The following is a 72,089-nucleotide window of genomic DNA, read 5'->3' as shown; positions in this document are numbered from 1 at the left end:
GATAGCACAGGTTTCCTGTACTTATGGTCTACCTTTGTCCGAACGTAATTATTTATTCTTTTCAATGGTCAGATTATATTGTTACTTTTTAAATTTAACGTCTCTCTGCTGTGAGTTGCTTTAATTCATTATCATGTGTGGCTAAATAAATACACCCTTTGTGTATTTGTTTAGCCACACATGATAATGAATTAAAGCAACTCATAACAGAGAGACGTTAAATTACTTATGCTATTTTCCAAAGAAGTGCTTCATCTTTTTAAAATTATTATTGATACTAGCAGATCTAGCTGCCATGGCAATTACTTTAAACATTATAGCTTGCTCTAATTGTTTCTTGCTTGTATTAAAAGTCTGCTTGAAAAATAAGATATCTAGCTTTGCAGGAGAACTAGAAGATTAGCCATATGCTCACAAATAAATGATTCCTCAAAAAAGTATTAGAATGTTACATCTTCGTTTTGTCCTCCGGTCTCCAATGATTCTGTACTCCCTGGGGGAGGGGGGGGGGGGGGTCAGTATTCCAACAGCTAAAAATAGTGATGCTGAAATTATATGATGAACTCAATTTCTCCTTGGTATGCATTCATTTTTAATAAGGTTGTGGGCATATCCACCCACACTGCATTCCCAGTCATATTCCTTACTAGAGCACTCTGTTGATTATGAGCGTTTCACTGCCCTTAAGCAGATGTTATCGGGAGAATTCTTATAATCTACGCACTTGTTCTCTGCTATTTCCTTCCCTCAATTTTAGCACTAGGGTCTGAAAGGAGATAAATCAGAAGATGTGTCTCACGGCAAAGAGAAGATGATTACCTTATGATTGTGTGCCATTCACAATAAAAACACCTGTCTTGTGCATTATGTCACTTTAGATTCTAACCCAGATGCAGTGAGACTGTACATAGAACAAAATAGTTCTGAACAGCTGTCAATGCAAAATGAACCAATTACATCCTGCTATTTAAACATACCAAGCCACGTTCATTATTTTTCAAGAAAAATAACCATTTTAGCAGCATAATCATGTTGCTTTGACAGTGTAAGACATGCAGTTCCAGTATAATGTGATCATGGAGATTTAAATGAGTGACCTGCAAAGAAGGAAGCAATTTTAAATATAATAAAATAGATTGGATTCACGTAGAGAAAACAGGCAAATCTGCAAGGAAGCAGCAAACTATACAACAAAACTACTTCATCACTGGTAAGGTAGATACACTTTCAGTAGTGTCCTTAACTGCACATCTTAGAAGCATAACTGGTTATGTTTCCAGTGCTGTCACAGTGACCTGTTAATCTGGCATATTTGGCATTTGGAGGGGGCAAAAACCAATGAGGGATTACTCAATAGAAGTTGTTCACTAAATCCTAGACGTGCTTGGCAGCAGATGTAACTTTTGACATCAATCTTTTAGGACATAGACACTTAGTCCCCTTCTGTGAACTTTCCATACCCTTGTTCTGCCCAAAACGTGCCCAGGTCATGCCCCCTTGCCGCTTGCATGCACTTGGGTCTAATATATACATATCCCAGGCTTTGTAAAATGGAGACTTTGACATTTATGCAAAATAAACTTTTAAGTGTTAGTTTATATATGTATTAAACCAGAATAGGGCTTGTAAAATGAGAGATAGAGATTTACATTTAATTTTGAAAGTAAAGAAATGGAAAACAATATGTAAGAAACGAATATATAAAATGTATGTGAAGAGCTGAAACCTAAAACCTAAAAACACTACTGAAAATACAAGAATGTTTAATACATATTTTGCATTTTATATACTTTTTGTATTTTTTACAGGAGTTTTATATAATATTGGAATATTTATGTAATTGTGGATCATGCACTAAAGAAACATAGAGGGACATAGAGGGCAGCTGTCACCCGGAAGAAGAGAGGACGCAGAAGAGAAATTCTGCACACTTTCTGGTCATCCTTTGACATGAATTCAATTAAATGTCTCTTCATTCACCACCCTACTTCTTGGCATGGAGTCATTCTACTTTCTAGAAGAGTATTAACCTGCCCCCCTCCCCACCTGCCCTACCGGCAGCACAAGCGTCATCGCAGCATCCTGAACCCGACTCGCCGAGTACCTTTAAATTTCACCTGCCTTGTACAAAATACTGCCACTCACTGCAGCACTACATGTTTGAGGTCTACTCCAGAGTGTGCCCTCTGACCTGTCCTGCCTGTTAGGCAACAGGAAGTTGAGTCAGAAGGTGCACTCTGGAGCAAACCTCAGTATACTACTGCAATCCTGGTGCTGTGTGGAAGAGAGTTGAGATTAAAGGTACATTGTGACAGTGGGGATGGGGCAGCAGAAAAGGCATGTTGAGATGTGGGCGGGTGGGGGGGGGGGAGCAGCAGAGAGGGCATGCTGGATTTGTGTAGTGGTGTGTGAGAGAGGCAGGGAGAAGGACAAGCTGACTTGGGGGGGGGGGGGGGGGTCAAATTTGTCTCTGTGTGTGACCTCTACTTATACACAGGTCACATCAATTTTGGCCCTTTTTAGCTCCAAAACTGTCCCTCAACTTATGTTGAGTATATACGGTACTTTACACATACACACAATTAAAGTAATTCCAATTTTTCCCATATAGATACACTCTGTATATGAGGAAGCAATTTCCTGATATGATGATTCAATGTCTTTTACCTCCAAACTCATGGAGCAGTTTAATAAGGCTTGCATGTTCATCTTTAACTTTGATTGAGCTCTCACCTGCAAGTACTCAAACATTTACCATGGAGGTCTAGAGTAGCACTCCGATCTTCATAGTCATAGACTGATTTGATACTTGTTAAAATCTCTAATCAAGGCATGATTGCAGAATCAACAGTCTTACCACTCTATTTCTCTTGCTTTTTTGATAAGTGGCACACGGTACATGTGTTTGAAAGGAGTGTAAGAACAGATTGTACTGTTTTCCTTAAGATTGCAGTGGTGTGGAAATCTGTTGCGTAGACTACCCCTCCACATCTTAATTAAGAAACTAGGAGTCTGATTTATAAAGATTTTTATTTATCCCTTGTAAGCCTTTAGAAAACATTGTAGTAAGTCAGGCCACTCTAACTCAGCATTTAAACCCCTATGTGCAGGTCCCATTGCCATTAACAAAGACTGGCAATGTGCACAACTGAGGAAACCCCTAGTGGTAGTAGCATGTAGCACTTCAAGTCGCATTATGCTATTTACATAGTAATGAGATGCAAAACATGCATTACTATTTAATCCACAGCAACTTAAATATTACTGCAGTAAATTAAGTCAAGCAATGTTAGGGCCCTTTAATTTGTGTTTAAGGGGCAAATGAGAGGCAAATGATGTGACTTAAAGCCCTAACACAGCTTGATAATTCCCCTCCCCCACCCAGTAGCCCAAAGGACACACGAGATAAAATATATCACAATCCTCTTGCAACCAAATCCCTAGGCTAGCAGCACAACTAGAAATACATTAAACTACCTTGGACCCCTCCTTAAGGATGGCAGTGAAACAGCAGAAAGGCAGAGATGGGCAGTGAGATAGTCCTTGATATTTCTCTCCTGTGGCGCACAAGAAAATAATTTCATGGAGGAGTAAGGCAAAGGGCTGGCGCTGAATCAATATTTAAGGTATACTTGTGAGCAATTTTATCTTCCTCCAGAAAAATATGATAAGATGAATTCATAGATTAAGGCCTCAGTAAAAATAAGATGGATATACACTGTATTTTCTGTAGGAAGAGTTTCCCAGGGGAGTTAATTCATGTGTGTTTCAATTCTGTAATGAAGAATGCAGTACAATATTTCATAAGGGATGGGCCAGTCCCATACAGATCTCATCAGCTAGAAGAGAAGACATGGAATCTCTTTATTTAGCTGGTCTCGACTTTAGGATGTGCTTGAACGAAAATACATTTGTTTTCGATTAGAGATTTCCTTGCACTATCCTGGAAAAATTTGAATAGTCAGCCACCTGTGGTTTATGAGATTTCCTGAATAGTGCAGATGGTTAGCTTCTCCAGCCAGACCATCCCAAGGTAATTGAAGGCCCTTTCACCCATGTCAATCTGTTCCAAATAAAGCACCAGGTACTTTGAATTCTACATGGTACCACTATTGCTGGGATAAGCCAGCTGGATACCTTCCAGTCTGCAGTAAAAGAATGTAAATAAATATCAGTGTTGCACTTTGCTAGTTGGCTTATCCTGTCATGCCTTGTTTGTTTATTTAATTTGATTTACAGTAGGATCTGCTATGCTACTATGAACTATCATACTGAAGTACAACAAAAGACTTTACAAGAGGTTAAAACATAATAATAAAAATAAGACAATATATGTGATCATTTAGACACATGGGGCCTGATATTCAGCCAGCGGTGATCAGTGTTTTTCTGACCCCCCCCCCCCCCCCACTAGCGTAATACCTGGAAATTCATTGCCGGGCCATGTCTGAGATTTGGCACTGAATTCCAGGTATATGGAGCCGGCGAAAACATAGCCAATTAAGTGCGATATTTGGCACTTAACCAGCTATTAAGAACTGCATAAAGATAGGACAGTGTCTTCCCCCTGAGTCTAAAAAGGTCGCCAGAAATTGTACGAACAAATTTAGACACGGTCCCAATTTGCATGCAATTGAATAATGAGCCCATTAGTGCCAATAATTGGCTTTTTAACAAGCAATTATTTGCACTAATAGATGTAATTGGGTGTTATGCACAGGAAGTTTTACACACACCTTGAAAAAGGTGGCATGGAAAAAGGACATCATGGGCGTTTTGGAGTGGAACAGGGGCGTGGTTTTGAGTTACGTGTGGAATTACAGGTTATGCATGCAAATTTAAGCATGGGCATTTGCACCATGTTTTTGCTGGTACAAATGCCCTGCCTACATTTATGTGCAACCATAATGCTTAAGCGTTATTCTATACACCGCACCGAACTTTAGGTGTGGCATATAGCATGATGCTTAAGCATTTTTTCAGCGCTGATTTTTTAGGGGACTTTTACAAAGGTGCACTGAAAAATGACCTGCGGTAGTGTAGATGCGTGTTTTGGGCATGTGCAGAATCCTTTTTCAGTGCACCAGTAAAAAATGCCTTTTAAAATCTTTTTCTGAAAATGGATGTGTGGCAAAATGAAAATTGCCGCGCATCTATTTTGGGTCTGAGACCTTACCGCCAGCCATTGACCTAGTGGTAAAGTCTCATGCGGTAACCAGGTGGTAATGACCTATGCACGTCAAATGCCACTTGGTGCACGCCCAATATGTGCATTCGAAAATAAAAATATTTTTCAGACGCATGCCAAAAATGAAATTACCACAAGAGCAACTCGGTAGCCAGGCGGTAACTCCATTTTGGCGTGCATTGGCCGCGTGTAGACGCTTACAAGACTTAGTAAAATGGCCCCTTAGTTGCCATATATATTCTATAATACCTTTATGGGGTCCTATTTATATATATAACAATGCATCAATACATTCTCCTCTGTACTATTATCCCCCGTAACTTTAACACATTTAAACCTTAATTTTATAGGCAAAAAAAAAATATTAAGCCCGAATGTTCTCCTGCTAATGTTTTGTTGCCCTATCAGTACCTGTTGTTCTTCTATTGTTCAGTCGTTATTCTCCATTGTTTTATTCCCCTTAACGATACCTGGACCTTGTTTTAACTTAACTCCTCACAATGTAACCATAATTGTGTTGTAACAAATTGTACTTCCATCATTATTGTAAGCCACACTGAGCCCGCAAATAGGTGGGAAAATGTGGGATACAAATGCAATAAAATAAAATAAATAAAAATAGATATTTTATATTTATCTTAGCCGGTTAAGTGCTAAAAGCCACAGCCGCCGGGGGGGGGGGGGGGGGGGGCAGGGGGGGACAAGATTCCCCGGGCCCCGGCCTCCAAAGGGGGCCCAGTGCCTCCAAGGGGGGCCCAGTGCCGGGGTGTCTCTCTCTCTCTCCTGCTCGGTTGGAACCTGAGTGATTGCGTCCCGACAGGAGCAGGAGAAAGAAAACTCTGGTGCTGCGGCCGGGCCCCCCTTGGAGGCTGGGGAGGACCCAGAGGAGCACCTCCAGTGCTGCTCTTCTGCCCAGCTTGAAAAGCAGCCACAGGGGCTGGGACAGGTAATCAGTGGAAGAGAAGCGCTGGAGGAACACGTTTTCTGCTGGTGGGGCCTCGGGATCCCTGCCAGTGAAGGTAATTGGACTGTGGGGGGGCGACAGTGATCCGGGGGCGGGTGGCAGTGATCCGGGGGGGGGGGGGCGGCGGCTCTGCCCCAGGCCCGGCGGCGGCTCCAGGGCCGTGCCGATGCGGTAAGCGAGGTAAGCACCGCAGGGGGGCGCCCACTTCTGGAGGGCGCCGCCTCGGAGCTTACCCTCGCCCCGCGCTGCCGAGGCCTTTAAATCTTTTACCTCGGTCGCAGCAGCGTCAGTGAAAGCGCTGCCGACGTCTCCCTTCCCTTGCACTCGTTGGTTCCCTCAGTGTCCCGCCTTCTTCTGACGTCAGAAGAATGCGGACACTGAGGGAACCAAGAGCGCGAAGGGAAGGGAGACGTCGGCAGGGCTCTGCTTTCACTGACGCTGCTGCGACCGGAAGTAAAAGATTTAAAGGCCCCAGGGCGCGGAGGGAAGGGCAGAGAGGCATGGATGGGAGGGCAGAGAGGCATCGATAGGAGGGCAGGGCCCAGGGAGAGGACAAATTGCTGGAAGGGGAGGGGAGAGAGGATTGCTGGCTATGGATGGAGGAGGGAAGGGCATAGAGGGACAAGGATAGACATGGGGGCCCAGGGAGAGGACAATTTGCTGGAAATGGAGGAGAGGGGAGAGTGGAGGCGAGGATTGCTGGCTATGGATGGAGGAGGGAAGGGCAGAGAGGGACAAGGATGGACATAGGGGCCCAGGGAGAGGACACATTGCTGGAAATGGAGGGGAGGGGAGAGAGGAGGATTGCTGGCTATGGATGGAGGAGGGAAGGACAGAGAGGGACAAGGATGGACATGGGGGCCCAGGGAGAGGACAAATTGCTGGAAATGGAGGGGAGGGGAGAGAGGAGGATTGCTGGCTATGGATGGAGGAGGGAAGGGCAAAGAGGGACATGGATGGGAAGGCAGGGCCCAGGGAGAGGACAAATTGCTGAAAATGGAGGGGAGGGGAGAGAGGAGGATTGCTGGCTATGGATAGAGGAGGGAAGGGCAGAGAGGGACAAGGATGGACATGGGGGGCCCAGGGAGAGGACAAATTGCTGGAAATGGAGGGGAGGGGAGAGAGGAGGATTGCTGGCTATGGATGGAGGAGGGAAGGGCAAAGAGGGACATGGATGGGAGGGCAGGGCCCAGGGAGAGGACAAATTGCTGAAAATGGAGGGGAGGGGAGAGAGGAGGATTGCTGGCTATGGATGGAGGAGGGAAGGGCAGAGAGGGACAAGAATGGACATGGATGGGAGGGCAGGACCCAGGGAGAGAGGAGAAATTGCTGGAAATGGATATAGAGCAAGAAATGAAGAAGAAAGGAGAAAAGTAAAGAAATAAATGGAAAGGAAGCCCTGGAAATGGAGTTAAGAGGACAGATAGCAGCAGAATCAGATACTGGACCAGCATGATCGGAAAAAGAAAGTCACCAGACAACAAAGGTAGAAAAAAATCATTTTATTTTCATTTTAGCGTTTGGAATATGTCCACTTTGAGAATTTACATCTGCTATCTTATTTTGCAATGTATAGCAATTTGTTTCAAAGAATATTGCTGACAATTCCTTTCAGTGTGGCAAGTGGTGAGCGATCATTTTCATGGGGGGGCATGATCATTTTCACGGGGGGGGGGGGGGGTGCCAACTGATAGTCTGCAGGGGGGCGCCAGAGACCCTAGGCACGGCCCTGGGCGGCTCCTCTGCCCCAGGCCCGGTTGAGTTTCTCAGCGGCCCTGCTAAGAGCCGACTCCGCCCCTGGAATGCCCCCAAAAGAGCCGGTTCGGCTTGAGCGCTAACTGAGCATTTTCAGCACCACTATCTTTTCTCCAAGCTGAAGAACCCCAGTCGCTTTAGCCGTTCCTCATAGGGAAGTCGTCCCATACCCATTATCATTTTCGTCGCCCTTCTCTGAACCTTTTCTAATTCCACTATATCTTTTTTGAGATGTGGCGACCAGAATTGAACACACATGCCCTCTTTTGGAAAGAGTCTGCACTCTTTCTCAATGCATGCACTATTCATTTATGCACATTGCTTCATGCATGTACACACTATCAGGAAAGAGTGCATCTTCTTTGTGAAACAGTGTACACTCTTCACAAACAGCGTGTACTCTTACAGAAGAGTGTGCACTATTAACAGCATATACCGATAACCTAATAATTCAAGTTTTTTCCTATTATTTCAGGAAGAAAACGAAATGAGAAAACATTGGCAATGACATGTCATTGGCATTATCCATGTCTTTTCAAATGAAAGCACATCCCTACTCTTGATAGAAAGGTATGGGTGATAGAGGCCCTAGCCTGAGGACTTAGGGGAAACAACCTGAAGTGAGTCCACAGAATGTGCAATGTCAATATTCAGCTGGCAGCAATCAGCTTCTTGCTGACCACCTGGATTTGCGGAGCTGGCTAACATATAGCCAGTTAAGTGCAATATTCAGCACTTAATCGGCTATGGGTTACCACATAAAGATAGGACTGACTTTTTTGTGGTTAACCTAGCCTACATATATATAGAGGGCTGACAGAGTTGGTCTTGAGGGCTCCTGTCAGGTCAGCCTCCCCACCCCCAAATCCAGGAATGCTTCTGAGGGGGCATTACATGTGTTTTCCTCCCGATTCTATATATGGTGTCTAAAATTGTGCACACAGTTTAATTGAGTAACGAGCCGATAACTAACAATAATTGGGCGCTAACAACCAATTATTGTAGTTAATTGGCTCCAGTTAGGATTGCGCACAATTTGCATGCACATTTTTATAGAAGTGCTATTCTATAAAAATGTGCATGCAAATTTGTTAGTGTGAAAATGAAAAGGGGGCGTAGGCATGGGTGAGCCAGGAACATTCACTAAAGATGCATGCAGTATTATAGAGTTCGGAGGATCAACCTCTAACTTGTGCACGAAGATTTATACTAGGTTTCAGTTGGTGTAAATCCTCACACTAGAATTTGGGTGCGGATCCTGGTGCTATGCACTATTCTATAAATGGCGCCCGCCTCAAGAGTGCTGTTTATAGAATAGTGCTCAGCACACATTTTTTTCGGAGCCTAAATTTGGGCACCGTTTACCAAATCTAGTCCTTGGTGTGCAGCACTATATGACTAGTAGTGCTATAGAAATGATAAGTAGTAGTAGTAGTATCACTTGCAGGAATATACGAAGAAACTGCCTTTACAAGAACTATGAAGTGACTTGGTGTGGACTGTGGATCATCTAGTTCTAGCTGTTTGCCTCCCTATTCCCTTGCTCACTGTCCTCATCCTCCTTTCTATTTCACTGTGCACAGGTCTCCTCCTTTTTCATTTCCCAGTTCTGTTACTCCTAAGTCTTATCAGTGCAGGTAAGACCTGACCCACTAGCCTTTCTGGGTTTGCAAGATCTGTAAAGCAGGTCTGAGAGGTGGCAGTGAAGGGAGTGGCACCCTTCAAGGCCAATGTTGCTTCAGAGCTCACTCCTCCCTTCGCTATGGAGCTGTCAGAAAGCCCGGTATGTACTGTCATTGTTACATCTTTGGGGGTGGGGTGGGGAGTGGGAGGGGGTCAGGGACCACTGGCGGATTAAGAGGTGGTCATGCCTTAATTCCTCCAGTGATCAGTTAGGGCAACTTTTTGAGACTTAGTCATGACTGAAACAGGTCCAGATAAAAATGTTCCAGTTTTTGGCCTAGATGTTTTTATCTTGTTCCATTATCCTGGGACAACATCCAAATCCAGGGCCTGTCCAAAACATGCCCCCTTGAGATTTAGTCGAACTGCAGAGAAAACTGTCTCAAATCTGAGTGTTGAAAATTGTGACTTGGATGTTTTTCTGTGGAAAAACGTCCATCTGGTGCTTTGTGCTGCTTTTGCGATGTTTTTCTCTTTTGAAAATGTGCGCCATGTGGGTGTACTAAGTAGAATAAAAAATATCTCAAAACATAAAAATTCCTATACTGGGTTAGACCAAAGGTCAATCTGGCCTAGTATCAGTTTCTATTAGTGGCCAATTCAGTCATAAGTTCCTGGTAAAATCCCGTGCAACTAAGAATCTTTATAGTAATGAAATATTGTTAATAGTGTTGGTATCATGTGGTCGAGCACAGTTAAGTAAAGATGGTGAAATGATGTTATAATTTGATATGTCTGCGGCATTTGATACTGTTAATTATAATATTTTGTTATGAGGTTGTCAACGATAGGGGTGTCTGGCGCCATGTTGCAATGGTTTGAGGGTTTTTTTTTAAACAGGCAATATAAGGTGTTGAAAGGTGGTATTCTGATCATTGGGTACCCCCACGTGGTGTACCACAAGGATTGCCAATATCCCCTTTATTGTATAATCTTTATGTGAGTACATTAAGTATGATTTTGTTACTTTCTGAGGAAAATATTTTTCCTATGCTGATGATATATTTGTATTGATTCCTGTTCATACGAATATGAATCAATTTATTTCTAGATTATCAGAGATTGTGGAACAAATTAGATATTGGTCTTTGCTTTATAGATTAAAATTTAATACTGAGAAGACAAAGGGCCCTGTTTACTAAGCCGTGTTAGTCTTTTAGTGCACGCTAGCTGTGTAGGCACCCACAATATTCCTATGGGCGCCTACACAGCACATGCTAATTTTGTGCACACGCTAAAAATGCTAATGCACCTTAGTAAATAGAGTCCAAAGTTTTTATGGTTTGGTCTAAAGAAGGATTCTATTCCATCTTCTGTTCAGTTGTCTGATGGTATGAGTTTTAAAATCAAATCTGTTTCTAGAGTGCTGGGAGAACTGTTGGATTCCTCATTGAGTCTTGAGGCACAGTGGTTCAAAAGTCATTTTTAAAACTAAGGGCCTTGTTTACCAAGCCGTGCTGTAGGCAAACTAGCATTTTTAGCATGCGCTAATTCTAGAGACACCCATATATTCTTATGGGTTTCTCTAGCATTAGCACACACTAAAAACGCTAGCACGCCTTAGTAAACAGGGCCCCAAGACAATTGCGATTGATTTGCTGCTATTTTTATCAACAGCATTTTAGGGTGTTAGTGCAGTCAGTAGTTTTATCCTCTTTGGATTATTGCAATTCTTTTGTATGTTGAGTTGCCTGTGAAACATGAAGAAATTGCGCTTGGTTCAGAATATGGCTGCGAGATTGATATAGATATCAATCGAGATCTGATCATGTAATGCCTTTGATTTTGGCTCTACATTGGTTGCCGTGGATCTGTGTATTAAATTCAAACTATATTATTTAGTTTTAGACGTTACATGGAAATGTGCCTGACAATTTCCCTTCTTTAATTGGTTTGTTGGGTGGTCATTCTGGGAGTCGTAATTATGGTTATCTAACCTTACAGTTTCCATTCGCTAAAGGTATGAAATATAAACAAATACATCAGGGGGCTTATTATTATTCTGCCCTTTTCTATCTGTCATAGCTTGTTTTATGATGTTTAGATGTTTAATGTTAAGACATGGTTATTTGATTGTTTTAAAGTGATATGTATAGAGAGAATGAGACCTGTGTGTTTGTTTCTTTATTTTGTTATGTATTGAGTTTTATATGTAACCCACTCTGAAACTGAATAAGGGACTTTGCGGGATATAAAACCCTAGTAGAACAGCATAGCAACCCCCAGGATAAGCAATGGTTTTCCCTAGGTCTACCTTAATAACAGTTTATGGACTTTACCTCCAGGAATTTGTGTACACTTTCTTTAAACCTAATTACATACATTATTATTATTATTACATTTGTACTCCGCGCTTTCCATTGCTTTTGCCACATCCTTTGGCAATGAATTCCAGAGCTTAACTATGTGTCAATTGAAAAAATATTATCTCCTATTTGTTTTCAATGTATTGCCATGTAACTGAATGGTGTGTCCCCTAGCCTTTGTGCTTTTTGAAAGAGAAAATTGATTCACATGTACCCATTCCACTTCATTCAGGATTTTGTAGACCTCTATCGTATCTCCCCACAACTGTCTCTTCTCCAAGTTGAAGAGCCCTAACCTCTTTAGTGTTTCTTCATATGCGAGGACTTCCATCCTCTCAATCAGTTTGGTCACCTTTCTCTGTACCTTTTCCTATTCTACTATCTTTCTTGTGGGGACCAAAATTGTACGCAATAGTCAAGATGCAGTCACACCATAGAGCAATGCAGCAGCATGCCATTTGCACACATAATATTTTTAGGTATCCAAACAACGGAATTTATGTTAATTAATGTACACCCCTAGTGCATAGCTACAGAGAGTGAAAAAACAGTCTCCAGCGTCACTACACTTGAGCTCAGAATGGGTCTGCAGCTACAATTAATAACAGAAAAATGACTAAAAAGGAGCAGGGTTATGGCCAAAGCGTATCTGTAGAACAGGTGCACAGTAGGAATGTAAATGGTCAAAAATGTTTCTTTTGTTTTCATATTTCCTAAATTTTCCAAATGTTCCTGTTTTTAATTTTTTTGTCTGTGTTGCCACACATGTTTGAAATGCATGCATTGTGTGGGGGTGCTAATATGCCGTTTCTAAGATGGCTGCTTAATCCAAAATCTGCTGACCCTGCCTGATAGAAGTAATCCTAGTTCCTGCAGAGACCAGCCCAGGGCACACTTGGGCATTTCTGCCCACCTCTGCTGCGTCAATCATCTTTTCTTGTGCAACCGTGCTGTTGGTTCCTGATTTTGCTTTGCTTCCTGATGCCTCAGGGTTCCATGTGTTTTCTGTTCAGTAATCCTTGTTTGCCCTTTTGTGTAAGATGCAGTTCTTGGAAGTACAGTAACATGAAAACTTAGCTTGAGTAATCCTAGTTGTCATTTTACTCTTGTCTGGTATGCAAGCCTTGGAAGCTCTTGTCTGGTAGCTCCCTCATTCTAGCTAGGGATTCTGACAGAATGAATCAGCCCACTGAAAGGTACTAATAGACTGACTCAATCACCTGAATATTAATAATCATAATCATAAAAAGCTGATAGAAGAACACAGCTTAATTTGAATGTCCACAGCATCTTAAACAGAACTGCCAAGTCACTCTGCAGTGCAGAATAATCTAGACTTGTAATACACACTAGAGACTGCTTTCCACCTCTTTGGTTTCTGGCAAAATCCTTCTGGCCAGCTCAGCCATACACAGGCATTTTTGCGAAGCATTATTGGAGTTTGTGTTACACTAAGCCCTAGATGTCAACTGACAGTTAAACAGGAAGCTCAAATGGTTTCCAGAAGTGTCAACTGTCTCTCTAGCAGTTCCACACACTTGTGATGCTTTCAGCAAAGGAAACAGGACTTGAGAGGATGGACGTAACAAAGCCTTTGCCAGTAGGCTGAGAAATTAAGTACCGCAGACCCAGCACAGATGCTTCCTAGTCATTACTCATTTGCTTCTTTCCCCTAAGCAAAATAATTTAACTTAAACAGACTCATTACATGAATTAAAAAAAAATGTCCTGTGAGCCCCATAAACTTTGTTCAAGAGCTAGGAGGACAGCCAAATTTTTCAGTTACTTAAAGAACGACAGATGTGTCCTCAGCGTTTATGTTAATGAAACTCAGACTGAGGAGGGGTTGAGAAATGCTTGCTTGTCTGCAGAATCTCTCTCCTGGGACTATGGTTATGGCCTGTGCTTGGGATTCTGCCTGCTTGTTCACATTTCTGAATAGCTTACATACAAACTACTGCCATCTCCCAATTATTCATTTATTTATTTGAAATGGTTCTTTGATAACAAAATGCAAGTGTCATTTTTATTTCTCTTGTGTTAGCCAGGCCTTATCAAGCTAGTGTTGCTGGATATTTTCAAGATGACATCTCAGTTTTCTCTGTTTCCTTTCAGAAATAGGGACCCATCAATATTCAGCTCATGCTGGTCGGTGATTTTTAAAGTACTGGCAGCTATGGACTGAATTAGGTTCTGATATTCAGTGCTGGACTAATCCAGGAACTAGCACTGAATATCTGGGTCCAGCCGGTACCTGGATAACTATCCACTCAAAATAGGAATGCGCTTATTGGGGGAAATTCTACAAGTGGGCACCTCTTTTTTTGGGTGCCTCGATGCAGCACAGGAAGTGCCTATTCTACACCGGCATCAGGATACCTTGATTTCATTATAAAACTAGTATAGAAGGCCCGTTTCGGTAGGCAATGAAACGGGCGCTAGCAAGGTTTTCACAATGTGTGTGTGTGAGAGTGAGACAGAGGGATTTGAAGAGTGTGTCTGTGTGTGTCTGATGGAGCATGTGTGTTTGTGTGTCTGAGAGATACAGAGTGTGTGTGGGGAAGTGATTTCCATGACCCTCTCCTTCCCTTGCTCAGTCTGTATGTCTGTGTTGCTGGCCCCACCCCCCGATTTCCATGACCCTCTTTCCCTTGCTCAGTCCATATGTCTGTGTTGCTGGCCCCGCCCCCGATTTCCATGACCCTCTTTCCCTTGCTCTCCGTATGTCTGAGTTGTAGGCCCCGCCCCGAAGCCAAGTTCAATCATTTGTAGACAGCGTGGCAGCACAGCAATTCGTTCGCTTTCGTTGTTTTGTTTTGAGGCAGACGGGTTAAGACAGATTACCTGCAGTTCCACGTGAGCTCTTGGTGAAGCGGTTGCTAAGGGGCATGGCTAATTGGTGACGAAGTGCTTGAAACCTGTAACACGGCTCCTTAGACAGCCTGCTGGCTTTGGCTGTTGTCTCTGCAGCTGCTCCTCCTCTCCCCTGTGATGTCACTACACTCCTCCAGGGTTTTCCTGCAGGGGCAGTGACGTGCAGGGAAGAGGAGGAGCGGCTGCAGAGACATCAGTCAATGCCAGCTGGCTGTCTACGGAGCTGTGTTTCAGGTTTTATAATTTTATTTTGCATCTACTTCTCACTCTCAGAGATAGATTGAAATCATACCAGCAATACTGAAACCTTCTTGCCAGCCTGCAGCACTTCACAATCACATTCACACTCGCTTCCGTTCCTAACCACACCTCCCGCATCGCTGTTTTTGCCCAAGGTCTTTTCCTGTCCCCAGCCATGAATACTGCACTTCAGATGTCCAGCTTTAGTTTATTCCTGGATATTTAGTTATCTTCATTTTGGTCTTCCTTTTTCTCACTCCTTCACCTCTTTCAAGCATCATTGTTTCTACAGATGTGTCCAAATATTGCTAGCCGAGGGTGGGGGTGGGGGTTGGGGCTTGGGTGTTGCGCCATGGGGAGGGGCTTGGTTGATGCGCTGGGGGGGAAGGGCTTCTGTGATGTGCCTGCACGGAGGGGCTTTGCTGTTGGGCCGAGGGTGGGGGGTGCTCTGTGAGGTGATTCGTAGGCTGGCTTGTATTGTTGTAGATGCCCCACCTTCGCGTCAAATGTGATGACGTTGTGGGCGGAGCGATGTGATTGGTTGAGTGCCATTGCTCCGCCCTCGACTTCATGACGTGAGACGCGGGGGTGGGGCAAACACTCATGGGACTTGTGGAGGCTTCATAGAACGTTGGAGGTGCGTTTTATATAGAGAGATAACAGACCAAACCCACATTAGAGCACCAAAAAGAAGGTGTGCCTACTTACCTGTGGTCTGTGGCAGATGTAAGTGGGAAAGCATAAATGTGCCAGTCAACGAGAACATCTTATAACAATAGTTCCCAAACCTGGTCCTGGAGGCACCCCAGCCAGTCAGGTTTTCAGGATATCCACAATGAATATTCATGAGAGAGATATGACCTGGTGCTTCAATAAAGGAATTTTGACCTTTTACCCCTTGTTTGGTAGTCATTTTGTTATCCTCTACTCTCTTTGGTACTGCTTGATAAACAAAACAATTTACAAGGAAAATTTTATATCACAAACCCTTAACAGAGGGAAAAGTCAATACAAATCGATCCATATTATGATGAGGGTTATTAGAGCCCAGAAAGCACAGAGAAAGTGGCAGACTTTAAAGAACATGACCTTCCAAAGTTTTAAAAACTAAACTACACATTTTAAGCAGTACACGCGCTCTCACAGGTCACCAGTGAAGCTCAACTAGGAGAGGCGACACAGAATCAAATTTGTTTTTACCAAATATCAGTCTAGCAGATAACTTTCAAGTGCACCCTGACTCCATCCCAGTATGGTACTGTGGTGGTCTGTCTGGAATTTCAGTGGCACTATCCAGGTAAGTGCTGCGGAAAATCCAAGATAGACCCAGTGAGCAGAAGTTATTCGGGTAGAAACAGCTTCTATGCAGATAATTCCTTCTGAATATCGACATCAAGTTTTCTATTCCAGAAGCAATAAGCCAAGAAATTCATTCAGTTTGTTATCCATAGGTACAGGAAACATACCTTTCCAAAGACAGAAATGGTTGAACGTTAAAGAAGTGGGGAAAGCATGTGAAGCATTATTTATGGAATTCTTTCCAATTCCTCTTTGTGTATATGTGTGTGCATATACACCCTGATTCTATATATTGCGTCCAAAGTTGTGTACCATATAGCAGGTCCAGAAGTGGTTAAAATATAATTGTCTTTATTAGGAAAAGTAACCCAATGAAGCTCCAGATTTGAAAGTCCAAAGGTCTCACACATTTACCTGTTGTTACTGTTGCCTCTGCTGCTTGAGCTACCACCAGCCCGGAAATGTGAAGGGGGCTGTGGCAGGGAGAAGACAGAGAGAAAGAAATAGAGAAACAAGCTTTAAATTTTGTATGGGTCTCTAGCATCTGGGGCCCATGACCTTTTTGTTGGACTACTGACACTGTGACACTTTGCTGGATAAGGCCCCTTTATCTTCTGCTTCCCTTCTTCTATTCATCTTTGCTACTTTCCAACTTTGAAATCTGGAGCGTGGTTGATGCTAGCAATGTAAAAGGACTCAATATGGCTTTCATCTAATACAAACCATCATTATTATTATTGTTTTTACCCTGAGGCAGCCCTTGTTGGGCAAAATGTGAACCATGTCACGTTACTTTTTCTAATAAACAAAATTATATTTAACCACTTCTGGACCCTCTTTATGGTACATCTATTTCTGGTGCGGATCTTTGTTCTTTGTTGCCCAAAGTTGTGTGCTCAACTTTGGGTGCACTACTGAGATGTGCATGCAAGTAAATTGGACATTGAGCTCTGAACCATCAAAAATTACGTGCTAACGACCAATTATTGATGTTAATGGGCACTTATTAAAATTTGCATGTGCGTCTGACTGTGCGCTATTCTTTAAGGCGTGGCATCTAACTCCCAAGGTGTGTATCTCAAAAGGGGGTATAACTATGGGCATATCGGGGGCGTTTTGAAACGTTTGGTGTGGAATTATAGAATACTGCCTATCCATGCCTAACTTGGGCGGCATTTACACTGGATTTTAGCAGGCGCAAGTCCAGCACCTAAAGGTTAGGCATGGGATCTGCACTAAACACAATTCTATATATGGCTTGTGCCCTTTATAGAATAGCACTGAGCATTCAATGTTTTTGTTGCCGAAGTTTCTACGCCATTTACTGAATCCAGCCGATACTGTATATTTATTAGGATTTATTTACTGCCTTATATATATGTGAGTATATGTATGTATGTTTTTATCTGTGCTGCCTCTATGTGTATGTATGGTATCCATGTTGTTTCTGTCTGTGTCTTTGACCTAGAAGGGAGAGGGAAGGCGGAGAAGGAAAAGACAGTTTTAATGGAATGTTTTCAAAACATTCCCTTGGTTTGAAAAGAATAATACAACAAAACCAAATGTAATAATATATCTAACCATTAGATGTCACCGTCAGCAGATTTCAAAGAATGCACTGTATATTTAAACTACAGGGTGCCACTGTATCAAGTTAACATGTATTGTCATGCTTCTCCAGGAGTAAGAGGTTATGCACCAAGCTACCAGAAATGTCACAAAGTAATCATTATGAAAGATTTAGAGTTCACTTTACAGTAGAATTTATAATAAAGAAAATGCAGTATATATTCCATGGATTAAAAAAGGAAGAAGGAAGACCAAATGATAGCTGGCATGGTTAAAAAGTGAGGTGAAGGAAGCTATTAGAGCTAAATGAAAATCCTTTAGAAAATGGAAGAAGGATCTGACTGAAAATGATAAGAAACAGCGTAAAGGAATGGCAAGTCAAATGCAAAGCGCTGATAAGGAAGAAAAAGTGGGACTTTGAAAAAAGATTGTGTTGGAGGCAAAAACACATAGTAAAATTTTTTTTAGTATATTAAAAGCAAGAAGCCGGCAAAAGAATCAGTTGGACCACTGGATGACCGAGGAGTAAAAGGAGCGCTCAGGGAAGACAAAACTATAGTGGAGAGATTAGATGAATTCTTTGCTTCAGTCTTTATCGAGGAAGATTTGGGAGAGATACTGGTGCCAGAAAAGATATTCAAAGCTGATGAGTCAGAGAAAGTGAATGAAATCTCTATAAACCTGGAAGATGTAATGGCATAATTTGACAAACTGAAGATTAGCAAATCTGAACCAGATGGTATTCATATCAGAGTACTGATAGAATTGAAAAATGAACTTGCAGAACTATTGTTAGTAACATGTAATTTATCTTTGAAATCAAGTATGGTACCGGAATATTGGAGGGTGGCCAATGTAACACCGATTTTTAAAAAAGGTTCCAGAGGTGATCTGGGAAATTGTAGACTGGTGAGCCTGACATTGGTGCCGGGCAAAATGGCAGAGACTATTATAAAGAACACAATTACAGAGCATATTCAAAAGCATGGATTGATGAGACAAAGCCAACATGGATTTAGTGAAGAGAAATCTTGCCTCACCAATCTATTACATTTCTTTGTAGAGGGGAGCAAACATGGATAAAGGTGAGCCGGTTGATATTGTGTATCTGGATTTTCAAAAGGCATTTGAGAAAGTACCTCATGAAAGACTCCAGAGGAAACTGGAGAATCGTTGGATAGGAGGTACTATTGTGGATTAAAAGCTAGAAAACAGAGAGTAGGGTTAAATGGTCCGTATTCTCAATGGGGAAGGGTAGATAGTGGGGTTCCCCAGGGGTCTATGCTGGGAAAGTTGCTTTTTAACATATTTATAAATGATCTAGAGATGGGAGTAGTTAGTGAGGTAATTAAATTTGCTGATGACACAAAGTTATTCAAAGTTGTTAAATCGCAAGAAGATTGTGAAAAATTATAGGAGGACCTTACGAGACAGGGAGACTGGGCATCCAAATGGCAGATGAGAGCAAGTGCAAAGTGATGCATGTGGGAAAGAGGAACCTGAACTATAGCTACGTAATGCAAGGTTCCATGTTAGGAGTTACTGACCAGGAAAGGGATCTAGGTGTCATTGTAGATGATACATTGAACCCTTCTGCCCAGTGTGTGGCGGCGGCTAAGAAAGTAAATAGAATGTTAGGAAAGGAATGGAAAACAAAAATGAGGACTTTATAATGCCTTTGTATCACTCCATGGTGCAGCCACACCTCAAATATTGAGTGCAATTCTGGTCACTGCCTCTCAATAAATATATAGTGTAATTAGAAAAGGTACAGAGAAGGGCGACAAAAATGATAAAGGGGATGGGACGATGTCCCTATGAGGAAAGGTTAAAGCAACTAGGGCTTTTCAGCTTGTTGAAGAGAAAGCTAAGGGGAGATGTGATAGGAGTCTATAAAATAATGGAATGGGTAGATGTTAATTGCTTGTTTATTCTTTCCAAAAATACTAGGACTAGGGGGCATGTGATGAAGCTACAAAGTAGTAAATTTAAAATGAATTGGAGAAAATATTTCTTCGCTCAACATGTAATTAAACTCTGGAATTCGTTGCCAGAGAATGTAGTAAAAGCAGTTAGCTTAGCAGGGTTTAAAAAGGGTTGGATAACTTCCTAAAAGAAAAGTCCATAAGCCATTATTAAAAAGGACTTGGGGAAAATCCACTACTTATTTCTAGGATAAGCAGCATAAAATGTACTGTTTGGGGATCTTGCCAGGTACTTGTAACCTGGATTGGCCACTGTTGGAAACAGAATGCTGGGCTTTATGATCTTTCGGTCTGTCCGATTATGGCAATACTTTTGAGGTCCATTATATGTTCGTCTGATAGAACACAAGAGTACCATTAAAACTAAAAAAAAGTACCTCACCACTAGCCTGCCACTGCGATTTATTGCAACATACTTTTCTCCAACTCAAATGCTTTGTGTTACAGCATATTGAAGTATCTACAAACCGGATTGGTGAGAATAGGAAATGAACACTTATGCAAAGCGAACAGCGCTGGATATTTCGGCTGAACTCTTTAGCCCCAGATGGACTGAATGGCAGAATAGAATGGTGCCACTTTTTCTAGAGGTTCCTTATGTACTACTTTTAGAAGTTCCATATGCCTCTTTTCTCAACGTGCTTGTTTGAAACCTTTCTAAAATCAATTGGTTCATTATTAAGAGACACTATCCCGCTAGGCATTGTACCGATTGGCTTAGTTAAGAGTAAGGCGTCTGACGTAATCAGTTATAAAGAGCGGCCATTTTCAGATGCACTTGTCTTCCTTAGCTCCACCCGTGCGAAGGTATAAAGCTACAGCTTACTACTGAAGCTTACTCGGATGACACTGATACTAATGTTTATGTATTTTTCCTTTTGCACCAGATAAACGCAGACCACCAGACCCTGAGGCAGGTGAACAAAACGCTGGCCACCGTAGGTCGCGGTCAGGATTTGAGGTGCAGGAAAGACCCTAAGGAAAAGGAGACAATAGACAAGCTAAGTTGTTTCACACTTACAGAATCTAAATTAATGTGATAGAGTAATCTAGCAACAAAGTAAAGTTGAACATAACAAGGTTTTTTGGCCAGTGATGAAGCAGTCTAGCCCCCAAAGCTAAAATAGAAAGCTGGGAGCTTCTTGAGGCCTTTTCCTCAAACAACAAGAGAGTGGTTCAACTATCAATGTTTGTTTGATACGCCTATCACCCACATACAGAATATATTTCTAAATACTTATGAGGTACACATCAGAATCACTAAAAACGATCCAACCAGGGATAGGGGTGCAGCAATTGAGATGGGGGTTGTGGCAAGGAGCCTCATGGAATGATTTCGAAACCCTCTGCATGCGTGTGTGTGTTCTGTATGTATGTATCTGCGTATGTGTATGTCAATGTGGCCAAGCGTGTGTGTGTGCATATATATATATATGTGTGTGTGTTTATATTCATGTATAAATTTGTGGACTTATCTGTGTGGTGTATGTGTTTGTGCATGAATTTATCTGTATCTGTGTGTGTGCGTGAGTGTGTGCATGTATGTGTGGATGTATTTGTGCATGTGTGTGACTATTTGTATGTGCTATCTGTGTGTCTGTGTATATCTACAAGTGTGCTTGTATGTGTAGCTATATGTGACCTACTATGTATGTGGGCCTGTATGTGTCTTTCTGTTTCTTCTTCTTGTTCAGTTCTTTTTATATTGATTAGCAACCATTTATGAGATACAAACAGCAGTATGTGTGTGTGTTGGTGCATGTATCTGTGACTGGGAGAGGACAGGAGATGAGAGGAGCAGTTTGAAAGGGGCAATTCCATAACAACCATATTTCAGTGTGTTAATGCTTCCATGCAACTGGTGCTGGAACTTTCTCCTACAGAAATGCATTGGGCCATTTTTTTAGGATTTCATTTCTCTGGAATGCCCTAATCCAGACTGGTCTGTTTTCAAACTCAGGCAGTCTTTTATTAAGGCACATTTTCATTTTTAGTGTGCTCTAAAAATAGGCGTGCGTTAAACGCTAGAGATGCCTATGTGTTCCTATGCAAAAATCAAACAAAAAATGGCTCCGCTTTGTCTGTATATATTTGTAAAAATACACAACTCGAACCAGACAAAACAAATTTACTGCAACAGAGAAATGTTGGCTAATGAAGGTGTCTCATATCGTCACAGAAGCCTGTTTGTGCCAACTTGCTTTTCGGCTCACAAGCCTGTGGAAGTTTGTAATCATAGACCACCTCCAGCCAACCAGTAGTGCTACATATCCGTCTTTTATAGAAGCCTGAGTGTCAAAATGTCTATCTATTTATTCATTAAAACATTGGTGCTCAGGCGCAGAAATCAAAAAGTGCACTACTGTTCAAAAATTAAACACTATTGCAATAAATTGACAAATAATGCAAAAAATCAACTTAACTTGATAGCTCTGAACAATATACGCCGTCTTCTTGGGCTGGAGCTTATCATGTTTCAAAAGTTCAATATATCAACGTACTGACAACTCCGGTATCGCTGTAAGCCCGACAGGACCCTGTTTCGCGGTCAATTGCTTTTTCAAGGGCATAAACTTCTGCAACACGGAGAATAAGCATTAATATCAACAACCTCACGATTTTAGCTTACCTTGTGTGTAAAAGCGACAACTGGACTCACTTCAACAGCCTCTGATGCCGGTAAACAACCAGTCAAAATGGCGTTAGCGTTTTTGTTATAAAGTCTTTAAACCCCACCCCTTACGGCAATGCGTCATAATCAGCTGTTTCATTAAAAGAAACAGTTCCATTGGAGATGTGCGTTCAGTCCATGGGGCTCTACTGTATTCAAACGGTAGATCCACTGGGTCTCTTTTTGCAACAGCAATCTATTGATGTTACCACCACGGGCATTTGGAATAATGCAATCAATCACCATGCATCTTAGCGACTCGCTAGAATGTTGTTTAATAATGCAATGTTGTACAAGTGGGGCTCCAACGTTGTTGGCAGCTATTCTCGATCTATGCTCAACCATTCTAGCATTTAATGACCTGTTGGATTTGCCAATATATACCTTGCCACATGGACATTTGATGTAATAAATAATGTGTGTTGTGCGGCAGGTAGTTTGATGTCTAAGCTGAAAAGTCTGGCCATTATGGCAAAAATTGGATGTTACTAAAGTTAAAGGACATGTTTTACACCCACTTTTATTGCATTTTTTATGACTGCCATGAATGGTCATTAAATGCTAGAATGGTTGAGCATAGATCGAGAATAGCTGCCAACAACGTTGGAGCCCCACTTGTACAACATTGCATTATTAAACAACATTCTAGCGAGTCGCCATTTTGACTGGTTGTTTACCGGCATCAGAGGCTGTTGAAGTGAGTCCAGTTGTTGCTTTTACACACAAGGTAAGCTAAAATCGTGAGGTTGTTGATATTAATGCTTATTCTCCGTGTTGCAGAAGTTTATGCCCTTGAAAAAGCAGTTGACCGCGAAACAGGGTCCTGTCGGGCTTACAGCGATACCGGAGTTGTCAGTACATTGATATATTGAACTTTTGAAACATGATAAGCTCCAGCCCAAGAAGACGGCGTATATTGTTCAGAGCTATCAAGTTAAGTTGATTTTTTGCATTATTTGTCAATTTATTGCAATAGTGTTTAATTTTTGAACAGTAGTGCACTTTTTGATTTCTGCGCCTGAGCACCAATGTTTTAATGAATAAATAGATAGACATTTTGACACTCAGGCTTCTATAAAAGACGGATATGTGGCACTATTGGTTGGCTGGAGGTGGTCTATGATTACAAACTTCCACAGGCTTGTGAGCCGAAAAGCAAGTTGGCACAAACAGGCTTCTGTGACGATATGAGACACCTTCATTAGCCAACATTTCTCTGTTGCAGTAAATTTGTTTTGTCTGGTTCGATATGTGTTCCTATGGGCACCTCTAGCGTTTACCGCACACCTGTTTTTAGCGTGCACTAAAAACACCGGCGTGCCTTAGTAAAAGACCACCTGTATGTTTTCCCTATTTTTTACTCCATGCCAAATTTGGGACTGTTCTGTAGAATTATTTTGCCTCTAGACAGACATTTTTTGACCCCTTATGTATGATTTCTTCCCAATATTCCATTGGGTTGGAAAGAAGAAATAAAGCAGAACAATCTTTCACGTCTTAGTTCCAATATATTGTACCATATGCTGCTTAAAGCTTTGGATTTAAATGAAAATCAAATTGAATATTGTAAAAAGACAAGGATAGAAACCTGGCTTATCCTTTTTCAAAAGCTGGATGGTTGGCTGCCTTTTATCATCTTGCATACATATTAATGCAAATTCAGTGCCAGCACATTTTAAGGCCTGTCATAAAAATAAGGCACACTCTGACTTGTATATTTTTTGGCACAATTGTGTAAATCTAACTGTGAAATAACTAAATGCTCATAAATGACAACTCCCAACAAAAGTCTGCATTCTTTACAGAAAGATCTGTTAAAACTTCAGAGATCAAACCATAGTTTGCTCTACATTAAAAAAAAAAGAAGAAAACAAAGGTACATTCTTTGCATGGCCCACATAATCAAAAATAAGATGTTTTGCTTTATGTTGTCATGAAAGTAATAATGCCTATGACCAGTCTTAATGCAATGGGTCTAAATCTGGTCCCAGGATACTTATAAAATCATTGATAGCAGAAATTACTGTCCTATGAAAATGAATCAGATAAGCTGAGAATTGGAAGCTTAAATGTTTTCCAAGAGAAAATGGTAAACTATATATATATATATTTTTTTTTTTACATGGAGCCACAATATCAGCACTCTGGAGGTAATTCTGTAAGGAGCTGCACATAAATGACCTTGTGAGGGAGTGGGGGGTACATGGATAGGTTTCCATAGGATTATTCCCTCACTGAGGCTGAAGTTGAAGCACCTTATGACAGGTGGCGCTAACCTGCTGAGTCAGAGGGGTGGGGCTCAGGCAGGGAGGAGGGTAAATGCCCTAGAGCAGAACAGTTCAGGGAGGCCCGGAGTGAATAGGTTTCCAGGAAAGAGGCCACCAGCCAAGAGGTGTCTAAGGTAGTGGCAACTGATGCTACAGTACCTGAGAGGAGTGCCAGAGAAAAGAAGTAGCTAGAGCTAAGTGTTTCTCTAGAGTGGGAAACTGTAAACAGTCAAGTCAGCCTCCAGGAGTTAATGATACATGGACAGAACATTGCCAAGGTAGGAGGGAACCTTACAGAGTACTCTTAAGGTGTAACTGGGAGCCAGCTCCATGAAGAGTATTGACCGGCACTGTATTGAGAGAGACTACACTTAAAAGGACTAAGCCTATGAAGTAGCAGAACTGACTACAACCCCTTTTGTGTACATAAATGAAGTACTTTTGAATTTTACCTGGAACCTGTGTGTTAGTTTGCCACATTTGTGTGAAGTCCTGCAGCCAGCCATGAGTCACGTTGCCACAGACCTCTTATAGAATACTGGCTAGTGGAAAAGTTGGTGCAATGTTTAACGCTATGTTCTTTAGTGGTATGTGTGATGATGAGTGAAGTCCACAAATACATGTGTAAATACAGGGTCAGTTCAAGGGAAAGTGGTGCCCTGAGCCAACTTGCTTTGGCCACATCCCCTTCTCCCATCGCTTCCGGAACCCTCCCCCCTCCCCGGTCGAGTCTGTCTTTCCCTCTAGTCTGTCCCCTTTCCTGTAGCCCTGGCAGTGCTCTCTCACCTCTCTCACTCCCCCGTGGTCCCCCGGTTTCCGACAGCAGCATAACAGGCTGTCTTTGACCAGCCCTTGGGTCTTCCCTCTATGCTAAAAAGTATTAAGCAGTTTGCATGTGAATTATTATGTGCTATTAGAGGCTGAGAGCGGTAACTACTACTGAGATGGGATGACAGCATGAACTAATGCACGTGGAAATCACTGGCTTATACAAGTACAAGCACTGCCACTTACATGTGTTATGTTGTAAACTAGCAGCACATACATTTGAAAGGTAGGCAATTTTGCAAACTTACAGGGGAATCCCCATCCCTAGGTAACACCCCTGAACAGAGCTCTCCCGAACAGAGCATCCCACTCGATTACATCTCACCCCACCTGAACATACTCCCATCCTGGCATTAGATATCCCCCTCCCCACATTGAATCCCCCTGTTGAATAGCCCCTCTCCCCATCCTCCCCACCATCTGATCCCCTCTTGGAGGACAACCCCCAACACCTTTAGAGACCCTCCCAAATGACAATCCTCTTTCTGCATTCGCTTTCGCAAACCGTCCTCCACCCCCCCCCCCCCCAGGCAGCCCCAGACCTCCCTCCTACCACCAGGCCTTCCAGAAAGGATCCTGGTCAAGTAGTGGTGGTGGGGGGGGGGGTCAAGAGCACCCCTCCTCACCCACTCTGTCCAGCCCCAGGGACTAAGATGGCGCCTGTGATCTCTAGTGGTAGTCTCATGGTGCTACTGCTAGGACTCAGCCTTTCAAATAAGGGCCTCTCTTACCACACCTTATTTGCACTTTGTAGGGCACAGCAGGTGTAACTGCCAACATTTATCTCATGGGACATACATGTGTATTCTCTATAAGGAATAGTGAATACATTTGTGGATTTCTGTTTTGCCCTAGCTCTGTTCCCACACCCACCAAATGCCCCATTCACACACACACATTGATATGCACATGTTCAAATCAGCTTTCTAAATTTGGAATTTACATGCTTATGCTATATGCGTGTGTAAGTACCAGTATTCACATGAGTATATCCCAAATAGTACATCAGAAAACAGGGCCTATGTATCCTAGGAAGGTGGTGGCTTCAAATTCCTATAGCAGGATATGTGTGAGAGGTAAAGTAATTTACAAGGATAAATCACAGGCAAAATAAGATTTGTATGCATTTAGCTTAAACTCTGACTTGCTTCCTCCCTTGTTATTATGAAATGTTCAGTCAGTGAGGTACGGAAATTAGAACATGAAACATATTGGATTGATTATATTTTATTCCGAAATAATGTTAATGTTAGGACATAGATTCTCAACCTAGTTCTTGGGACTCAAGTTTTCAGGATATCCACAATGAATATGCATGAGATAGATTTGCATACGATAGGGGTAGTGCATGCAAATTTATCTCACATATATCCATTGTGGGTATCCTGAAAATCTGACTGGCTGGGTGTGCACTGAGGACTATATTGAAAACCACTGTCCTAGGATGACCTGCTACTAGATGCATAATAACAGGCTTCATGATGTCCCTGGTGGGCATCCTCTGATTGCATACTGCATAACAGTGCAAAACATGACTTTAGGTAGAGTGTCATTTCTTTGGGAAGATCCTGAGGCTGGCTATTCACAGAAACCGAAAATGTCAAAGTCATTCACTGTTAGTGATGAGAAACCCCTCTGAATTTCAGTTTCTAAGATGTGCCTTTTGTCTTAAACATCAATGAAAATAGTCTACCTTTGATTCTAAGACAGTTATAGAGCAAGAAACTATCAAGGACAGATTTTATGAAATTTATCTTCTAATTTTCTGCGTTGGGGTTTTTTTTTAAGACCACTTCTTCCTGTTCTGCATGCAGCTGGAGATCTGTAAGATATGGATTTTTTTTTTAAATATCCTCTTTAGTGTAGACTCCTGTAACAGGCCTCGGTTTCCTTAGAGATACAGTCTAATACTGTAAACTAAACATACATTTGAATTCAAGCACAACATCCCTTTAATATTATCTAGCAAACCATGACTTTCAAATGTAGCATGTCTTTAGTTCTAGAGAGATTATAGCAGAGGTTGTTTTTCACAGTTGGGCAACCCATTGAGCAGACAACACAGTAACCTTTCAAACTGTTACCATGAACCTTTGAACTTATAAGGGACTGTGCAATGCAGTTCTGGTTCAGTTAACAGTATTAGGTACTTATTTTTAAATGCCTATATAAACCCCTTCTGGGAGATATTGCTGGGGGGGTGAGAGGGATCATTATAAGGATAAATCCAAAACTCACAACAAGTGTGACTGTGTAAAAATGGATGCTTAGTGCCATGAGAGAACCCCTTTGTTCCCATTTAAAGAACGGCACAAGGTATCAAATGAATATGCAGCCCCAGCAAGACACTAGTCTCCTCGTCCCCTGTTTCTGATTTGCAAAAATATGTACCCATGTTCTACAAGTTACAAGAACATGATGGCAAATATAGAGATTTAGGGCCAGCTTTAAGCAGGGGCAGTAGGGGTGGCTGCACAGGACCCTGTGCTCCTAGGGACCCCTAGTAAGGAAAAGGGGGATGCTGGTGGGGAAAGAGCACCAGTGAACCAACAAGCGACTGTTTTGTCAACATTAAGCACTAATTATTGATCCGCCAACCATTTTGCTACCAAATTGAGACAAGTCTGCAGCGGGGCAATGAAAGGAGGGGAAGAATAGGATGGATAGGTTGAGTAAATGAGAAAAATATCATCTGCATAAAAATAAGCTAATATACCTAAGGACTCGATGAGGACTGCAAGGGGACTCAGGAATAAATTGAATAGCAAGGGTAAAGAATGGAGCCCTGGGGGACAGCACAGTGAAATTCTCTGGTGGGTGATGAAGAAGAAGTGACAACTTAGAAAGAACGGTGTGACAGGAATGATGTGAACCAAGAAAGGACATCACCTGCAATCCCAAAGGATGAGAGATGAGAAAGAAGTAAGGAGTGATCTATGAGGCCAAAAGCTGTGGAGAGGTTGAAGGAGACAGCCAGGACAATTTGGTGCTGATGAAGATAAGAGTGGATGTTGCTCAGAAATGCTACCGTTACTGTCTGTGTGCTAAAGTGAATCCTGAACCCTGATTGGCGTGGGCGTAGAGCTAAAACTTTGTCAAGGAAGGAGGTTAACTGGTCAAATACAACTTTCTCGAGAACTTTGGACATAAATGAGAGGTTAGAAACTGGGCGGTAGTTACTCGAAACTGATGGGCCAAGGTTGGTTTTTTTTTTTCAGAATGGGACATACAATAGCTAGCTTCCAGATATCTGGAAACTGGCCAGAAGTAAGACTGAGATTGATTATAGATAGAAGAGTGAGAAGAAGACCTAATTCGTGGACCTTCAACCACGTAGTATATTGACCGATGATAATGTTGGTGAGTCATGAGTGATTGACTCATGTGAAATGAGTCACCACTGAGGTCAAGTATAAAGCTATTGTGATATGTACATACTAATAGATTAATACATATAAGTGCTGAGCATATGATGTGAACTATTTGGGATTCTGCCATGTACTTGTGATCTGGATTGGCCACTGTTGGTGGCAGGATACTGGCTAGATGGATCATCGGTCTGAGCCAGTATGGCTATTTTTAAGAACATAAGTGATGCCATACTGGGACAGACTGAAGGTCCATTAAGCCCAGTATCTTGTTTCCAGCAGTGACCAATCCAGGTGATAAGTACCTGGCAAGATCCCAGAACTGTAAAACAGATGTTATGCTGCTAATCCTAGAAATAAGCAATGGATTTTCCCAAGTCCATCTTAATAATGGCTTATAGACTTTTAGGAAGTTATCCAAACCTTTTTTAAACCCTGATAAGCTAACTGCTTTTACCACATTCTCTGGCAATTAATTCCAGAGTTTAATTACATGTTGAGTGCATAAATATTTTCTCAAGTATGTTTTAAATTTACTACTTATTAATTTCATTCCATGCCCCCTAGTCCTAGTATTTTTGGAAAGAGTAAAGAAATTTACGTCTACCTGTTCCACTCCACTCAGTATTTTATAGACCTCTATCACATCATCCCTTAGCCATCTCTTCTTCAAGTTCAAGAGCCCTAGCCACTTTAGCCTTTCCTTACAGGGAAGTCGTTCCATCCCCTTTATCATTTTCGTCACTCTTCTCTGTACCTTTTCTAATTCCACAATATCTTTTTTGAGATGCGGTGACAAGAATTGCACACAGTATTTGAGGTGAGGTCACACCATGAAGTGATGCAAAGGCATTATAATGACCGAGGGGTAAAAGGGGCGATCAAGGAAGATAAAGACATAGCAGAGAGATTGAATGAATTCTTTGCTTCAGTCTTCACCAAGGAAGATTTGGGTGGGATACCAGTGTCGGAAATGGTATTTCAAGCAGACGAGTCTGAGAAACTTACTGACTTCACGGTAAACCTGGAGGACGTAATGGGGCAGTTCAGCAAACTGAAGAGTAGCAAATCTACTGGACCGGATGGTATTCATCCTAGAGTACTGATAGAACTGAAAAATGAGCTTGCGGAGCTACTGCTAGTGATATGCAATTTATCCTTAAAATTAAGTGTGGTACCGTAAGATTGGAGGGTGGCCAATGTAACGCCAATTTTTAAAAAAGGTTCCAGGGGAGATCCGGGAAATCATAGACTAGTGAGTCTGATGTCGGTGCCGAGGAAAATGGTAGAGGCTATTATCAAAAACAAAATTACAGAGCACATCCGAGGACGTGGATTACTGAGACCAGGCTTTTGTGTGGGGAAATCTTGCCTGACCAATTTACTTCAATTCTTTGAAGGAGTAAACAAACATGTGGACAAAGGGGAGCCGGTTGATATTGTGTATCTGGATTTTCAAAAGGCGTTTGACAAGGTACCTCATGAAAGGCTACAGAAGAAATTGGAGGGTCAGGGGATAGGAGGAAATGTCCTATTGTGGATTAAAAACTGGTTGAAGGATAGGAAACAGAGAGTGGGGTTAAATGGGCAGTACTCACAATGGAGAAGGGTAGTTAGTGGGGTTCCTCAGGGGTCTGTGCTAGAACCGCTGCTTTTTAATATATTTATAAATGATTTAGAGATGGGAGTAACTAGCGAGGTAATTAAATTTGCTGATGACACAAAGTTATTCAAAGTCGTTAACTCGCGACAGGATTGTGAAAAATTACAGAAGGACCTTACGAGTCTGGGAGACTGGGTGGCTAAATGGCAGATGACGTTTAATGTGAGCAAGTGCAAGGTGATGCATGTGGGAAAAAAGAACTCGAATTATAGCTATGTCATGCAAGCTTCCACGTTAGGAGTTACGGACCATGAAAGGGATCTGGGTGCTGTCGTCGATAATACACTGAAACCTTCTGCTCAGTGTGCTGCTGCGGCTAGGAAAGCGAATAGAATGTTGGGTATTATTAGGAAAGGTATGGAAAACAGGTGTGAGGATGTTATAATGCCGTTGTATCGCTCCATGGTGCGACCGCACCTTGAGTATTGTGTTCAATTCTGGTCGCCGCATCTCAAGAAAGATATAGTAGAATTGGAAAAGGTGCAGCGAAGGGCGACTAAAATGATAGCGGGGATGGGACGACTTCCCTATGAAGAAAGACTAAGGAGGCTAGGGCTTTTCAGCTTGCAGAAGAGATGGCTGAGGGGAGACATGATAGAGGTATATAAAATAATGAGTGGAGTGGAACAGGTGGATGTGAAGCGTCTGTTCATGCTTTCCAAAAATACTAGGACTAGGGGGCATGCGATGAAACTACAGTGTAGTAAATTTAAAGCAAATCGGAGAAACGTTTTCTTCACCCAACGCATAATTAAACTCTGGAATTCGTTGCCAGAGAACGTGGTGAATGCGGTTAGCTTAGCAGAGTTTAAAAAGGGGTTAGACGGTTTCCTAAAGGACAAGTCCATAAACCACTACTAAATGGACTTGGGAAAAATCCACAATTCCAGGAATAACATGTATAGAATGTTTATATGTTTAGGAAGCTTGCCAGATGCCCTTGGCCTGGATTGGCCGCTGTCATGGACAGGATGCTGGGCTCGATGGACCCTTAATATTTTCCCAGTGTGGCATTACTTATGTACTTATGTACATTCCTTTCCTGATAATTCCTAACATTCTATTTGCTTTCTTAAATGCCGCTGCATACTGTCCCATTTCCTGGGCAGTGACTCCTAATGTGGAACCTTGCACCATATAGCTATAGTTTGGGTTTCTCTGACCGCTAGGGAATCCCACTATCTACACTTCTCCATTGAGAATACTGACCATTTAACCCTACTGTCTGTTTTCTATCTTTTAACCAATTTTTAATCCACAATAGGACATTACCTCCTATTCCAAGACTTTCTAATTTCCTCTTTCATGAGGTACTTTGTCAAACATATTTTGAAAATCCAGATACAAAATATTGACCAGCTCAACTTTATCCACATGTTTATTCACTCCTTCAAAGAAATATAGTAGATAGGTGAGGCAAGATTTCTCTTGAATAAATCCATGTTGGCTTTGTCTCATTAATCTATGTTTATGTATATGCTCTGTAATTTTGTTCTTTACAATAGTCTCTACCATTATGGTCGGCACCGACATCAGGTCACTGGTCTATAATTTCCAGGATCACCTCTTGAGCCCTTTTTAAAAGCTGGCTTTACATTGGCTACTTTCCAATCTTACGGTACCATGCTTGATTTTAAAGATAAATTACATATTACTAACAATAGCTATGCAAGTTCATTTTTCAATTCTATTAGTTCTCAAGGATATATACCATCCAGTTACTCTTCAATTTGTCAGATTGCCCCATTACATCTTCCAGATTTACAGAGATTTGTTTCAGTTTCTCTGACTCATCAGCATTGAATACCATTTCTGGCACTGGTATATCTCCCACATCTTCCTCGGTGAAAACTAAAGCAAAGATCAGTGAGGTTTGCGTTGGAAGCACCTTGCCGAGGTAACTGCCAGTTCAGAGTTGACTGAGAATGAAGTGGTAATTGTTATGTTTGTTTAGTCTACTGAAGATGCCGTGTGGAAATACATGAGTTCATGTTGGGACTAATCGCTATTGAGACATCAGACTACAGGAGTAAGGGATAGTATCCCTCACTGACTTACTACCTACAGCTGGTATTGTTCAGTATCAACACAGGAATTGGAGAGTAACAGTCCAATTGAAGGGAACAGTTTGCATAATAGTACTTGTTTGAGACATTGGTCGGAAATCAGTCACCAGTGATTACAGATATGGATAAAGCAGGAGAAATTACACTACATTACACTCTGTTTTATATCCCGCTATTACCACTAAGTTCTAAGCGGGTTATATATAACAACAGAGCTAGGACTTTCTCCTAGGATATTATTAGCAAAAGATCATAATCAAGAGGTACATTTTCTAAACAGAATAATCTTTAGACTTTTTCTAAAGGCGAGATATGAATAAGAAAAAGAAAGTTGTACTACAAGATCCTTCCATAGATGTGCTGCTTGAATGGCCAAAAGTATCAAAATTTGAAAATCTCCTTATCCCTATAGTTGATGGAAAAGTAAAAAAAAAAAAACCCCCAACAATAATATTACCTCTCCTGGCTCTTTGAAATGAGACAACACGGAAATGAGTTAATAGCTAGGAATTTGACCATGCAATGTTTTATAAAGAAAACATGCAAATGTAAAATTTACCCAAGCCTCTATAGGCAACCAATGTAAACTACTGTAAAGAAGGGAAACACTGTCATATCTGGAAAAGTCATATATCAATCTGACAGCTGTATTACATAAGTATTGCCATACTGGGACAGACCGAAGGTCCATCAAGCCCAGCACCCTGTTTCCAACAGTGGCCAATCCAGGTTACAAGTACCTGGCAAGATCCCAGAACAGTACAATACATTTTATGCTGCTTATTCTAGAAATAAGCAGTAGATTTTCCCCAAGTCAATTTTAATAATGGTCTATGAACTTTTCTGTTAAGAAGTTATCCAAACCTTTTTTAAATCCCATTAAGCTAACTGCTTTTACTACATTCTCTGGCAATGAATTCCAGAGTTTAATTACACATTGAGTGAAGAAATACCTTCTCCGATTCATTTTAAATGTACTAGTTTGTAGTTTCATTGCTTGCCCCTAGTCCTAGTATTTTTAGAAAGAGTAAACAATTGATTCATGTCTACCCGTTCCACTCATTATTTTATAGACTTCTATCATATCTCCCCTCAGCCGTCTTTTCTCCAAACAGAGCCCTAGCCACTTTAGCCTTTCCTCATAAGGAAGTCGTCCCATCTCTTTTATCATTTTTGTGGCCCTTCTCTGTACCTTTTCTAATTCCACTATATCTTTTTTGAGATGCAGTGACCAGAATTAGCCTAATAATAACTCTGAATCAAATGGATTACCAAAGGAAAAGTTGATCTTTTTTATTTTTTTTACATTTCTACCCCGTGCTTTCCCACTCATGGCAGGCTGAATGCAGCTTAGGTACTTATTTGTACCTGGGGCAATGGAGGGTTAAGTTTACAAACTTTTATCTTGAAAGAAAGAAGCTAGCTGGTTAGCACTAGGACATTTTCCTTGTTCAGCTTTAATAGAATCAACAGGTTTAGAAAGTGAACTAACAATAGAAAACAATTGCTTTGTATTACCATTTTCTTTTTGAATATCAATCTGTGAGACCCTGCTTCTTTCGAGTGTTTATTATTTTGCATGAATGTATATTTTTGTTTCATGCTATAGGTTTATATTATTATTGAGAAGAGATGTTGACTGCATAATCCTCGATATTTACATTATTGTAAGTTTTGAACAGCTAGTTGTATTATGTGATTTATTAATAAAGTTTATTTTATTTTACATTGTTTAAATTGGAAGTATGATTTCTGAGGATTAATATTATATATATGGGAAATCATTTAGTAAGGGTAGCCCAGTGTTTGGTATTTGATTAATGGATATTCATTTGAGATATCTTGAAAACACATTTCTTCAGTCTGGCCTTTCTGAATACAAAGAACTATATTTGAATTTTACCCACACCCTTTTCTTAATCTTATTACCCATCTAGTCCTGCCTAATTATGCTCTCACCTATCCACCCTTATTTGTGTGTCCTTGAGATAGTCTAAATCCCTGGTTACTTACTGCACATTTATTTAATTTGCTTCTTGAACTTATTGTAATTTGTGTTATATTCTTTACATTATTATGTTTTATTCACTTTTTTGTTTGTAAGCCACATTGCACTCGAGTCTATTTCGGGCTAATATAGGGTATAAATGACATAAATAAACAAATAAATAAATAAATGTAAAAATATGACTGACTGGTGGAAACCCCAGGACAGCTTTGAGAATCACTGGTCTATGATATTTCATCAGAAATATTTTCGTGCCAAAGTCTACATTTCTCAATACTGAAGAATATATTTATCCCATATCCCATCTTCTACCTCTTCTCCCAATTGGTCACTCTCCCAGGTAGCTCTATGCCAGTCAGCCATCCTCAACCCCCTAACTCCTCCAGGCAGTCGCTATATCCTTCCCCATCTAGTTCTGTTCTCCAGCTAGTAACTCCTCACGGGCAGTGCCCCTAGCCCGTCAACCAGGTACCCCTGCAGACTTCCCATTAGGCCATCTCTACTAACCTTGATCCTCTTGCTATGGTCTGCAGCTACTACCAGAACAGAAACTTCCTCCTTTCTGCATCATGTGGCTCTCAATACGCCTGAACCACATGGTACAGGAACTACTATTCTGGTTTCATGAGATTTGAGACCCCATGACCAGTGTAGGAATTCCTGCACTGTATAGCTCACACTCAGAGAGCTACGTGGTAGAAAGAGCAAGAAGATCCTGTTCTGGTGGAAGCAGTAAAAATAAATAATTAATTAATAAAAAATTGAAAGACACAAAATTCCCAGATGCCAAGGAAAATTTCTAGTTGCCATGGTGACCTGGCAGCTGGGAGTTGTAGAGCCTGTCATCTTTTTGGTATCTATGAGAAAAATTCTTTAGCATATATGGGCATATGTCTGAAATAATTGTAATGCCTTTTTTAAATGGCAGAGACCTATAGTGGCTCTCTTACAGAATTGTATTGTGACCTTTTGTACCACTTACAATTTCCTGAATAGTGGAGAACACTCTGCAGTGAAGTAATGGTGAGAGGAGACCTCACTTGGAAGCAATTTGAACTGGTATAAATAATACCCTTGAGCTGAGTAATAGTCTTTGACTAATTAAGTTATTGTACCCCAGTGAGCTCTGGATCAGTGGTCGCTTAGCCCACTGCACTATACAGTATGTGTGCTCTGGTTAACTACCACAGAATACCCCTGCTGTTCAGGAATAGAAGGAGTAACATAAGGAAGACATCTTGGGATATTCAGACAGAGAGGGGATCCTTGATCCTGGAGAAGAGTAGAGGAGGATACAATAGACATCCCCGATATCTAGGGTTGCAAACTGTTTGAAAGGGAAAAATCTGCTACCTGCCGCTACTCATCCTTCCCCCAGCAGGGCTGCTGAGGGGGAGGGGCAAGGGATCTGTCTCTCTCCTGCTCCTGTGTATCGGGACCCGGGTGATTGTGTTAACACGATAACCTGGGTCTCAGCACACAGGAGCAGGAGAGTGACAGACTGAGGGAGGAACAGAAGCAGAAAGGTAAGGGGGCGAGGGGAGCAGCTGCCTGAGGGAGGAGAGGGGGCAGCAGTGGCCCAAGTAGAGGTGGGGCAATGGCAGCCTGAGTAGGAAGGAGGGTGGCGGCAGCTTCGGTGGCCCTGCCCCGAGCTTGGCTCTGTCCTTTGGCGGTCCTTTCCCCGGCCATACCCCTAACTTCAGCGAGGGAAGCAGTGAAGGTGTAACACCCCCTTGAGGCTTCGGTACCCTCTTGTGGCTCTGGAAATATCACAGTTTAGTTAGCAACAGCTTCACCAACCAAATATCAGCCAGACACAGCTATTTCTAGTGGATTTTAAGGTTAAAGAACCCCCTCTCAGGACACACTTACAGCACCCTTCTCTTTCAGCCCTGACTCCCAACTGCCTGTACAAAAGGAACACAGAGAGAGGGAAACCAAAGCAGAAAACGTGAAACAACAACAAAAAAAGCATCAAGAGCCTCTAGGGCCGTCTTTCCGTATACTTTGGATAGCTTCTGTTCTTTCTGAAGAGCTATCATACTGTTTCCTGACGCAGGAATAGATGTCTTTGGGCCACTGGTCCGTCAGAGATTTGAAGTTCTAGATTAAACACAGCCCTTGTTGGGTCTGAAAATAAAGATCTGTTTGCTATCCTCAGTTCTGGAGGCCCTTGATGCTTTTTTTGTTGTCCCAACTGCTTGCAACAGCTCACTCACACACGGAAAACAACTTATATCACAGCCATCAGGTGCCTACAGCCAGGGCTGGTGCTAGGGTCTCTGGCACCCCACCCCCTTGCAACCTATAAATCAGCACTCACCAGCGCAGCATCTCCCCCTTGATGCCAGCACTTACCCCTCTATCCTTGCCTCCTCCCAAGCACCTACCCCTCTCTCCTTGCATCCTCTCCTCCCCAGCACCTGCTTCTCTCTCCCCTCCCCTTCCCGGCACCTTTCTCTGTCTCTTTCTTTTCTCTTGCTGGTTGTCAAAGCTTCCTCTGTGTTGCAGCAAGGGCAGTGGCAGCATTGTAAGCAGGCTGCTTCGGCAGCCTGGGGGAGGCCTTCTCTTATTTGGGTTCCTCCTCCTTTGAAGCAACTTCCTGTTTTCTCAAGAAATGTGCCAGGGAGGGAAGGGAAATGGAGGGGTGGGTGGGTTGGGACAAAATAAGCATTGCCATACTGGGACAGACCAAAGGCCCATCAAGCCCAGCATCCTGTCTCTATCAGTGGCAATCCAGGTCACAAAAGTACCTGACAAGATCCCAAAACATCTGACATTCTAGGCAAACCTTGTGCCACATGCCTCCCCCCACCCCCAGGAGCAGCTCAAGGCTTCCCCCTCATAATCCAGCATCTCTCTTCCATTCTGGATGACTAGCATATCCCCTTCCCTTGCCTAACTGCTCCCCCCCCCAAGTCCAGCACTCTCCTTCCCCCTTTCTACAACCCCCAAGTGGCCTTTACCTTTCTATCCTCCAGGTAGTCAGCAACTGCATTTTACCTCTCTACCCCCCTCCCCCCAGAGGTAGCCAGCATCTCCCCTTCTCCTCCCTAACCACCACCCAATGGTTCAGCATTTCCTTTTCCCCTCCCTATCCCAATCCAGTATATCCTCTTCCCTTTCCTGGCCCCATGCCCAGCATCTCTCGTCCTCTATCTCCTTTCCCCTGTTGCCACCACAATTTTCCTACCTCTTCCTGGCTACTCCAAAAGTACTTAGCGCTGGTTCAAGACCTTTCAGTATCTGTACATCTCCAATTCAATAATTTTACCATATAAAACTTCCATTATGAGAATTCATTTCCTATTCTCATCTTTATTTTTATCATTGCAAGAGGAGAGTTCTTGTCAATCAATATAGCTGTGCTCCTTTTTAAGAGCACTATAGGAATAATAGCATTGCCTGATGCATTTTCTTTAAAGTTTAGACATTTTGTTTGTTATCAACTAGATGTATCTGGTCTTGTCAGCTGCTTGAGTTCTTTATATTTTCTAGTCTCTGTATCTTTTCAATCTATTGTTGCTGTGACAAGTAGAATATCTTAACTAATATTTTCCAGATGCTTCAGATAAGGGCTACAGATCCTGAAATAAAAACAACAGGAATAACAAATACTTTCCTAACAAAGAGTAAGAAATAAGGACAACATAAGAGATGAAATAATATATACCACATTTTCTATATTTTGGTAGCAATTATGATGAAGGGGATGTGGTAGAAGGCTTTTTTTTTCATCCTACAATAGGAAGGTTCTGTGTTTGCATTGGCTTTGCTTTGAGAAAATATCAGCAGTATCTGAACCCTAGTGGTAAGTTGTGCTGTGTATCCAGGGGTCAGACAATATAATTCTTTGAAATAGTAGAACCAGGAGATGAATGTCTGGGGTATCCATCTATCCTGTCCCCTGCTGGAACAGACACCATTGCCTTGAAGTGAGGAGGCTAGGGGATGCCTAAGGTAGGGGGAGAGGTGCATTTTGCTCTATTAAGGGGTGTAGCTTCCCAGTGGGGCTTATAGAATGGCACTTTTTTCACACTGGGGGAGGGGGTGTCTTTGGGCCACTGGTCCGTCAGAGATTTGAAGTCCTAGATTAAACATTTTGGACATAGGGATAGCAGCCCCTTTAAGCATATAGAAGGAAATTCTATAACAGGGTGTGCCCTTTTAGGTGCCCTGAATTTTTGTGGTGAGAGTCTAGTCTAGGTGACCAGATTTCATTATAGAATACTAGCACCTGCAGTTATACCAGCAATAGAGCTGATGAACTGCAGTCATGTAAATGTGGCAAGAGCACTCACAACTTACTGTATTCTTTAAGTTACCATTCATAGGTTCAAGCCCCACCCATGCCCCTCCTAAGCTCCACCTATGTGAACGCTCCCTTGAATTTATGCGCTGTGCAACTTACACATGCACTTATGTGGAGGGGCATTTTCAATATGATGACTAAGTCCAACTTTGGATGTTTTGCTAAAAAAACATCCAAAACTCAAGTGGGGAATATAGCCATTTTCAAAACAGAAAAACATCTTTTTTTTTTCCAAAAAGCTAATTTCTAGATGCTTTTGTGCTCTGTGCATTTATCTTTTTAGTGCATTAAAATAAAAAAAGTCCAAGTGAAAAACGCACAAAATCAAGCCATTGAGATGTAGGAGGAGTCAACATTCTTAATAGACTAGCAACACTGACATCTCAAAAGAGCAATGGGGCACCCTAGGTGGCACTGCCATGGACTTCAAATAAATGCTTTCCGGTACGCATCTCACCATTGCTCCCTTATCTTGTCTGCTGAGCCCCCCAAAACCAACTACCCCCAACTGTACACCAGTACAATAGCCCTTATAGATGAAGGGGTCACCTATATGGTGGGTACAGTGGGTTTCTAGTGAGTTTTGGAGGGCTCACAGTTTCTACCACAAGTGTAACAGGCAGGGTGAGGTATAGGCCTGGGTCCACCTGTCTGCAGTACACTGCACCCACTACTAGACTACTCCAGGGACCTGTGTGCTGTTCTCTAATGGCCTGAGTATAGCATCTGAGGCTGGCATAGAGGCTGGTAAGTAACATTTTTAATCACTTTTTTGGGGGTTGGGGTGGGAGGGGGTTAGTGACCACAGTGGGACTCAGGAATAACCTTTCTCTGTCTTTTCTTTTTTCTGCTTTTTCTTTCTCCCATGTCCCTCGCCCTCACTGTGGTCTACATATTTCTCTCTTTTTTTCTGCTTCCTCTTTCTTCCATGCCCCCCGCCCCTGCCGTGGTCGCATTGTGTCTTTGGCACCTCTTACTTCTCCCAGCATGGCACTTCAGCGGGCCCCCTCTTCTCTGCGGCTTCTTCTCCCTGCTCCTCACCGCTGCACTGAAAACAGTGCTGCATTTTGCCCAATCCAAAGTGTCTCTCTGTAAAAGATATAAGGCGTAACTTCCTGTTACAGAGAGATGCTATGGGCAGGGTGAGAAGCGGCACTATTTTCACTGCAGAGGTGAGGAACAGGGAGAAGGAGCCACAGAGGAGAAGGGGGCCGCTGGAGTGCCGTGCTGGGAGAGGTAAGAAGAGGTGACAGCTAGGGGAGAAGGGAAATCAGAGTTAACTTGTTAAAAATTTTAACGCACGTTATTCATTTAATGCTTTAATTGCGTTATTAACACGTTAAATGGACAGCCCTAAAGTGGAGCAATCCTGAGATTAATGTTTGGGGTGATTTTAGATTTCAGGATGGGTCTTTTGGAAAATCCTCGATGGAGAATATTTAGGGGAATTTTTATTAATTTTTTAAGGTGGTGTCAGTGAATTTTGAGAGATTTAAAATGATTTTATTAACGTAAATTGGAAGATGTCCCTAAACAATGGGAATTATTGGAAACTAAGAACATAGTATTGTGTGAAAAGATGTGCATGTGGGGCATGGAAATTTTAGCTTAGTGTAACTGAAATTTAATAGTAAAATTCTGGAAAATATAATTTTGCCATTATTTCCTATGGAGATGTTTAAAATCAAAATGGAGATCAGAATGTTTATTCAGGGTTCCATGAGTGACAGGTGAAAAAATAAAATGGGCTCTGAGAGCTTTATGATTGGCTGCTCCTGACCAGGTGACCCAGCCAAACAGGGGTTTCCATGGTTTTGTCACCAGTGTCAGTTGCTGAAAGAAACCCTGGAAGCCAAAGGATGCAGTTTGGTGGAAGTGGTTCTGTTTGTTCAGGTGTGGCCTGATGTGGTATTTGAATGAATTATTTTGACTGAGTGACTGGTCTATTAGATAGAGAAAGTGTCTGGGTGTAGATTAAACTTGAGGTGTGGAAAAAAATTTTTGATGCACGCCAAGGCCCCCTTTTACCAAAGCAGTAAAAGATAGGTCTTTCTTTTTTCAAAGAAATGGATGTGTGGAAAGTGAAGCACTTGCTGCTTGGCCATTTTGGGAGGGAGCACTTACCGCCACCCATTGAGGTGGCGGTAAGGGCTCCCACACTAACCCGGTGGTAACCAGGTGGCAATGGGGCACGCTGGGGGTGGGGACTACAACCAGGCTGCTGTGGTAGCCCAGTGGTACTTCCCTTCTGGCGAGCGATAAGCTCGCGTTGGGCTTACCGTTGCTTTGTAAAAGGACCCCTTAGTGTCGTGGTAAAATAGACTTATTTTCCATTATTCCTATTAATGAGCACATACTAATTTTCCCATAGCGCATGAGCATTTACCAACATCTATTTTCTAGGCGGTAAGGGCTCACATACTAAGCATGTACTAATCAGCGCATGGTGATGTAGCTACTCTAACCAATTAGTGCAGAATATGCCTACGCTCTGCCCCCAGACATGCCCCCAGTGCTAAAATATAAATTCCGTCTTTTAGCGAGTGGGAAGCAAGCACCGATCCCAAAACTACTGTGGGATGCCTGAGCATGTCCCGCGGTACTACATTTTAACCTGCAGTACGCATGCATTAGTGAAAGGGCCCCAGTGTTTAATAAGGAATCCAGTGGTATTCCCACAAATACAGGAAAGAAAAAATTTAGGAAATTCAGGTCAAAAAGATAAAGGGGTCCTTTTACTAAGGCACGCTAAATGATAAGACACCCATTATATTCTTATTAGTGCATTGTAAGGGGCAGTGGTGTAGCCAGAGGTGGGCCGGGGCCCACCCTCTTAGGGCTCAGGCCCACCCAACAGTAACATACGTTTAGTGGTAGCTGGTGGAGATCCCAAGCTCCACCAGCTGAAGAGTTCCCCCTGATGGTAAAGAAAATGCTACTGTCCACAATACTGGCACCTGCACATGCTCAGTTTTCAGTGCATGCCTGCTGCAGACTTGCCATGGTGGAAAGAAGTGTTTTCCCACCAACCGAGATATTTTTTTTTGTGGTGGTGGTGATGGTGGTAGGCGGGGGGGAGAACACTTGGTGCCCACCCACTTCTTGCCTAGGCCCACCCAAAATCTGTTGTCTGGCTATGCCCCTGGTAAGGGAGCCTTTTACTAAAGCTTAGCTCGAGTTATCTGCGACAGGGCCCATTTTATTCCTATGGGCCCTGCTGCAGATAATGCAAGCTAAGCTTTAGTAAAAGACCCTAAATCTATTAGTGTGCCTTATTAAAAGGACCCCCCCCCCCCAAATATTTTATAGCAGTCAGATTTACCATCTGCATGAATCAATGAAAATTTCAGCTAGCTAGGCAAGAAGTTCAGCCCTAAGAAACCTACAGTGGTAAGTATAATTGAAATTAATTCTACACAGAAAAATTGTATGTAATAATATAAGTGGATCTACAGTAAAAAAATAAAAAAAAATCAATGGTTACATAATTTGCCCACAGAGTCGGATTCTGATAGACTAAACTGAATTAATTAGTAGTGATCTGTAGCATATCTGCTTGTCTTTCTATTGAATTAGAACCTGTGAGATGTTCCATACCTTCAGAAGCTTGTTCTGTATACGCTTGTCCTGGAAAAACAATTATTGAAGAGATTAGATTTTTCTGTCCCTGCCTAGTGCAGTTCTACTAAATTGGCTCTGGAAGATCTTCTAATTTAGTATCAACATGCTGCAGCATAAATACATCCTATGAATGTAGTCTATTGTATTTTGACTTTAACCCTCATTGCCTCTTGTCATTAGAGGGGACCTTTTACTATGCCACGGCAAAAAGTGTCCTACGGCAGTGCGAGTGCATTTTTTGGGTGCTCGCCGCCAGGCCAGTTTTTACTGCATCCTGGAAAGGGCCTTTTTTTTAAGGGGCCGGAAAATGGATGTGCGGCAAAATATAAACCAGCCCGCGTCCACTTTCGGCTTGAGACCTTACTGCCACCCATTGACATAGCGGTAAGGTCTTACGTGCTACCCGGGCAGTAGGCATGCAGTGTGCGCCCACTGCTATTTACTTCTGGGTAAGTGCCATGCGGGAGAAAATATTTTCTATTGTGTGTTTTTGGCGCGCGCCAAATTCAGAATTACCACCTAGTGCACATGGTAGCCGGCCCTTAATGTCTTATCTTCACTGAAAATAACCATAGCTGCTACTGAATTTTTTTTCCTTTGAATTGCTCGTGCTCAGCTCTTTCATAAGTGGAGAAGTATTTATATGGATGGTAAAACATAGGACTCAGCACACTTGCAGAGACATTTTTCTCAGCTCATTGTTTCGAGCAACATCTTAGCCTTTTGAAGAGGAAAGAGTATTTACAGAAAGCAAGCGGGGGGGGGGGGGGGGGGGGGGGGAGAAAATGTTGCCAGCAGGTGACAGGCATTATGTGTGTTCTGTTTTGTGTACAAGATAATTAGCAGGGGTTCCATCCTAGGAACCTGTGGTGCCATTTTCTCTTGTGTAGCACATCGACTTTAGCTCTGCCACATTCATTTGCAGTCATGCTGGTAATTGGTATAATAGTTCAGAAGCACAAAGCAAACTTTCATAAGCAGATGCTCTATTTATAGATCAAGAGCAGTGGAGAATTGTTTTTGTTACATTTTAGATCAATTTCTTCAGTTCTCTGGTCCTGGAAAATACATTTGAAATGAGAGAACGTCTTCAAAGTGATGCTATGAAATTGTGTGATAGAATAGTAGAGGTAGCTAAGTGCACTGGCTTCTTTATTGGGACTCTATTCTGATGAAAGAGGGTCAATTCTAATCATAAAACATAAAAACCAATTTTGTTTCCAAAGTGCCAGGGGGAGTGATGAAACCAATGCAAAACAGGCTTTGATGAATTAACGTGTGTTTGGGAGACTTGTAATTCACTTCTATATGACTCACCCTGATAAAGTCAGTACCAATGTAGTAGAAACCTTTTTTAAAAGAGTGGATGTCCATCTGGTCCTACTTGGAAAGAGAAGAAAGTCAAACTACTCATTTAGGAAAGATACCAGAATGGCATTGATTATACTCTGTGAATCGTATAGGCTGGTCTTTGCCCCAGACCTTGAACTTCCTCCCCATACATAGCCTAGGTAGACTCTTGAGTCTGACTCTGTATCCTTAAATGATATCAGTGGAAAAAAACAATAGAAGAGGAAACAAAGTTTGTCCAAGGAGACAATCACCTTCCAAATACCATCCTAAGTTGACATTAGGGGGTTTCAAAGGGAGATCATTGTCACCAGTGTAGAAAATGCGGCTGTTGCCTACAGAGAGAAATGAAATCTTTTTGAAGACAGTGCCTCCAACAACACCATAATGCTCAATTGTTGAACTTCTGGGAGTTTCACTATCACCTACGTGGTCGACCCATTACCAGCCATTCAATCAGTGTTCCAGGTTGCTCCGCATTTATGTCCGCTCACCTTCCTTAAGGACTGGTTCCATTACCAAGTACTCTGTGAGCTGTGTCTGGTAGCATCACTTGTAGGCATGAAGATATTGTCCTGACATCTGTGCCCAAAGAAATCTCTCCAATTAGTTGGCCAAAATACCCCAATCCAAACGAATGATGGATCCATCTGGCATTGCTTTTCCACACTATGGGGTCCTTTTACAAAGACGCGCTGAAAAGTGGCTTGCGGTAGTGTAGGCATGGGTTTTGGGTGCGCGCAGAATCATTTTTCAGCACGCCTGTAAAAAAGGCCTCTCTTTTTTTTCCCCAAAAAATGGACGTGCGGCAAAATCAAAATTGCCGCATGTCCATTTTAGGTCTCTGACCTTACCGCCAGCCATAGTCCTAACGGTAGAGAATTTGGGCGGTAATGACCTACGCGTGTCAGATGCCACTTGACGCACATCCGCTACAAGTGCCAGAAAATAAAAAATATTTTTCAGACCTGCATAGTGGACGAGTGCCAAAAATGAAATTACTGAAAGAGCCATGCGTTAGTCAGGTGGTAAGTCCATTTGGGCATGTGTTGGGTGCGCGTAGGAGCCTACGTGGCTTAGTAAAAGGGGGCCCTTTGGGAGCTGCCAAATTTACAGAAGGAGATTGCTGCATCTTCTCCTTCTTCTTGCTCCTGGTAACAAACAGCTCTGGTGTATTACACTAGTGCCAGAGAGTGCTCACACCATGTCCTCCTCTAAAGCTACCACGGTAGCCTCTTCACTGCCTAATTTACTGTTTCTGTTTGAATTTTGGACACTACAAAAATGAATTGTACACTGTGCCAAAATATTTCAGTTGAAGAAGCACTTCAGTGACATTTTAAAAATTGTTTTAATTGAAACACCACTGGTGAGCACAGACTGTTTACCGACGTAAAGAAAGTGAGGTTGTGGTCTATGCCTTCAGGCTTGAAAATTAAATGTGTCCTTCCAATGGAGAATCCACATGTTAGCAGGACTCCACTTGGGTACTGTGTGTAAGCCCCTCATCCTTAGAAAAGAGTGGGGAAGGGCTATACGTTAAAGATGTGCCTTGAATAGTAAATTGTTCTTACTGAGGAAGTTATACACTCTAAATGAATGAGTGACAAAGAATACTAGAACATATTAATGCAGTCCAGGAGACCACAGAGAGGCTGAAATTTATGGAAAAAGAAATTAAAGATAGTCACATTATATTTTTGTGTTAAATAGCCTACCTAATATGGCCCTTTCATTAATACTCTAGAAATGAGAAAAGAATTTGAGTTAACATTGGACCGCAGCAAGGGGAAGTTGATTGATGAATTCAGTCAAAAAGCACAAATTAGCAGTCATACAGGAAAACAGGCAAAGAACTCTGGAACAGCTTTCACAGAAGAGGCTGAAGCTAATGAGCAGACATGGTACAGAGTTAAAGACTCCAAAATAGCTCTTACAGCTGCAAATGGAGCTAATGGGTAGAGCAGTCCAGAGTATATCACTACAAGAAAGTGGAACATTTAGGGGCCCTTTTACTAAAGGGCATTTGTCATTCTTGTGGCTTAATGCAGAAAAGTAACGTGTTCCCACCATATTCTTTTGCAGGTATGTCAACATGTCCATTAGGATGCTCAATCTGAGGGGGGGCAGAGCTAGATGGCTGATGCTGAATTTGTATAGTAGAAACTGAGCTGACTGCTTACTTTTTTAAAAAGACTTGAAGTGGTGCAAAGAAAAGCTGCAAAAATGGTATGGGATTTGCATTGTAACATGTATGAGGAGAGACTTACTGACCTGAACATGTATGCCCTGGAGGAAAGGAGAAACAGGGGTGATATGATACAGACATTCAAATATTTGAAAGGTATTAATCCGCAAACAAACTTTTCCAGAGACGGGAAGGTAGTAGAACTAGTGGACATGAATTGAGGTTGAAGGGGGGCAGACTCAGGAATAATATCAGGAAGTATTTTTTCACGGAGAGAGTGGAAGATACTTGGAATGATGGTGGTGACGAAAATGGTAACGGAATACAAAAATGCATGGGATAATTTTTTTTATTTTTGTTACATTTGTACCCTGTGCTTTCCCACTCATGGCAGGCTCAATGCGGCTTACATGGGGCAATGGAGAGTTAAGTGACTTGCCCAGAGTCACAAGGAGCTGCCTGTGCCTGAAGTAGGAATCAAACTCAGTTCCCCAGGACCAAAGTCCACCACCCTAACCACTAGGCCACTCCGCCACAAAGGAACCCTGTTTAGAAGGAATGGATCCACAGAAGCTTAGCAGAAATTGAGTGGCAGCACTGGTAATTGTAAAGCAAAGCCAGTGCTGGGCAGACTTCTATGGTCTGTGCCTTGAAAATGACAAGGACATATCAAGGCAGGTATACATATAAAGTATCATGTACAATGAGTTTATCTTGTTGGTCAGACTGGATGAACTATACAGGTCTTTATCTGCCATCATCTACTATATTACTATGTAAAAACTTTTTTCCTCTTCTGGTTCCTCTATATGGGGAAGAAAAGAAAAGGTAGTAGTAGGACCAGTAAGTTGGTCATGACTACTGCACTGAAGTTGGGTCTGATGGACCGTCATGTTCAGCATCTACCATAATCTGAGAGTGCACACTGCTGGGAGCATTTGCTATGCCGGTAGAAGAGGGGAAAAATGTTTTATTCACTATGCTGGTAAAAGAGACATCTTCCTTGGTGTCAGAAATATCTCAGCCAAGACAAAGGGCAGGCTCTTCCTAACCCAGCCTTGCTTCGTTCTGTTTCTGTGAGTCTGGACTTGCAGGACGTCAGACTAGAACGAAGCCTTGCGTGGGATTGGGAAGAAGAGGACCTCGGCTCGGCTGGCGGGGGTTGGGGCCCCCCGCCAGCAAAGGTAGGCAATGGTGGGTTGGTGGCAGGAGGGGGGTTGAGACGGTCGTTGGCAGGTGGGGGTCAAACTTTGATGGTCAAAGCTGGTGGCGGTGGGGTCGGCAATGGCGGGGGGGGGGGTCAAAGTTGGTGGTGGGGGGTCAGCAATGGCGGGGGGGGGGGGGAGGTTGGCTGCGCCGGGAGGGGGGGCTAAAATGTGCCCCCTCACCTCGGGTTCTGGACCCCCTCCTGCCGAAGTCTGGCTACGCCCCTGGCGGAAACTAGTCAATTAGGTGTTAACAATCAATTTTTGGAGTTAATTGGCACTAATTAGGACTTATGTGCAGATCTGCCTATGCACTGTTCTATAACATTGGGTGCCTAAATTCCATATTGTGTAACTAAAAAACATACATGGCCAAGGGTGGGGCATAGCCGAGTCAGGGGCATTCCTAGAAATTAGGTATGATGTTAAAGAATATTTGGATTTCTGCACCCAAATACCATCAGCTGGACACCAGGATTTAACCCAGCTTTTGGCTGACTTAAGTCCTTGTACCCAAAGTTGGGCATGGGAATCTATGCTAAGCGCTATTTTGTAAAGGTTACTTAGCACTAAGCGACCTTTATAGCATTGGCATTTAGTGTGGATTTTTATTTATTGGGATTCATTAACTGCCTTTATGAAGAGATTCACTCAAGGTGGTGTACAGCAGGTTAACATACATTTTTAAATGGTGCTTAACTTTGGACGCCATTTACTGAATCTGGACCTACCTCTTTTGTATGTCTAAAACCCAAATAGTGTATGTACTATATGGTGATGGTTTGCAACACTTTTTAATACATAAAACTCTGGCCTGGATTTAGGCATAGGTAAAAGCCTAGGTTGCCAAATTTTAAAAGTGACAAATACCCAGGCTAAAAAGAGGCCTAATGCTCTTTCTTTTACAATAATAATACATTAAAAAAAAAAAAACACCCTCATGACATTCTAACTTCCTCTACCTCCCTTTCCAATCTTTCCTATGGGTGACAGAATCTTAAATCCAACTCTGATAAAACTAGGCTGCAAAGTACAAACCCATGTCTTTTACACCATATTGCGTTGTTTCAGGTCATAAATTAAACCAAAATAAATGAGGGAAAATGCAAGTTAGATATTCACCTAGAATCTTACTGAAAAACAGTAATCAAACCATTTCAAAAATGTCAAATGTTCCACATAAGCCAGGCAAACTATTGGTGAAAAAATCATTAAACCATTGTAGAATTTCTCTTTTAACCTAAGTCTACCTATGACTGTAATGCTGGAGCTTAGAATTTCAAATTACTGCCCACAGGAAACAGCTCACTCTAGCATATTTTGCTATAAATAAAGTTCTCTTTGACTCTGCAAAACCATGATCTAAGAATCTTCCCTGCCAAGGAACCATGGATACCCGGATAAGACACTGCAATATCACATAGTAACAGGCTTGGCTTTGATCGACACCTAAAAGAATACAGAGCACAAACAGGAGGAACATAGGATAACAGACAGAAATACTGGCAGGCAGGCTGAGCTCCTCCATCTGTAAGTCCTGTTCAAATAATTGGACACAAAAGTGAAGCACTGTACAGGATTAATTGCAACACACTAGTCGGAACACTGAAAATCACTTAAAAACCTGGATGAGAATCTTCCAGGAATCTCCATCTTTCTCAAGAAAACACTGTGTTGGCCAGTATTTCCATAGCTCCCAGCTAGACCAATGTCTTGCTATGCTGCCGTCTATTAGGTTCTCTGGTGTTCCGGTGTTGCACTGTGTTCACCTTTCCAGTGGATCTGGGAACATGGATTTGCTTAGTGACTTCCACAGTCACTCTTCCTCTTTACAAGCACCTCCTGGATCCCACAATTCATGGGTGTTCTGGAACATCATTCTAGTGTGGGATACATTCAGAGCATTTTCACATTAGGAAACCTCAAGGGACACTTCAGAAGCTCCTTTGAGGCCAGTTTAGGGACTCAGCTTCAGTGCCTCTGGAGGATAAAAGAGTTTTTCTTGGGGGGGTTCCATGCACTTGCATTTACCCTTGCATGACTGCATCATAATGTGGTAGTCTTAGGATTTAGCAGTTCCAGCATTTCACATTTACAGATAATTGTCTGCAGTTTACAACCCAGGACTTGTTATACATAGGCAAACCTTCAGTCATGTGCTCCTCCCCCCTTTTTTCCTGGGCAGCTGCTCAAATATCCACCTCCACCCCAGCTGTGTGACTCAACCTGCCCCATAATCCAACATCTCTCCTTCCATTGCCTACTACTATGATGTCCAACATCTTCCCTTCTCTTCTTACCCCATAGTGTGTGGCCAGCATCTCCCTTCCCCCCCCTATATCATCCTGCCAAGGTGCCTAGCATATCTCTTTTTTCTACTCCCTAACCCCCCCAGGTGGTCAGAATCTCCCCTTCCATTTCTCAACTTCAACTCTTCCTTCTCTTCACCCTACTGCTACCACTGACAGTGCAACCACCCTTCCTCCATCCTCTGCAAATGCTGCTGCATTGAAACTGAGTGCCGGAGCACACAGGCCTGCACTCCAAGCGCTTTTGTATCTCATCCTCCCACAAATTTCTTGCTGTAGTGGGTGGGGCATGGCAGTGCTTGAACATGGGTCTATGCTTAGTGGCATCTTGCCGTGGCCTGCCATGGAGATAACTCACCGCTGCCCCAAGATTTGACTGCCCTGGGTAGACATCTAGTCTGTCTAGTTGTATGACAGCTTTGTCTATATCTCCTTCTACCAGGGTCTCTTTTTCAGGTAAGATGCTCTCAGTTTCAACTCACTGTCTTACCACTAACCCCAGTAATCTCCATTTCTCCACAACATTGTGAGGCAGAAGCAAGAAGGCAGTTCTTCTGTCTCACAATGGCCTTTAGCACCATCAGTGCCACTCCTGCTCCCCATCTGCATGGGCACCCTCAACCCTGCATTAGCAAGGGGAGCCCCAGAAAGAGCATACAACTGCAGTGGTGGGGGAGCCAAGCAATCCTGAGCTGAATCAGCTTTGGGGAGGCTGGGAAGATTAGGGGTTCCTTCACTATCAATACTTCCCCAATCCCTCATATCCTGCTCATCTCTGACTGCTTTCTCTGCTTCCTCTGCTCCCAGTACATAGGTTCCTTTTTATTCTAAGGGGGCAATTCTAAGGGGGCAACATGCTTGGTGGCTCAGGTTCTGGGCAGCACATAGACACTTTGGCTGGGGACTCCTGCAATTACACAGCTCATTATTGCTAGGTCAGCTACTCAGATTAGCTGTCTATGTATACTCGGGCTATAGGCCACATTCCTTCAGTAGAAAACCATAGGCAAAACACTCACCTACAATAGCTGCAGTTACCAGGTTCCCTGCTGGCTCAGCTTGCAGGCTCAGCTGAGGTATAGACCACCTTATCCACCTGGTGAGTATCATGAGATTCCTTCTTTTCAGCTGTGTATTCTGAAGGCTGCTGAGAAGCCATCTTGGTTCCATAAGAATCAATGGGAGAATTTTGTTCACACTTCTCCAAATCCTCTGGGGGAAGGGGAGACTTTATCTTAGCACAGAACAGGTTGGCACACCTTGAGTTTCTCCCACAGAGGCTCCACCTTGCCATCTGTTGCCTGGCAGCAAATATGTGTAATGGCTTGAGTGTCTGGGGAAGCTCCAAACCAGGTGGATAATATGACCAAAAGGAAAACTCCTCTTCCCTACCCCTGGGGAAGTATTGGAGATGAGTGAACTCTCAAGGCCCTAAGTGTAAGGAACTTGTGTAAAAGAAAAAAAAAGTATATAGTAAAGGGAAAGAGGCAAAGCAACAACAAAAGGATAGAAAAGTAAATATAGAAATGTAGAATTAAACATATACTCCCTCTGGATTTGAGATTTATATCTTCTTTATCCTCTTTTAGGAAACAATTAAAGACTTATCTGTTTGATTAATATTTCTAGAAGTTATTCTGCTTTTAGATACATTTTTGTTTTATTAAGATTATATAGCTGTGATATCTGTTCTTCCCTCCATTATTATTGGAGCTTCTTTCTATTATGTAAACCCCTTAGAATCTCTCAGGAAAACTAGTGTTATAGCAAACTCCAATAGAATAGAATAAAAATAATACACATGTGGAGGGGCATTTTCGATAAAATGTCCAAGTCCGTTTTTGGTTGTTTTGCTAAAAATGTCCAAAAATTGAGTGCAGAATATAGCCATTTTTGAACCTGAAAAAGTCTCTCTTTTTGGTTTGAATTCTAGTACTTACGTGCCTATTACAGTTATGTGCATAAGTTCTGGTTAGGCATAAGTTGTCAAAAGGAAGTTACATGAAAATACATTTAAAACAAATAGGAGGAAATATTTTTTCACTCAACAAATAGTTAATCTCTGGAACTCTTTGCCGAAGGATGTAGTAACAGTGGTTAGCATATCTGGGTTTAAAAAAAGGTTTGGATAAGTTCCTGGAGGAAAAGTTCATAGTCTGCTATTGAGGCAGAAATGGGGAAGCTACTGCTTGCCCTGGGATTGGTAGCATGGAATGTTGCCACTATTTGGGTTTCTGCTAGGTACTTGTGACCTGGCTTGGCCACTGTTGGAAACAGGATACTGAGCTAGATGGACCATTGGTCTGATCCAGTTTGGCTGTTCTTCTATTTTTATGATCTAAATTGCGTATGCAAATGTGGGCATGCACCCAATTTGCACATGCAATTTAATTAAATAATGAGCCAATTAGTGCCAATAATTGGCACTTTAACAAGCACTTACTGGTACTAGTTAGATTTAATTGGACCTTATGTGTGTAAATTTAGGTGCAGGACCTGCACCTAAATTTTATGCGCGAGTGAAAAAAAGGGGTACGGAAATAGGTGTAGCGAGGGCATTCCTAAAATTAACATGCATTATTATGGAATAACAGGAATGCATGTCTAATGTAGGCACATACATTTTTACCATGTTTCAGTTGGTGGAAATTGCCGTGTCTAAAGTTAGGTGTGATTCCCGGGTGTAAGCACTATTTATAAACCGTGCCTAACTTTAAGAACAGCTTATAGAATTGCACTTTTTTTGGTGCCATATATAGAATCTGGCTCTAAGCAGTATTCTATAACTTTAGCACACAACTCACCTCCTAATTCTATTTAGTGCACCATAAGTTATGCACCAATTCAGCATGTAATTTTTGGCGCTAAAATATAAGTTAAGCACCAAAACAGGGGCACATGGCAGTTAAGCGTGTAACTGCACTTAGACTATTCTATAATTGTTTCCTTAGAGCATAAGTGCAAGGGGGTGTGTTTAAGGGGAGGTACATGGGCATGTCCAACATTTGCATGCGTAATTTACAAAATACTTTTACGTGCTACACATTTAGGAGCATGTATTTATGCCTGCTATTGTTAGACTTGTGAGTTCTTGTACCAAGTAGAGCACTGCTGAGCCCAGTACTCGGACCAGGTTCTGCTTGGTGGCAAGAAAACCCCCGGGTTTCACCTGCGCTGACCACCGTTCCCCAGAGGTTGAGTCCCTAGGTGCGGGCGGCCTGCAGGATTTACAGGACAGAGCTGGAAGCGGGGTGATGGCGAGAGAGTAATCCAGGTACAGGCAAAAGTCAGTAGGCAGGCGGCAGGCAAGAGAGTAATCCAGGTACAGGTGAAAGTCAGTAGGCAGGCGGCAGGCAAGAGAGTAATACAGATGCAGGCGAAAGTCAGTAGGCAGGCAGCAGGCAGAAGGGTAATCTAGGTAAAGGCAAAGTCAGCAACGAGGGACCAGTAGATAAGAAGCAGACTACAGAGTTAGAAACACCTATCAAAGTAGAAGCCGAAGCATGGAGTCAAGGAAGAGCTCAGCTGATAAAGTGCTGGCATCTGACATCAGCAGGGAGCTGGAGCACAGCCATAGGACAAGAGTAGGGGAAGGAGGAACCGGAAGACTAATAGGAGAGAAGCAAGGGAAGCCAGGCAGAGGAAGAGCAGACCCAGGTGGGTGGAAGCAAAGCAATCAAGGAGCCTGGAAGCCAGGCAGAGAGAGAGAGAGAGAGCAGAAACAGGTGCATGGAAGCAAAGCAATTAAGGAGCCTGCAACCACCACTCTCTGAACAAACCCAGAGCGGACTACACACACATGGCTCAGGCAGTGCCAGTCAAGTATGCGTGTCGATGGGACCCCGTGCAGCCTGAGGACGCCGCTTGCGTTGAGCTAGGGGACATGACAGCTATTGACATTCTCATGGATTCTATATAACGCACCTAGAGATCCAAGCTGAAATCTAGGCATATTCTATAACAACCTGCATAACTTAATTGGCTTAACAAGCTAATCAGCATTGATAACAGTACTTAACAAGTAATAATGAATACTAACTGGCAATAATTAGAATTTACATGCACAACTCACTAAGCATATTCTGTAATGAGCTGCACCTAAATTCTTATTCATGCAGTTCAAAAGGGGCTTGGCTGTGGGTGGGGAAATGGGCGCTTCATGGGCATTCCAAAATTTACACACGCAGTTATAGAATATGGCCCAGTGTGCATAAATCTATGCGCAGGCATTTAGGCCACATTTTCGTTGGTTAGCACACGGCAATGTAGATGTGCTAACCGATTAGCACACAACACAACTGCTCTCCACCCCACCTTGGGAAGCCTGAGCATACCTGTGGTAAACCCTTTTTTTTTTTTTACTGTGGTAAGCATGCATTAATACTTACCTGACTCTTCTTCCCCCTTTCCCTCTCTAAGTTCCCCCCAATTGTACCTACCATACATGTACCTCATTCTACCACAATATCACTTTGTATTCGTTCATGCCATGTATTTGTTCAGACCGGAATCGGCTAACGCTGTTAATGGTTATATGTAAGCCACATAGAGCCTGCAAAAAGGTGGGAAAATGTGGGATACAAATGTAACAAATAAATAAAATACTAAAGAGAACCCCAAAAAGTTCAGTGTGTGAAGCAAGGGAAAGTACTTTTTTTTTCTTCTTCTTGACCTTAGCTCAAGCTGTCCTCAATGCAAGTGCAAGATGAGTATGCTTCTTAGTTCTTATTCCGTATACAGTCTCAGAACAGAAGACCATCAAGTCAACATCGATTTAAGGTACGAATAACCATACAGTGGCTGGTGGATACGAAGAATCATAGGATGAAAAAACTGAAACAGAACATAGCAAATGTTTAGTACTTAGAGTAAATGTGATTAGAGCCACTATGAAGCTCTGGTTTTTCTCTTTCAGATGTTGCCACCAGCTAATCAATTTATTTTACTTAACAGAGCTGCATTTCCTGGGGGGGAGGGGGTACAAGTCTTGCTTCCTTCTTACTGTGTGGAATTCTCACCTCAGTTTAATGTCCTCTCTAAAAATGCTGTTCACTAAAATAATGCAAGGGAGAGGAAGCGAGAGTCGGTGAGTTAGAATGACATTTAAATAACTCCTTTATTCCACTCTACCAATAATTGGGTAATTAAATAACTTTTTTTAGACTGGTAAGAAAGTACACATCTTGATGCATTAGGAGAGCAGCTCGCCCTATTAATATAGGAATAAAAATGTTTATGCATTTTCTGATGATATCAACTATATTGCATGATTCCAAACAAGGCTTAGCCTAAAAATACCCAAGATATGCATAGACCCTGAGCTACAATCCTAAGTCAATGATTCATTTTTTAATAGATTTTTCTTAGTTTCAAATTTGTGCAAATTGCCAAAGATTTTTTATTCTCTTTTTCTTTAATTTCTGGGGATATAACAACATTGGGAGTCTTTGAAATAGTTATGTCTATCTTCGTGAATCTGAGTGGGTTGCTTCTGTACTGCCACTCATCAGAAATCTGTGCAGGCATAGGAAATGGACAATTAAAGAGGGCAATTTTATAACAGGGTGTCCCAGTGAAGAGGCTAAGGAGGCACTTACATACATTCTATTATATATAGATAGCAAAAGAGAGCGTCCAAAAGCATACAAACAAAGATAGTACAATAAGAAGCACAAAAGGGCCTTCAGGACTGGAACAATCAAGAATCTTTACTAAATACACCCGACATGGGCCGTGTTTTGGCCAGGGGCGTAGCCAGACTTCAGCGGGAGGGGGGTCCAGAGCCTGAGGTGAGGGGGCACATTTTAGCTCCCTCCCCCGGTGCCGCCAACCACCACCAACTTTGACCCTCCCCGCCGATGACCCTCTCGACCCCCTCCCCCGCCGCTGTCAGAGTCATAGAAACAGAACGAAGCCTTGCGCCGGAAGAAGAGGACCTCGGCTGGCGGAGGTTGGGGTCCCCTGCCAGCAAAGGTAGCGGACGGTAGCAGCGGGTTGGCGGAGGGAGGGATGGTCGAGAGGGTCATTGGCAGGGGGGGTCCATGGCCAAATCTACGGGAGCCCAGGCCCCCGTGGCCCCACGTAGCTACGCCACTGGTTTCGGCACACCTGCTCCTGCATTGGGTTTTAATATCCTCTCTCTGGATTGGATTAATTAGCACAAGTCACTTATGTTATTGCATATTTTTCCGGTATTTACACTTTGTATTAACACCAGTTCATCAATTATTATTTATTTAATGTATGTTCATTATTTGAATAGACAGTATATCTGTGTTTGCATATTTGATTCAAGCTTGCTTTTATTTTTATAATTTATTCATATAATGCATTTTTATGTTTTTATTAGACCCCTGATGCAGCACATGTGCACCAAAACATGGCCCTTGTCGTATCTATTTATTAAAGATTCTTGATTCTTCCAGTCCTGAAGGCCCTTTTGTGCTCCTTTTTGTACTATTCTATTATATAAAGACATATAGGTGCCTATGGTGGTTATTTTAGAAGACCTATGCATGATTTCCACATGGCAGTGCTCATATGTACATATGGAAATCGTATCCACATGGAAATTGTGATTTCAGAATGGCTACGACTTAACCCGTGGATGCACAGGACTTGTCCATAAGTCTATATTTAGAAAAGAGGCCTGTTGATGGCATGGCATAGGAGGCACTGAGTAATTCATGTTTATGATGTATTCTGCAAAGCCCATGCATGTCCTGTTTTTATGTTACTAGTCTTTTTTACTACCTCCCCAAATTAGTACTCACCAGCCATCTGCAATTTAGAGAGATAAAAGACTAGGAAGGCCACGATTATGAGAAAAGCAATTCTTTAATTTCTTACCAAGAGAAAGTTACAATTACAAATGCTAGTTTCTCATGTGGAGAGCAGGGGACACAAACATGTGGTCTGCCACTGCCTCTCCAACGTAATGCTCTTGTACTACTACTACTACTACTTATCATTTCTATAGCGCTACTAGACGTATGCAGCTGCTTATATACCTTTTGTGTTAAGCAAAGCTTCACATTACTTCAGCACTTATCTTCCTGAGAGATCATTCTGGTCTCTGTTCTCACCATCTATTTTTCCCTTAAGTTGCTAAATCACATGCTTCTGTCCATCCATAATTGCACCGTTCCCATGCCAGCCAGCTTGCCCATAAGGGTATCATAATAGATCATAAATTCCTGAGTTTACACAGGCTCATGTTCTTTAATAAATTACAGGTTTCTCAATCTCTGATAGATTCCAGAGTCGCACCAGCTTGTCAGCCTCTGCCCTTTTTGACCTGTGCTGGGGTGCTGATCTGTGCTCATGATTCTACAGTCCAGGGTGGAAAATCAAAATGTCAGCATCTCTGCTCTTGAGTCCATACCTCTACTGAGATCTAAAGCTCCACTGCCTTTCTGTTGGGTCTATTCTCCTTCTAGGCCAGTAGTTCCCAAACCTGGTCCTGGAGGCACCCCAGCCAGTCAGATTTTCAACATATCCACAATGAATATTAATGAGATAGATTTGCATACCACTGTTCTATGCTGACCAAAGCTTCCTTGCCTTTCTGCCACTGTGGTGGCACATTTGTTCCAGAATTAGAAATGAAGATACACTAAACACAGCTATTGTATTACAATTAAAGATTAAAGGTGACAACCAAGAGAAAGTAGAGAACAGTGAGATACTATATAATGATGAGCCAGCCACTAGATGACATCAATATAAATTAAAATCTGTAACTTCTCTCCGTTTTCTTTGCACTATGCCACTGCAAGTGTAGACAACCTAATCCCTGTTTGGGATTGGTGAGCTATTACCCAACATGGCTGGTGTCCGTGGTGCTATACTAACAGGTGTACCCACTGGCTCAGGATTCTCTTTAATTCTGTTCCTTGTAGCTCATTTGCTCTAAGTACTTGGGGATATATTGGAGCAGGGAGGCATGCTTGGTTGTTCAGTCAAGTTGTTTGTACTGTCCTTGTCAAACTGGCTGTTTAGCCATTCACAGGTCCACATGATTGCAGCAATAAACAGTTCCTTCAATACCCACTATATATGAGCATGGTGCAACCTTTCGCACATAGGTTCCCAACTGCCAACAGTTTGTAGAATTGCCTGGAAATGGTTTCATGCAGGCTGTGCCCCCAATGATCAGCTCTGGCAGTTCTCTTGCAGAAATGCTATATTTTGACATAAAAACTTGCCTTTTGCATAAAAGTTTATCTGATACACCTGGAGGGACATTTTTGATATGATGTCTAAGTCCTACTTTGCACGTTTTCTTAAAAATGGCCAAAATTCAAGTGGGGAATATAGCCATTTTCCAAACAGAAAAATGTCTTTCTTTTTCAAAAATGGCTATTTGCTAGATGTTTTTGTGCTCTGTGCATTTATCTTTTTGGTCCATTTTTGAAAAAAAAAAAAAAGCATTCAAGTGAAAAATGCACAAAATCAAGCCATTGGAATGTAGGAGGAGCCAGCAGTCTTAGTAGACTGGCCACACAGACATCCCAGGAGAGCAATGGGGCACCCCAGGGGGCACTGCACTGGACTTCAAATACATTCTCCCAGGTACACATTTCACCATTGTCCCTAATCTTGTCTGCTGAGCCACCACCCCCCAAAACCCACTACTCCCAACTGTACACCACTATAATAGCCATTATGGGTGAAAGGGGTACCTATATGTGGGTACAGTAGGTTTCTAATGAGTTTTGGAGGGCTTACAGTTTCTACCATAAGTGTAACAGGTAAGGGGAGGAATAGGCCTAGGTCCACTTGTCTGCAGTGCACTGCACCCACCACTAGACTACTCCAGGAAACTGAATTCTGCTCTAATGGACTAAAATGATAGTAGGGATGGGATAACTTCCCTATGAAGAAAGACTAAGGAGGCTAGGGCTTTTCAGCTTGGAGAAGAGACGGCTGAGGGGAGACATGATAGAGGTATATAAAATAATGAGTGGAGTGGAACAGGTGGATGTGAAGCGTCTGTTTACGCTTTCCAAAAATACTAGGACTAGGGGGCATGCGATGAAACTACAGTGTAGTAAATTTAAAACAAATCGGAGAAACATTTTCTTCACCCAACGCATAATTAAACTCTGGAATTCATTGCCGGAGAACATGGTGAAGGTGGTTAGCTTAGCAGAGTTTAAAAAGGGGTTAGACGGTTTCCTAAAGGACAAGTCTATAAACCACTACTAAATGGACTTGGGAAAAATCCACAATTCCAGGAATAACATGTATAGAATGTTTGTACGTTTTGGAAACTCACCAGGTACCCTTGGCCTGGATTGACCGCTGTCGTGGACAGGATGCTGGGCTCGATGGACCTTTGGTCTTTTCCCAGTGTGGCATTACTTATGTACTTATCTGAGGCTGGCATAGAGGCTGGTAAGTAATGTTTTTCATCTAATTTTGGGGGGTAGCAGAGGGTTAGTGACCATGGGGGAGTAAGGGGAGGTCATCCTTGATTTCCTCCAGTGGTCATCTGGTCAGTTAGGGAACTTTTTTGTGACTTATTCATTAATAAAACAGGTCTAGACCAAAATGTCCAACTTATAGCCCTAAATGTTTTTGTTTTGTTCCATTATTTTTTTAATTTTTTGTTACATTTGTACCCCGCGCTTTCCCACTCATGGCAGGCTCAATGTGGTGGGCAATGGAGGGTTAAGTGCCGGGAATTGAACTCAGTTCCTCAGTTCCCCAGGACCAAAGTCCACCACCTTAACCACTAGGCCACTATGGCAGAAAAACATCCAAGTGTTAGGAATATCTAGATGCCGCCCTTATCATGCCTCTGACATGCCTCCCTTGTGATTTGAATGCACCCTTACTCACACCTCTCCTACTCCCTTCACTCTTGCCCATCCCCCTCCGCCTCATCTACCCCTCCAATTGCTCACTTACCCTTGCTCATACTTCTCCTACTCCCCTCAGCCCTGCATTTCTTCATTCTTATTTCTTTTATTACTCCGATAATACTCAACTTATTTCTCTCCACCAATACTTTGTAATCCCAATTACTATGTAAGCCGCATTGAACCTGCTTTGAGTGGGAAAGCGTGGGGTTCAAATGTAATAAATAAAAATGTCTACAAACTGGTTTTGAACATACCAATTTAGACGTTTTTGTGAGAAAAACATCAAAATGCAGATTTATGCCACTTTTTGGATGTTTTTCTCTTTTGAAAATGAGCCCCCTAGTATCACAGGGTTCATGCAGCTTGTCTTCAGTCTCCTTGACATCAGATGCTGCATTGGACTACTATCCATGCCCTCCGCTGGTGTGTTCATCCAATGCAATATAACTTTCCATGGATTCACCATCCTGTTTTGCTTTCTTGCATAGGTTCTTCACTATCTTTACAGCAGAATCAGCTTTGCCATTAGCTTATGGGTGCCATGGTGATGTAGCAGCATGTTCAAAACCCCATTCAGCACAAAACTCTGAGATCAATCAATCAGATTGGCTATTATAAACCGTGCCTTACAACACTCAATTGTGGCTTTAGAGACGTCCAGGAGAAGTTCAGTTTCCCAGAAATCTGATCTTCTATGAACAGGAACTCTTTTCCAGCAAAGTTAAATAAATTCATGCCTACAATCTGCCAAGGCACACTGGTATGTTATGTGACATCATTGTTTCCTTCTGCTGCTCACATGCATATTCATTTGCAGGTGGAAAAATTTGCTAGCAAGCCACAAGGTCTTTGATATCACTTTGCATGTTATGCCAGTAAAGGGTATCATAAGCCAGCCAGTAACATGCTTCACCACCAATGTGACTTGAATGCATACATGTTAGTATCTCTGCAGTGATTTTGGTCTAATAACCCTGGACCCTTTGTACAGAATGTTGTTTTATATACTGATTTCTTCCCTATGTCACAGCCTGAGGGATTCAGCAGTGGTGAGATTGCTTGAATCCTCAGGCTCTGATGCCATTAGTGCCAGACTAGCACCCGCATTTGCAAGCGCCGAATGCTGAAAGCAGACGAGGTGTGAACCATCGAGCTCGCTGGCTCATAGCTCAATGAGCTTGCAAATGCATATTGATGAGGCCATTTCCTGTTCATCCCCAATGCTCAGACATCTGCATGCTTCACAAGGGCGCTCCTACCACAGTAACCCCTATGCCAGCTTCATCTCTACCAGTCTTCCTTCCCCGGAATACCTAGCCATTTCTCTCCCCAGCTGGTTTGTCAGCCATTCCTCTCTCCATCTTACTGGCTCCTGATGCTCCTCCTGGCCAATGCTCCTACCCTCTGATACTGATATTGTGACTTTACTGCACTGCTGCTAATGCCTCCTTCTCATCCAACTTTTTCATTCCTGTGTCTGTGTGTCTCTTAAGTTTGATTTGCATGATGTCTGTACTCCTGTGATGGTCTCATGAGTCTAGGGTTACCATATGTCCGGATTTACCCAGACATGTCCTCTTTTTGAGGACATGTCCGGGCAACCGGGTGGGTTTTGCCAATCTGCCCGTTTATCCGGATTTCTGGACAAACGGGCAGGTTGGTGGGCGGGCCAGGTCTAAACCAAAACATCCAACTTATAGCCCTGGATGTTTTTGTTTTGTTCCGTTATGGCAGAAAAACATCCAAGTGTTAGGAATATCCAGATGCCGCCCTTAGCATGCCTCTGACATGCCTCCCTTGTGATTTATAACAGCTGTGCTCTCTAACTTGGTATAGCTGTGGAAGTAAGATTCTCAGAAAAGAGCCCTGGAGTTTGAAGTGTTTAAACCAGCTCAGGGCTCACTGCAAAGACTGAAGCTTGTTCCAGGAAGGGTAAGAGAAACTGGATAAAGTGCTCAAGCCTGACCCAAGTGGGTGGATACCAGGTGTTTGTTGCTGGTATGGTAAAGGGAAGGGGTACCTTCAACCTCTAAATGTACAAGGAAGTGAAGGAACAAAGGGCTTGAGCCGAAAACAGATGAACTTTATTCTAGTAGATAAATGAACTTTGGTCCAGTATGAACATCATTGCAGTATGTAAATAAACTTTGGGCCAATATAGGAGCACGCTTTGTTCTTGTGAAGGAATTTTCTTCAAAAGACTGCATTGACCATTGGGGAGGGAGAGTAAACACAAGATATAGAGGTCAAGAACAAATAAGGCACCTTCTGCTGGGAGGTCCCCTAGGCGGGGGCCTATATGAAGGTAAAAGTTAAGTGCTCATGGCCTTGAAAAGACTGATCCTGCCTTGAAAAGACTGATCCTGGAAGTAAGTGTCAGAGATTTGTGATGTTCATGGACATGGTTTCAAGATATTAAAGAAAGGCCATACAGAAAGATGAAGTGGAGTCGTGTCTTGGGATTATCAAGGGCTGACTGACACCCCTGCTACCCATATGGAGGGAGACGTTGCGACACTGCTTTGTGTTCGAACATTCCTGTGCTACCAAACTTTAAAGAAAGGGAGAGACTTCAAGCCTCCTTGCCAGCAAGCACCTGGGCTAAACAGCTCATTAACTGTACCATCCTCCTGATCAGCAGAGCACTGTGTACCAGGAGATAGCGATTGCCAGCTGGAATGAGGCTTGAGGTGTACCAAGCCTCATTCTGGCTCCAAATTTGACCAATAGGGTGACAGACTGAGGAACCAATGAGTGGGCGCCCAAGAAAAAAGCACACCCAAAAAGTAGCAACCCAAGAATGTCAGAAACTGCTTGCAGTGAGCTAAAAAAAAAAACCCAAAAGAAAGCGCACAATCCCATGAGAAAACCATGGAGTTGGAAACTCTGAAGTGTGCCTGGATAATTGAAGGTTTGGGGACGCCTCAGTTTCCCTTCTATCCAGTTCCATTACTAAAAGGAAGAAAGAGGACAGAGGAGAGGCTGGATTTTTGCTGAGAATTTCTAACAAGTCACTTGGATCACCAGGACATTTAAGGCTGAAAGATAACACCATTTTCACCCAGCAGGATTTATGAAGAGTTCCCAGTACATCTAATAGAAACTCCAATAGGATAACATCTGACTGCAGAGTCACTTTACTCAACTGCCTGCTATTCTGTAAGTGTTAATTACTTGATAACATTAGGGAGTACATCTAAGCTTAGTAACAACTGTGAACCGTGTTAACTCCTGCCACCTTGGAGGTAGAAGCTAGGAGTAAAAGACATTTTGTTTAAATATCAAAGAGGGATGAAGGAGAGACTTTGTATATAGTTATTTTTACTGCTATCAATTTGCATTGCTACATGTTATGCTTGCCACTGTTAAATGTTGAGGTGCTTCAGATAAAATACATTGGAGTCAGCTGAGTAAATTTTGTAGAGAACTGTAAGAATCTGAACTGCTTATTCAGCCTCTTGGTCTATATCCAGTCTTGGCCTTAGTCCTGCTAACCTATAAATTTGATTGTATGCCCAGTACCACTCCACAGGGCAAGCACTAGGCAGTAGCCTAGGCAAAGACACTTGATCTCAGGGTTGCACTTAAAGGACCACTATTCCCTAATTTCAGCTGATGTTTTCTCTTTTGAGTCTGGGAATCCAGCTAGGACTACAGACTTCAGTGCTTGCGAGATTTCACCTCTTGCAATGTGCTGTATGATCTGATGCAGCCTCCAGTTTATGACATTCAGTTAGTTCTTGTTGCACCCAACAAACTTTGAGGTATTTAGTCAGTGCAAGGGCTGGACTACTGATGGTTGTCTGCAGTGGCTTGGCTGAGAGTGTGCCATTAATAAACATCTCCAAGCTTAACTTATAAACAACATTAAGGCTGTGATGTTGCAACCGCAGCAACTTGCTCTGAAGTCACTTGGGTGCACACAATAGGGATTTTTGAAGATTGCTGTCAGAGGGTTGTGGTCATTTTCTGCTGTAATTATGTCTAGACCATAGAGGTAATGATAAAAATGCTGACAGGCAAACACAGTGCTGAGATGTTCTTTTTCATTGTGCATAATTTTGCTCAACTGGGGTAAATGTCTTCAATACAGAAGCCACAATTTGGACCCTCAAACAGCAGCCAAACTCATTTTTTACTGAAGTTATTCTATATGACAATGGGTTTAGTGACATCACAGTGCCTCAACCCAGGGGCATCTGTGACCAAGCACTTTATTTTCTGCACTGAATGGTCATACTTTGGAAGCCAATGCCAAACTGCATTTTATCCAGAATTCTTCTCAAGGGCTCACTTATCTCAGACAGACATTAATTTTTCTAGGTCAATTGCAAACTCAGCGAAGCACTGCACTGATTTTACATCTGTAGGTGGTAATATATCCTGTATGCACTGTTCCCTCTAAGCTGAGCAGGAGTCCTTCAACTGCACTGCTGCCAGTGGGGGGGGGGGGGGGTGCTTCAATATTGTGCTTTTAATCGCTAAAGACAGGCAGGTTCCCTGGAGTCCTGCAGAGCATGCTTGTCCCTCACTATTGAAAATGTGATAGTGAAACAGCCCCCCCCCCCCCTCCTCCACTGGTAAGACTGTAGGAGGACAACTCCAGCTCAACTTAGAGGGAACAGTGCCTGCATGGTTTTAATCTTATCCAGGTCAGCTTTCATGCCCTGTGGAGAGAAGAAAGGTCCTTAGAAGTGTACCTCCTTTATCTTGAATTGTAGTTTCTTCACACTGAGCCACAGCTTCACCTGCCTGCAGTGATCCATTAAGAACTTGTTATTATGCTGTGCTTCCTCATCAGAGTCGCCACAGCCAATAATGAAAATGCTTTCTGCTATTGACTCAATGTCACTGCACCCAGCCATGAGTTCATGCTGCTTCCATTGATAATCCTGAAGTTTCCTGCCTCATGTAGTCCAGCATGTGATCATGAGTTTTCTGCTTTTCTCATCTAACTTACTTTGCAGGAATCCATCATCTGACATTGCATAGAACACATTGTTCTGGTGAAACACTGGGATCAAGTTGGAAGGACAGATAGGGTCTAGTGATGGTTTTTTGAGAAGTGGTGTGACTACAGCATGCTTGAAGGTGTCAGGGACAGTTGCAGTGGAGAGAGAGAGAGGTTGAGGATATGACAGATGGGGGGTGTGAAAGTAGGAGAGATAGTGTTTAGTAAGTTGGTGGGGATGGGATCAGAGGAACAGGTGGTACATTTCGAGGAGGAAAGAAGGTGGGCGGTTTCTTCCTCGGTGATATCAGGAAAAGAGGAGAAGGAGACCTGGGTGGGTTGGTTGAGGGAGTGGGTTAAAGGGTGAAGAGGAGGAGGTGGCTTGGCAGTGAATTCGAGGTTGATCTTCTGCTCATTTGGTGGGGGGGGGGGGGGCAATGCCGTCCTTCACCTTCACCAAACTACGCCCATGCCAATTTATATAGCTTACTTGCTGTGTTTTGCTTCCTGCTTGATAGGCACAACCTTGTCGTCCTTCTCCGGTACACCCCCAGGATTGTGAAGCCACATTGGATTGATCAGAGAGCGGCTATTGATGGCATCCAGTTGCTGAAGATTGCTGTCACTTAAACTTTCTTTGTCCTTGAAGAAGGATTCTCCGAAACAGAGTGCCCTGCTGGACATTTTCAGTGCATGAAGAATTGAGATAAGTTCTCTTTGTGATTTATTTTGGAAAAGTAATGGCTCTCATTCCGCTCTTTGTCTTGTAGTGGCATATATTATAGGGAAAAAGAGACTCATATTTATATACAATATATGGAAAAATAATTTCATATGATTTATTAAAGAGGGAATATATGATGTATATGAGTGTTTATGGAAAGGTATAATATCAGGGCTGGCATGGGAGGGAGGGCAAGCACAGCTCCAGGGGGACCCATGATCCAGGCATCTCTCTCCCTTCTCCCCACCACAGTGCATCTCCACGTCCCTTCCCCTCACCTTCCTGATCTTCTTTAAAAATTTATATCCCTCTCTTGAAGGGTATTTCAGCTGTCGCAATCATGATATATTCATTATGTATGCATGATGCAGTAGGTCAATTGCGTCATGCACAGCTAATATTGGCGCCTTTGTAACTGTTCTCCATCAGCATCCTCTTCTGTTTGCTGCTATTGGCAATAACTTGGGCATTATCTCCCAGATTCTATATAGTGCACCTAGCATTCCACGCTGAAATCCAAGCATATTCTGTAACAACACATGTAACCAGAGGCGTAGCCAGACTCGGTATTTTGGATGGGCCCTTCCATGCGCATGTGCCCCCTCCCCCCCCCCCCCCCCCCCAACCACACACCAGAATCTTCCTGGAAATCTTTTTTAAAAACATAAGAGTGGTTTTTTTTCCACATACCCTACATCTTCTCCCTCCTCTGCAAAATTCCGGCATCTGCGCTCCTGTCTTTGAACTTTGTCCCTCCCCAATGTTGGTGTCTTGCGCCGAGGACACCAGTACCGACACCGGGGAGGGAACTGGTTCAGAGACTGGAGTGCAGATGCCGAGGCGGAAAGCAGCAGTGTGGTGCTGCAGCTGGGTGGGCCTGTGCCCACCCAGGTCCACCCGTTGCTATGGCACTGCATGTAACTTAATTGGCTTAACCAGTCAATCAGCATTGTTAACAGGACTTAACAAGCAATAATGAGCACTAATTGGCAAAAATTTGAATTTACACACACAACTCCATAAGCATATTCTGTAACGCACTGTGGATAAATTTTAATGGGTGCAGGCAAAAAGGGGCATGGTTATGGGTGGGGAAATAGGCATTTGTGGGTGTTCCAAACATTATGTGCGTTGTTATAGAATATGGCCCTCTGCACCTAAATCTACGCATCGGATTTATGCCATGTTTTCTTTGGTATAAATGGAGGCGAGTAGTTTTAGGTGCTAGAATATCAACTAAGCGTATATTATTTACCACACCTAAATATAGGCGCTGCTTATAGAATACGCTTAGGTGGAAATGTTTTCCGTGTGGATTTTCTAGGCAAAAAAAAAAAATCTGGCCCTATTTGGGTAAGTGCTTATATTACAAACATATTTTGTTGGCAAGTTTGAGCTATCTTGGATAGTTTTTAATACCTAATTTCGCCTTTGAACTTTTATATTAATGCACAATTGTTTCAGCTGAGCACATAGCACATTAGTCTCACGCTGAGACATTTTCAAGTGACCTTTGGGATGTTTTTATATTTCTTTCCTCATTCCACATTTCTTTTGAGCTGTTTTTATTCCTCATTCCTTTTGTGTTGTTTTTATATTTTCATTTGATGACATATCCAGCGGAGTTTCTCGGGAGTCATGTTCTGCTTTGCATTGTATTTCAACTAATAGTGTTGTATTCTATACAAGTTCTGTTTTGTTTATATGATCATAGGTTCTCAGATGTTACATCAGAGTAGTTCTTATATTCAGATATTTTCATTTGCAGCACTATGAGTTTAGAATCTGTCATTGTTTCACTGATCACTAATACACCTGCTTTTGTTGTTTTCACAATAAGGTGTTTCCACCAATGCTTCACTGCTTTTTCTATATATACTTACATGTATTGCATAAATTTTTCCACTCCACCTTTTTCTAGTCCCCTCTTTGGTCACATTTTTCTCTGGTCACATAATGTTTTATGTTATTTACATTTTCTGGTCATATAATCCTTGTCAATTCAAGTTATTTGTCACCATTTTTTACTCTGTCTTGTCATGTCACATAGTAGATGACGGCAGAAAAAGACCTGCACGGTCCATCCAGTCTGCCCAACAAGATAAACTCATATGTGCTACTTTTTGTGTATACCCTTCTTTGATTTGTACCTGTCCTCTTCAGGGCACAGACCGTATAAGTCTGCCCAGCACTATCCCCGCCTCCCAACCACCAGTCCCGCCTCCCACCATACTTAGGCTTTTTTATACATCTTTATATATTTATATATATTTTTTATATGTTTCTCCATGCTTGTAAAGGACTCCTGACAAAGGCACATACCGAAACACGGATTGTGTAGAGTCCTTTACACTAGTGAATGGTTGTCTAATCTCCAAATTGTGCCACTGTTTGTGGATGCATGCAATAAAGATTTGAACTGTTCTTCCTAGTTCATCACCTCGTCATTCCCGCCTTTGGGTTTTTGTCTTGCTGATAGCAAGACCTCTACTTTCTTACTAATGGTATCTTCAAAGCTCTGTGCACCCAAGTACTTCATGCTCATATTGACCTTGCGGAAGGGGTATTGGGACACATCAATGGCATACGTGTACTTATTCAATGGAAGAAATTCAGATTATGACCAGTTTACTGTATACTGCAAGTTTCATGTTTATTCAGAAAGTTTTTATCCCCCACCCATCAGAGCTCTTTCTGAGCGGCTTACAGTCTACTAAAGGGTAAGAGAGACAGGGGAGAAGATTGAAGACCAATGGAAAAAGAAAATCAGAGAGAGAGAGGGGTGGAACTACAATGTTCATAGGAAAGCAGGGGGGAGGGGGTTTAGGAACATATGGAGGGGCATAATTGAACGAAAACGCCTATCTCCATGGGCGTTTATCTCAGAGAACGGGTCCGTGAAGGGGCGGACCCAACCGTATTTTCGAAACAAATAGACGTCCATGTTTTATTCGCCAAGTTGTGAGCTGGGCGTTTTTGCTTTTCAGCGATAATGGACAATGAAATCGCCCAGCTCAAAAACGAATAAATCCAAGGCATTTGTTTGTGGGAGGGGCCAGGAGTCGTAGTGCACTGGTCCCCCTAACATGCCAGGACACCAACCAGGCACCCTAGGGGGCACTTTTACAAAAACAAAACAAAAGGTAAAAGAGCTCCCAGGTGCATAGCACCCTTCCCTTGTGTGTAGAGCCCCCCAAATCCCCCTCAAAACCCACTGCCCACAAGTCTACACCATTACTATAGCCCTAAGGGGTGAAGGGGGCTGCATACTGCTGCCAGGGAGGTGGGTATGACATTTGAGGGTGAAAATAAAAAGTTGTGAAACATCATTTTTTTGTGGTGGGAGGGGGTTTATGACCACTGGGGGAGTCAGGGGAGGTCATCCCCGATTCCCTCCAGTGGTCATCTGGTCATTTAGGGCACTTTTTGGGGCCTTATTCGTGGAAAAACAGGGTCCAGGAAAAGTGCCCTAAATTCTAGCTAAAAACGCATACTTTTTTCCCATTATCTGTGAAATGCGCCCATCTCTGTTCGGCAGATAACCACGCCCCAGTTCCGCCTTCGCCACACCTCTGACACGCCCCCGTCAACTTTGTCCGCATCCGCGACGGAGTGCAGTTGAAAACGTCCAAAATCGGCTTTCGATTATACCGCTTTATTCGTTTTTGTGAGATAAACGTCCATCTCCCGATTTAGGTCGAACTTGGGCGTTTTTCTCATTCGATTATAAGCTGGACAGTGGTCTAGTGATGCAGTCCTGTCTTATCTCCGGCACACTGTACCATGACTGTAGGCATCAGCAAAGAGAAATGTTTGGAGACTTATTTTGAATTGTTGTAAATCAATCAGTTGTCTGTAAATGATGGTACCAAAGTGACACCGAGATGGACAAATAAATCATTCCAGCCCTTTATATCTCACCTTTTGAATGCTGGGTTCTCTTTCATAGCCAGCAACAAGGTTTCTAAGGTTAAGTTCAACACAAGTGAGGAACGTGAGCATCCAAGCCTGCCTGGTACCTTTCTTTAACCTAATTGCCCATAAAAGGCAGCCAATTAATTGAAGCTGTGTTCTGGGTTCCGAGTACAGTACCCCTATTATTTGTACATAATTCAGGCCAAACACAAATTATTCAAAGGCTTTAAACAGGTAACACTGTTCAATATAATCAAATTATTTATCTGCATCTAAAGAAAAAGAGCTTTCTCCAGCTCATCCTGATAGTAAACTATAGAGATTAAATTGCATGATAGTCTTGCATTCTTAGATGGTGTTCTGTCATAAACCCAGCTTGTTCTTTAATAACAAGGCCAGTAATGATCGTGCCAAATCATAAGACTAGTACTTTGGCATAAATTCTACAATTGACATTAATGAGAGGGCCATGTTAAGTAGGAGATATTTTATGGCTAATTTAATCTCCTCCTCAGAGATCATTCCCTCTAACTCTGCCCGCTGGTAAACTAGGATGCTGGGTGTTTCCCAAAAAGGCTGACAAGGCATCCTCTGCATTATTAGATGTGAACAGATTGGAATAGTATTCATAAAAAAGTTGGGCTATGTCCAAGTCTTCATATGCCAGGAACCCATTATCAGAGATTAAAGTTGCACTCTACTGTCTGGCCGCCTTGGCCTTCATATAACTGGGTGAGCAGATGTCCATGACCATTGGATTTCTCATAATATCTCACCTTCTGGGAAAATATTGCCTCGCCTAGCTTTACCACATACCAGCTAATATATCTGTATTTAAATTTATGAAGTAGGGACTAAGTTCCAGCATTCTACTGTGGTGCTGTTAAAGTCAGGAACGTTTAACGGGGCCTATTCTCTAGCTACTTGAAGAATTGCCAATGCTTGTGTGCACCAGAGGATCTTTATTACAGTAGGCCTAGGACACTTAGAGGCAGCTGACCTTTATGAAGGGGGCCTATGTGCCTGATCATCCTGAATGGGGTGTTGAAACTGCAGGCCCAGCAGCTGCTTTCCATAATTGCACTTCAGTGAACATTATCAGGTTCCTGCACTGAGTTCTGACCAGGAAACCTACGATCATTCTCCATATTCTGTATAAAATTTGTCTCCCATTGTACAGTGGTAAGTGTTGCTACCTATGTTTCTGACTTATTTTCCAGCAATGTGGTTTGCTCAACAGTAGAATTTAATTGTGACCTCATACTTGTAAGTTCTTTCAGCTCTGCTATTGCCTCATTTTTAATCTTTTAGTATGTCTTTTGCCTGTAATAATATCACTCATTATTACTCCCAGTGTGATCTCTGGGACTAGAGCAATTTCTGGGGCAATGGATGCTCATGTTTTGAGTGCTTAACACCTTGCACAGTGCTGTTGACAATGTGCAGCTTCATTGGTTTTGATGCTGCAATGTTCACAATCACCATGATTCAACAATTTACAGTTTAAATGGCTTTTAAGTAGAAAATGAAACTGTTTATTTTAAACTTTCTGTACTGCCTTTTTTGAAGAGTAGGCCAAGGCAGTTTACAATCGAATATAAAAATTAGATAAGACAGAAACTAAGAAGCATAACAAACAGAACAAGCCAGTCAGACTTGGCGCCCAGGCAAACTAGGCAGCAAAACCTAATGAAAAAAGTGAGCCTTTAGACTAGATTTAAACTTTTTCAAAGAACCTTCCTTGCAAAGAGAAGTAGGCAAAAGTTCCAAAGACTGAGGGCAAGAAATAAAAATACAGAATTCCTAGTAGTTTCCAAATGGGTTTGTGCAGAAGAGGGAAGGGACCAGCCTTTGTGTAGTGATCTCAATGCTTGGCCAAGAACACGAGGTATCATTGATGAAAACAAAGAGGGGTACCTTCACACAAATCCCTATGGGCTAAAACCAGGATCTTAAACTGATATGTAAAATGGACTGTAGCCAATTTAACCTAAAAAGCTTGGCTGCTGTGTTTTGAAGCAGCTGCAGCCATTTAAGCTGGTACTGAGCTGTACCTACAAAAACCACATAGTAATCCAACTGAGACATGAATAAAGCAAAGAGCAACATATGCAGAGTCTGAAAGTCAAAATAACTATGTACTGAGCAAAGCTGATAGAGGACAAGCAAACCTGCTGTCATGACTGTAGAGTCTTGAACCTTGAATGTCCCTAGATGGCTCACAATCTAATTTCGTACCTGAGGCAATGGAGGGTTAAGTGACTTACCTAAGATCACAAGGAGCAGCAGCAGGATTTGAACTGGCCACCTCTGGATGTCAAGACCCCCAGATACCTAAAGGACTTCACTGCAAGCACAGGAGAACCTCCTAGCATGGATATAAGAAACAGCTAAGATTACCTGTCACCTAACAGGCTGTTGTTTTATAAGTTAAGTACCAAACAGTGCTGCTACAGTCACTCTACCCTATCAATACACCTTTGCAATAGTGTAAGATCAGGAACTGAAGTGGGTGTATGAAAAACTGACAAAGCATTATCTGCATAAAAATGCAAACTAGCGTTCCTGAGCTAAGGGCTAATAAAGACATTAAACAAAATTGGGGACAAAATTAGTCATTTAGGAATGCCACAGGAAATGAAAGAGAGGAACATCTCTGACCTGTTACTGTCACAAAAAAGAACTGAACCAGTGAAAAACCTATCCCTGAATACCTATCTCAACCAAGCGCTTCAAAACATAATCAGAAGCATTAAACACAGAGGGAAGAGAGCTTACAGGTTTCTGTAAATTTATAACAGCGAGAGCAGCAAAGCAGAAAGGATCTTTCAAGAGCTTTAAATGTTAATGTCTCTTTAGGGATTAGATAGAAACCAGAATTGAAAAAAAAAGATGGTTTTAGTAAATAACT

Source organism: Microcaecilia unicolor, chromosome 4, assembly GCF_901765095.1.
Source record: "Microcaecilia unicolor chromosome 4, aMicUni1.1, whole genome shotgun sequence".
In the NCBI taxonomy this organism is placed as follows: domain Eukaryota; kingdom Metazoa; phylum Chordata; class Amphibia; order Gymnophiona; family Siphonopidae; genus Microcaecilia; species Microcaecilia unicolor.
The sequence above is the reverse complement of the archived record's forward strand: the minus strand, read 5'-3'. Positions refer to the sequence as shown.